The sequence below is a fragment of the Maylandia zebra genome, linkage group LG3 (assembly GCF_041146795.1).
Source record: "Maylandia zebra isolate NMK-2024a linkage group LG3, Mzebra_GT3a, whole genome shotgun sequence".
Taxonomy (NCBI): Eukaryota; Metazoa; Chordata; class Actinopteri; order Cichliformes; family Cichlidae; genus Maylandia; species Maylandia zebra.
This window is the reverse complement of record NC_135169.1, coordinates 37,989,092-38,061,180: the sequence shown is the minus strand read 5'-3', so window position 1 is coordinate 38,061,180 and position 72,089 is coordinate 37,989,092. Positions and strand designations below refer to the sequence as shown.

General features: G+C 40.1%; 4 protein-coding genes across 4 annotated transcripts in view; 2 read left to right on the top strand and 2 right to left on the bottom strand.

The window, feature by feature from the left end:
• The first annotated feature begins 26 nt into the window (after window positions 1-26).
• On the top strand, window positions 27-3,470 carry LOC101486388 (homeobox protein HMX3). The gene is made up of 3 exons (XM_004571199.2): window positions 27-656; window positions 1,141-1,338; window positions 2,021-3,470. Exons 1-3 carry the CDS (start codon window positions 407-409, stop codon window positions 2,446-2,448), a joined length of 876 nt encoding a protein of 291 aa, XP_004571256.1. The 5' UTR covers window positions 27-406; the 3' UTR covers window positions 2,449-3,470.
• A 617-nt stretch (window positions 3,471-4,087) lies between these two features.
• On the top strand, window positions 4,088-5,740 carry LOC101486097 (homeobox protein Nkx-2.3). The gene is made up of 2 exons (XM_004571198.2): window positions 4,088-4,389; window positions 4,670-5,740. The coding sequence occupies exons 1-2, from the start codon at window positions 4,191-4,193 to the stop codon at window positions 5,206-5,208; spliced, it is 738 nt and encodes a 245-aa protein (XP_004571255.2). The 5' UTR covers window positions 4,088-4,190; the 3' UTR covers window positions 5,209-5,740.
• A 46,236-nt stretch (window positions 5,741-51,976) lies between these two features.
• On the bottom strand, window positions 51,977-61,951 carry LOC101485803 (carboxypeptidase Z). Its single transcript, XM_012924662.3, has 11 exons — window positions 61,785-61,951; window positions 61,298-61,327; window positions 60,454-60,828; window positions 57,493-57,720; window positions 57,178-57,404; window positions 56,753-56,917; window positions 56,447-56,605; window positions 54,247-54,382; window positions 53,951-54,090; window positions 53,714-53,813; window positions 51,977-52,802 (listed from the first exon to the last, which is right to left on the bottom strand). Exons 1-11 carry the CDS (start codon window positions 61,855-61,857, stop codon window positions 52,459-52,461), a joined length of 1,977 nt encoding a protein of 658 aa, XP_012780116.3. The 5' UTR covers window positions 61,858-61,951; the 3' UTR covers window positions 51,977-52,458.
• Window positions 61,952-65,766: 3,815 nt separating this feature from the next.
• Window positions 65,767-72,089, bottom strand: part of gpr78b (G protein-coupled receptor 78b) — a 7,856-nt gene continuing 1,533 nt past the window's right edge. Inside the window, exon 3 of the mRNA XM_004571196.5 lies at window positions 65,767-69,178. Within this exon, the coding sequence (XP_004571253.1) occupies window positions 68,941-69,178 (238 nt within the window). The 3' untranslated portion in view covers window positions 65,767-68,940. The remainder of the gene's footprint in view (window positions 69,179-72,089) is intronic.

Genomic DNA, 72,089 nt, shown 5'->3' with positions numbered 1-72,089 from the left:
ATTCCTCATGGAGCTTTCTCCATCTCCAGCCCTGAGGACAACAACGTATCTCTGCCTTGGTTTGCTCCCTAATTGACCTAAATACAGCATCTCTGCGGTCCCTCAAGGCAGACTATCGCACAGCCCACACGAGAGCATACAAACTACGAGACCGTGTCCGGGTATTTCCTGGAGTAATTCCTATTCGCCTTTTGCCCTCAGCTCAAACCCGAAACGAATTTGCTTTGTGTATCTCTCGTAACTGTAGCAGGCTGTCCTCACATGGACTGCGTCGGGATGGTCTGCGCGCAGAAGACTCGTCTGGCCCGAGATAAGACGCCTTCCCAGGAATGACAGTATAAAAATTTACGTGTGGTGGATTTTAAAAGGGTGTTTTTTTTGTAACTGGCGGAGTCATAAAGTCATCATGCTGGATGATAAAACACCGCGACTGAAATCCGGTCCTCCATCGAGAGGTTCATCTTTTTACATTGAGAATTTGCTGGGAACTACAGGAAGACGTTCTTCAGCCGAGGAGCGAGCGGAGACTCCGAGCTTCAAACTTACTGGTCACGACCCGGGGATGTGTCCGGGTCTGAAAACGAGACGTCTGAGCGACACTGACAGGTCGGACGGGAGCGGAACATTTGCAAACACAGCGAATGGCTGCTCGAGAAGTGAGTTTGCTCCTGACCGTCCTTTTCGTCCCATCGAAAAGGTTACTGAAAATAACAAATGTTCGTTTTTGTTTCGACGATTTGTTCCTTGTTTGTCCCTTACAAGAGTCGGGTTAAAATATATAACTCATTTTATTATTGATAAACAAACATCACACAAACCCCCACATCTAACATTTATGATTTATGCATCTCGCTTTGGGGTCTCAATGGGGCAAAAGTGGACATGACGCATGGTCAGGGTTCACTCTCCGATTATCAGCCGTGTAGAAGCCAACAGCATTTGGCATCCACACAACGATCTCACAACAATCTCCCTCTTGTTCTTTAAATAGACCCGCAGCGAAGAGCTGATGCGTATTTATAATCTTGGAGAGGACAGACAGCATGAATGCGAGCAATTCCCCGCTGTGCACAAATCTGACAGTGTGTAGGATGATTTAAAGTAACTTTTTTTTTTCTTTTTTCACGACATCCTTTGCAGGGCTTCTTTGCAAAACCAGCCGCTCGCACGAACACGTAGACCCCGTGCTAAACAGCGAACGGGATTCCCCAACTTTAACGGGAAAGGCGGAGGAGAATGACAAACCGGCCGAGAAGGAAGGCGACGGTCTGACAGATGAGAAGGAAGAGGAAGACACGCGCTCCTCTTGCGTCTCTCTAGGGGACAGCTGTGACACAGGTGAGCTCAAAGTACACGTAATTCATTAAAAAGACACACAAAAAACCCAAATAGTCTTGTGCTCTGCTATAAGCACGCATGCGCCGTTCTAGTACACACTCACTCAAGCGGAATTTTATTTTTTCGATTTTAAAAAAGCAGCATTTGCAGAGCTTCTTGGTTAGGTGCATTTTCTTTCCGATAAGGTGCATTGACAGCAGCAGTGACCCAAGTTTTCAAAAGTTCGCATTAGAGAGCAGGGGTGCAGTTAGCATTTCTTGGGTCTGAGGGCCATACCCTGCTCTGCCAGTTACAGCAGAAGAGGGCAACATGTTTGATTTGATTTGATTTTTATTTTGTTGTAGAAATTAGATAAAAGCAAAGGATGATACATTTAGTAACTGAATGGAGACATTACATAACGGGTTAAAATACAAATATTAAACTTTATATCTAAATGCTATATGAACATTAAATTAGCTTAAATATTGCAAATTGCTTAATAGCACCGCATAGTTCATTGTATTACATAGCAGTACTGCCTATTTGGAGATATTCACCTGGAGACTTGTTAGCATGAATTTGATCAATTAACAGCTACATGGTCTGTAAATGCAACACTAGAAATATACATAGAATGTTTACTGTTGCGATGTGTGCTAAGAAACTTTTAAATGAAGACACTGCTTCTTCTTGGCCTCAGGTGACATCACAGTGGTGCGAAAGAAGAAGACGCGCACTGTGTTCAGCCGAAGCCAGGTGTTCCAGCTGGAGTCCACCTTCGACCTGAAGCGTTACCTGAGCAGCTCGGAGCGAGCTGGGCTGGCTGCGTCGCTGCAGCTCACCGAGACCCAAGTAAAGATCTGGTTCCAAAATCGCAGGAACAAGTGGAAACGACAGATCACGGCAGATATAGAAGCCAGCAGCACCACTGCACCGTACGCCGCCCAGAGGGTGGTTAGAGTTCCCGTGTTGTATCGCGAGAGCGTCACTACCCCGCTGACACTGACAAACCTGCCCCACGTGTCACATCCAGTAGTTGGCTTCTCTAACTCTGTTAACTATCCGCTGTCTGGCCACTTCACCCATCCGGTGTCATTCATAACGCCACAGATGACCGGGCTGGTGTGACTTAAAGAGTGGAAGAGATCTCGTATACCTGTGACTCACATGAATCAAATAATGATGCTGCAAAATGTTCATGTTAGAATATTCAGTAAAGTTCATCCCTGCAGTGCACTGAGCATTGTCATCCTCTGTTGAAATGTTTCCTTTGGATGTTTTCTGGAAGTACATTTAGATCAAGGTGCCCGTGTCTACTTTCAGCATTAAACTTCCTCATCATTAGCAGAACCTTTATCAATTTATTGTAAGCAAAGGTCATTTTTTAAGATTTAGTACCAAATTTAGCACTACCAGGAATAAATTAGTATTACTAGAAATATGGAAATTGTGATGGATATTTTTGGACCATTCAAGCTGCCCACCATCCTTCTTTGTGCTTTACTGAGGATATTTCACACACATAGTCACACAGTTTCCAACTAAAGCTTTATTTTGCGATGATTTCTGTCACTGGAAAATATAGGGGTCCACGTACTTGGAAGAGTCAATATGTTTATGGTGTGTAAAGCGATGTAAAAAAAATTAAAACAAAGAAAAAGATACTTTGGGAATTCATTAATTTGTAAATGTATAAGAAAAATCTGGAAATGAAAACACAAATTACTGTAAACAATCAGGTTACACATAGAAAAATCATCTGAGGACAAAAATCAGGACCAAAAGTTCATTTTTGTATATTTTTTTCTATACTTTATGCTTTCAACTTATATTCACATGCTACAGAAAAAGTTTTTCTTTGCACTGCTGAGTTTCCCATCACACTCATCTTCTCACGTGGCTTTAGACTGTTCAATTCTTTCTGAAATTTGAACCCACACACGTGACCTATGAGTGCTAAAATGTAGCTCATTTATGAAATAAAAGCCAGTATGGTGTTTGTGATATTGTGACTTTTGATAGCTGTTAGCAGGGGTAGGCTATTAGCAACACTGATTGACTGACACTTTTGTTTTTTGTTGTTAATTTAAGATGATTTTAATACAGAGTTTTGTACACTTCTATGTTCACATGTGAATAAAATTTTATGCACAAGGCGTTTCGTGGTTTCTTTCCTGTTTCTTGGCCATCAGCTGTTTATTTGGCATCTTTATTTGGAATTTAGGTTGTATGTGGGTTTCAAAATGTAAAAAAAACCCAACTTATGCCCAAGGGGCAATTAAGAAAGAAAAGAGGGCATCACATGAGATGAATAGTTTTTGATAGTGTGAGTAACATTTTCAAAGAAAATAAAAAAGAACAATGAGGTTAAGCTGAGATATGCAATGTTGGAGGCGAGATTAGAACAGCTTATTGTGTTAAACTTGGCTATGTTATGCGCCCCCTTAACCCATTGTCGGGTTACATAATTCTCATGCTGCCAGTAGTTAAAATGCTGTCAAAATGACATGTTAATGTTCTTTACAGAGATACTTTAAAAAGTATTTAGTATCTAAAATAAATAAATACATAAATAATAAATAAATAAAACAACTGGTAAGGTTTCCAAACTCTTAGTTTTTGCACACTTCCTGGGAAAGCAGGCTGCAAGAAAGCGCACAAACCTCCAATATGGCAGCCAGACGTAAATCTGCATCCCGCCCTCATCTGCCCCCTCAACCTCGCCAATCAAAAGCTGCTAAACCGCAGTCTTCCGGGTCGTTGATTTACTGCGCACCGGCTCCTCTGTGCTCTAGTGGCAGCCGAGGAGCAATGGTGCTCGGAGCGTCCAGAGACGTCGGTGTTTCGGGTTTCTCGGAGGAGCAAATGAAATGCCGGGGAATATGAGCAAAGAGGATGCCCCCAGTCGGAGCACTTGTTTGACCTTCACAATTGACAACATCCTCAACCTGAGGCCGCAAGAAAGTGGAGATTTGGACTGTTCAAACGGGCAGAAAGACGGTGGATGTAAGAATGTTTTGGAGGAGCGATGTGAGGATGTGTGGGACGTCCGAAGGACAGAGGAGACAGGTAACTCTGACGGATATACCCAAATACCATATCTGTAAATTTCATAGAATTAAAGGGAAATTTTAGGCTAATTAATCTGTTTAGAAGCACAACGATAAAGATAAAAAAAAAATTTTTTAAAAAACGCTCAAAGTTCAAATTATTTGTGCGAAAATGCAGAAGCGCTTACAGGACGCCGGTTTGTGTCTGCTTTACTGGAATGTTGCTGAGCTTGTTCGCAGGTGTTTTTACGTTTGCCTTTACCGCTGCACCAAAGCACATCTTGTCGCTCCGTTCACAGTGAAGCCCAGAGTTCAGCGCGGGGGAAACACACCGCCGCTCACCGCTGGATCCTGTCCGCAAAATGAGTGCAGCGCTGAGGAGCCACAGCAGCAGCACTACCAACAACAACAGCAGCAGCAGACTGTGGACTCCAAAGCCATGGTAAAGAAGAAAACGCGCACCATCTTCTCCAAGCGACAGATATTTCAACTCGAGGCGACTTTTGACATGAAGCGCTATCTGAGCAGCTCGGAGAGAGCGTGCCTCGCGAGCTCCCTGCAGCTCACGGAGACCCAGGTGAAAATCTGGTTCCAGAACCGCCGCAACAAGCTCAAGAGACAGCTGTCCACGGACATGGAGGGCCAGCTGGCCGCCGATCACTTTACAGAGGCAGGAAAAAACGTGCAATTACCAACTTTTTACAAAGACAGCAGCGTGCTGGGCGGATGTTTGTTACCCATACCGTTCCCTGTCGTGTACCCGACAGCAAACGCCGCGCCTTACATTTACTTCTCTAACACTGGCAAATACTTTGGCCTCTTTGATGCAGACTGTTGAGTTGTCTCTTGGGTGCGTGGACACTCCGACTTACAGTCAGCCCAAATTTTTTTTGCATGATACGTCTGATCCTTTTTTCATTTTTAACTTTTTTTTTAAATGAGTTGTCAACATATCAACTAATTCAACGTGCATGCGCCACTTTTTGGTTTATCACTATTATTATTATTATTATTATTATTATTATTATTGAATTTTATATACAGAGTTTATCATCTTGAATTGTGCATGCGTTCAAATCCTCGGAGCAGTTTTCCTTTGCGCAGTAATGTCATCTGAAAGAATGTACCATACGTTAAACTCCTGATGCTGCATCAGCCTTACTACCCTGCAATAATACTTTCTGTTTGTGTGTGTTCATTGTTTTTCCTGTGGAGCAACACTTGGTTTGTATTTATATGGCCTTATCATTGTTTAGTTTTTTTTAAAAAACAACTTTTATCTTTTGTTTTCACTTTTATAAGACTGTTAAACTGTGAAGACGGTTATTCTACGACGATCATATTTTGCAATAAAACGTGTAACATTTGCAGTTTTAAATGTGTGTTGACTTGTATCAGGAACAGCAACACAAAAAACCCCAAAACAAACAACAACAAAACCCAACAGATAACACCAAAACACGCCCAGATTGCATTTTTAATAATCCTTTATTTATTTATTAACTCATACTCCTACTTTTCCTTTCACTTTGTAAGAGTCGTTTCGCATTATTTATTCAGCGTTAGATCGTATTTAAAGATTATAGTAGACTGTCAGGACTTTATCACTGCAGGGAGAAAAATAAAGTTCAATAACGGAGAGCTGAGAAATCCGGGGCACACTATTTGCTTTACAGTGAACGAATTGTAAATTTAGTAGTTAAACCAACTTATGATTATACATTTTGAACCGAATTAACTAATGTACCACAAAAAAAAGAAGAAGAAAAGAATCGTCTGTTTTTCTTGCTCATTAAGTAAATTAGCTGGTTAGTGTTTCCTTTGCTATCCCTAATATTAAAAGCAGAGACCATAAGCTGAATAATGATCACCAGTTATCACCTCTGTGTTGACGTGCTGCTAAAAGTATTTTAAAATCTGCAGAAGCTTTACAGTCTCTGTTAGTGCCTTCTTGTGTGTTCATTCCCCCTGTTATTCCGCAGAGCTGTCAGGAAGCTCATTTTGTCTCTCAGAAATGTGTTTAAACAGATGACAACTTCTTGGTGTTTAATTAAAAGCTCTGTAACAACTCTCCATTGAAAAATCCAAATCCTAAATATATAAAAAATATTTATATAAATTGAATGATTTATTAGTTAGAAGAAAATTTAAAGTTGTAGAAGCCTGTCAACCTTCAAATAAATTGTCTTAATTTAGACTGATATGCTACAGAAAGTAACCAAGGAAGAGAAGTTTATTTAGAAAGCACTTTCCAGAGACAAAGTTGAACAGTGTTTGACACCAAATATAAATAAATAAATGCCTGTAATAGCTGTAATGCAGATTTTGTAAGTTCTGAAGTTAAGCGATGAATGAATATTATCAAATTCATATTTGAATGAATCACTTTCAGCATAAGACACAGTATTAGTAAATATTACAAATCGCTGAGATGAGTAAAGACCTGTTTCTGGTAAGAATAAGCAACTTTTTCTGTTCAGTTTCAGCACAGATGTGAAAAAAAAAGAGGAAACAAAAAGAGAATATTCAAAATGCTCACAGAGATATCTTATGTGTTGAGCCTATTTTCTTTCGTTTTATTATTCTGAAATTAATTTACCATCAAATGAAAACACTGAATTAGAAAAAACAATTGCAAACAACGTAAGTAAGCATATAAAAATTGCAGGATTTTTTATTAAACCAAAGAGTTGTTTATTTAAAAAAAAACCTTAAAAAGTTTACTTAGAAAATCTATCTATCTATCTATCTATCTATCTATCTATCTATCTATCTATCTATCTATCTATCTATCTATCTATCTATCTATCTATCTATCTATCTATCTATCTATCTATCTATCTATCTATCTATCTATCTATCTATCTAGAGCCTACAGTGATGTACAGTTAGGTGTGAATAAGGAACAGTCCATTCGTACGGCAAGTTTGACCAAATCTGTGAGTTTTATAAAGTTTTCTTAATTTTGTAACAAAGTTAAAGATTTTTCTCATACAGAAGATGTAAGTTTATGAATTATGTATTTCATGGAAAATAAAAAAAAAGAGAAAGTTTGTAAGTGAATGAGCAAATCAAAAGACTAAAAAGTGATTATTAAGACTTGGCTCCTGCACAGTTACGCCCTGCAGCACTTGTTGCCGATCAATTTTCCAGCTTGCTGCAGCAACACACATATTTTCAGACCACACGAGTTAATCTGGGCCAAATCCTTTCATAAAAAACAAACACACCACGATTTAGGTGGCCTGGAGTAAGATGCCACCCTGATATGTTCCCATTGCATCCGCAGTGTTATAATGCCACATAATACCGCCACAGACTGTAAAGTTCAACAAGAAAGAAGCTCTTTTTATTCTTTACAACGGAGAAAGAAAGATTTATTTTGAAGTCTTGAGCATTTGCTTAACTTTTTTGGGAGGTTTATAAGTGACAAGCAGTGGCTCCACTATCTGTACAGCAGAGCAAAGCATCTGTGCATAAACAGTGAGAGAAATGTGTGTTTAGGTAGACTTGCATCACTGCTTCTAGAGAGATTTTTCCTAAAGGGTCCAGCAAGCTGCACTTACTCACCGTTTCCGGGTCACTTCCCCCTTCAGAGATGGAGCCTCTTGCTGCTTTCTCCCTGTCACAGCCATTCAAGGCCCCATCGCTGTTAACCTGTTCATTCACCCTTTTAGTCTGCCTGCAAATCTGCTGTTTTCTCTGCTAAATTCCTGTCTACGATTACTGTGTATGTTGAGTTGTACTGTAGCTCATAACTGTTGCTCTGATGTCAAGTTAAAGTACCCAAATGCACCTTTGTGTATTTAAACTAAAGTAAATGATGCTTGTGTAAAATGCATTCACTACACTGCAATTTTACAATTTCCTTTATAATTTAAATTCTTAACATATTTAGAAGTGACAGTGAAAAAATGCTTCTCAGATTCCACACAGTTGGATTTAATTTAGCAACTAACCAGCTATTAAGAACATTTTATAACATATAATAATATATCTCAGGCAACTTTTACAGAGATCCCATAATCTGAATAATTAAGGATCTATGCAATGATATGGCAGTGCAGTCAGTATACAGTAAGCTTTTATGTTAATGAAATAAAGAAGAGATTTTAAACATGGAAGAATTCCCCTTTAAAAGTTAAAAAGAGCAAAAAAAAACCTCACAAAAACTCAAAGCTTTCTAAATTTTTTATGCAATATTAAACCTCACGTCAGAGTGTATTTCTTTTTTTTAAACAGATTGATAGACACCTTTACTTTTAAATGAATCACACAATGAAAATTAAACGTGGTGATATTCCACCCACGGCTCCACTTTACTGTATGTCAAACCAAGTGTTAGCCCTAAAATGAGGGAATATAGATGGTGTTACTCGTGTGTTTAGAAATGAGTCTATAGAGTTTGTAGATTAGCTCAACAGATGCAAATGCACAACTGTGCAGTGCTAAACGTTAGATGAGATATTCCATAATTTTAATTATATGTCTAGTGTCTCGGTTTAAAAATCCAACATAAATCAAAGGTACATTTTCACATATGATGGAAAACATTAGTTTCTGTGTGCTTCTTAAGTGATTAAATCAAAACAAAGGCTTATTTAACTCAATTGTTTTCGTATAATAATAATAATAGTTTTGTATTTCTTATCGTTGTGTCTGTTTTTCGGTGGTGGATTAACGGTTTTGACTCCACTTGAATGACAGATTGTGTGCAGGCGTGACCACTGCTTTAGATCAGTCTAAATTTGGGGGTGAAATATGTGGCTGCTATGGTTAAAAATTAGTGAAAGGCACAAATGTCCTCATAAGTATGGTAGCACAGACTTGTTTATGCAGAAGTGCCCGCTTGGCGTGTCTTCGTGCGTATCTGAGAGATGGGTGTGTGGGTGGTGGTGTCGGTGGTGGGGGGATCGGGTGGGGTTTACAGTCGCCAGACTTCCTGACTCTCCCACTGTCGGACACTTGTGAGCGCAGTGTTGGCTCTTTGTGTCTCAGCACTCTGCTCTGCAACCACAAGGTTCAAATGACCCCACCGGCTGCACGCAGTCTGCCCTGAGCCCTGAGACGAAACCCCACAGCCTCGCCTGTCAGAAGTGAAAAAAAAACCCACTCAAATCTCAAAGTGATCACAAAGAATGACAAAGTTAAGACTCCATATGCACACACTTAAGAGCTATCAATGACTGGCGAGCATTGGCGGGTACTCTAATACATGCGATTGACTAACTGCCAACAGTGGCAACAAAGACTGTTTTTCGATAAAGAAGCAGAGCTGCGAGTTTGGTAGAGTTACCCAGGGCTGATGTGCACCTCAAGGCCTTCTTGAGCTGTCAGCACATTTCTCCAGTGTGACCATCAGTAACCCGCACAGCACATGGTTTCAATTCTGTGCTAAATCTATGAATGCCGAGTGCTATTGTTTGAAATCCTTGATCGTGAATTGCAAGTGATCATATGGTTCCAGAGGATGATTGTGGTGGGAGTTTCTCTCATGCCATCTAGCATGCAAATCTGGAGATGTGACCCGACTGCTATGGCTTCATTTTACCGTCAGCGCTGCTTTTAAACAAGCCTGTTACATTTGTTAGAGTCATTTTAAATCACATCCAAAGCACAGAAAGAGTAGATGACGACCAAAGTTTGTACAGACTGTGATCATATTAGCACTATCCTTTTCTTCAGTGTGTGTTAGCTGAATGATCATCATCTTTTTCCGCTCTCAGAGAGGATGGCGTGTCGTATCTGGTTTCATCTTTTTTACACAGAGTGGCAACTTTGATTGAAATTTCCATTTCAAACATTTAACATTGTCCTTGTTTGTAACTGGACCCGAATGCCCCAAATAGTTGTTTGATACTGTAGGCCTGGTATTGAGCCATCAGTGGCCTCACTGTGTTGAAAAACAGGCCTCTTGCAGTCAGCATTCTTTGTGCATTCTCAGATGGGGTTTATAATGACTACTAATTATGTTAAAGCTGCCTTAAGATAAACTAGATCTGATGAAACCACTAACTGTGATAGCTGAGTTTAATTTGTAAAATAAATAAATAAATACCATTAGAATCAGCAGAATTCGAGCAACAAGTTCACACAACTGTAGTTCCCCTGAATGTCGACTTTAGGCTGACAGTTACAGCTTCCTTTAATGGCAACTCTACAGAGGTGAATATATAACAAACCTGTTTCAATTTTAAGGGCATAACCACTTATGATTGTTGGGTGAGAGGCTTCTCATCTTGTGCCGCAATCAGTTGTACTAAAATACTCACTGGGGCTCAGTTTCTTAGATATTGCTTTAAGCCTCCTGACCAATGTCAGCATCCACGTTTCACAGTCAATCAAAGCTGGAGGCAGTGATGATCAGGCACAACTTTGTGCACTTCAACATGTGCGTACATGTGTTGTTCGTGACACATGGAGCAAATGAAGATGGAAAAAGTAACATTGCATTTGCAGAGGGGATAGTGAATCTGAAAATCCAAAAGAGTTGAGATTGATAATAAATGTTTTTCAAAAACATAATTATGTATGTGTGTATGTGCAAAAAGACTGGCCAACCTGTTAAGGAGGACACAGGGCACATACACATGTATACATGTATAAATATACAAAGGCTATGATCAGTGTAGTAAGATAAGATATAAATAGGTGCAGTGATATACTGTAACATGGAAATACAGTATATAAGGCAAAAACAGACTTTTGCACAATTCTAATAAGCTTGAAAGTCAATATTTGGTATGAGCAGAGATGGGCAGTAATGTGTTAAAAGTAACGATTTACTGTAATCCCATTACTTTTTTCAAGTAATGAGCGAAATAAGGGATTACTATTGAAAAAAATGTAATTAGATTACTGTTACTTTCCCGTAAGCATGCTGCGTTGATGCGTTTCTAAACCATTACTAAACAATGACGTATGAGCATTCTTTGTTTTCTTTGTTTCAGGTTTGACTTCTCCTCTATACCAGTACCTGTCTATCCAGGAGAGTACTTCACCGAGTACTTCCACTCTCAGTGCTTTGATAAATGGTATAGAGCTGTGGTGATGTTACTGTGCACAACATGTACAATGTGATCGTATAATATGCCTCCTAATGTGCTATTGAAGAAATTGTTACCAGTACTTATATTTATCTATCAAATTAAATCAATCAAATCTTTATTTTGAAAACTTGAGTAACAAATGTTAAAACACACACAAAAAAATAAGCACCAGGTCATTGAAAGCCATCATATTTACATGTAAAAGGAACAAAAATGGATATGATCCATTTTTATATATCAGTTATAATCTAATAAAGAGAGGATTTTTTTTTTTTATCAAGTTCACCAGCTTCTCATGGAAACTTGGCCAGGACCTTTTGATGTATAATTGAATGCACCAGGTCAGTTTTAAATATGCAATGTAAAAACTGTAAAATTTACAGTTAACAAAGCAGTTTTGGCTTACAGCTTGTTCACGCAAGGGCAAGAACAACAATTATAAAGTGCACGTATGATCTTCCTCAGAGAGTGGTTTGTTCAAAGGACTCAGTGACGTTGCACTTTACAACATAAACAACATCCCATTCATTATGACTTGTAATTTGATAGCGACCTGTGGGATCTGGATCCTCCTCCAGGCTTTCAGAGGGCTTATTGATCCATTAATTTCGTCGACTTTAGTGGTCTGCAGTGACAGAGTGCCTCTGTAAATTGAATGGGGGCTGAGGGATTACAATGACCGTATCTGATGAAAAGGTCTCGCGCGAGTGCCAACGACATAAATAAAGCCAAAGGTCATATCTCTCTCTCTCTCTCTCTCAGGAACTGCTATACTGTGTCAAAGAGCATCTTAAGATCCCCTCTGGTGGCAAATATGTCACAGCAGTGGAGAGCAGCCAGCAAGTGTTGGCATATGCTCTTCACACTTTGGAAATGCTGGACGCACAGTGGGGGGGAGGGGGGGGGGGGGGTAGTGGAGTGGAGGTCAAGGCGTTGTAGAGCAAGCTACATTTCTATTTACGTTTGTTGCTTTGATTTAAGATCAATGTCCCGAAACATCTGTTGCTACACGTGAAACTACTGATAGTGTCATTTGTTTTAAATGATTCTGAACATCTTACTCTGCGTCATATTTGGCACGGTTGATGTTACCAGTGAGTCATCTGCACATATTTTTTCTAAGGAATTATTTTTTCTGTAACTTCAGGATTTTAAATAGCTTCTGCAGAGCTGCTCTAGAGCTTTTTATTGTACCTCACAGTCTTCATTGGTAAAAGTTGCCTTTTTCTCCTGAGTACTTAAAAGACAATAAAGACTGTTGATACAAGTAACCCAAGATAGTTTTGTAAACTATTGTTAGATATTGGATGTGCTTATCTGTTTGGGAACTGCTTAAAGAAACTGCTAAAATCTCACAGATTTCTGAGAGATTTCAGAAGATTGGTAAGATTTAAAATGTATCATACTGAATGCAAAATCTTAACCTGAAAGAACGGTAGGTTATTTTATTTTGAAACTCAGAGAAGTATTTAAAAAAGCAAAACCCCAAGTCAAAATTTTAATCAAGTATTGTTCCTGGAAGAGGGAAAAAAGACACATTTTCCACTGTTTTACTGTGTAAAAACTGGTAAAAACGGAATAACAGTTTTTTATTCCTTAATGGTTGTAAAGAAACACGAGTCTGATGCTTGCTCCACCGTGCTTTATAATTGGGATAAATGGGGATATTTTGAGCATCCAGGTGGTCTTTTGCATGCTTGCCATGTGCTGCAATGAAGTACTGCTGATCGTGAAATGCATTTCTGTTACCTGCGTAACTTTACGTATCTCTACAGCTCATTTTCTAAGGTCCTGTGAAGGTTGTTGGAATAAAAATTCACACCAACCAGACTTTCCTTTCATCACCTGAACTTCTAATCTCTGATCTCCTTGATAGAAACACCTGATTCTAAGGAGTACACAGGGGGGCTCACTCATTCTCTCCAGTATGAGCTCTAAATATCAGAAGAGCAGGTTATTTAATGGAGAACTAGCAATAAATGTAACCCCCCCCCCCCCCTCCAATAAAACTGTATAATACCACATCCACTTTGTCTTCTCTCAGTAGGACAGATACTCATGGACCAAACCAGCATTACACTTTTTAATTAACAGATGTTGGTAAGTATTTAAAAAGGAAAACATGTCTCCTGAGACATGAGGCCATATTGTCCTTCTTTTTTGCTGTGATATCCGTCTGTGTATGACAACAGGTCATGTCTTTGTGACCTCTGAGATGAAAAGCCTTGACCTTTAAGGGCACTGGTCTAGCCTGTCAGCCTGACCCAGGATCAGATTACTGCTGAACAGGATCCACAAGCAGTGACCAAAGCAAAAGCACCATTTAGACAGAGAGATAGAGAGAGTGGTTATGAAATCATTTAGTAAGTAGAATATAAAGAAAATATGATGTCCGAGTGACAGAGTCTACCAGTGTATGAAGCTGTCCCTGTCATAAAGATGCGAGTACATGCTCTGAACAAAAGACATTCTGAAATCAATAATACAAGTTGGAGGAAACAGATACTTGAGACTAATGGACATTGGAAATTGCTGCTGATGGGTGCAAAGGGATGAAAATCATATTGATACGGACATCACAGGCCAGTGGGCTCCAAGGGGGCGAGAGGAGGTCACAGTTTGCTCTGATAGCCTACCCCCTCTTAATGGAAGCCTATCGACTGAATTGGAAAGAAGCTACAGTGACTAACATGAAACAGGGAGGCAGAGAGTCTGTGAATTCTTGCCCTGAAACAAATGTGTCTGTATGGGTGCTTATACATGTGCATCTTTTATGTGTGTGATATCAGTTTCTTAGCAGTCCTGAGAGATTCTTTTCTAATCGATAGCTAGTTATTAATTCAATAACACCTTCTGCTGTTAAAGACTAGAATCGTGCATATGTGAAATATGGAATAAAAACTGATATTCTTTTTTTTTTTTAAATTCTCTGAGCCTTTCAGATATTGGTGTGTTGTTTTCACAATGATTTCTCCCCTAAGTATGTCACAGCTGTGGTGTCGAGACTTGGCATCAATCAGAATGAAGGCAAAAAGAAACGGAGGATCTAAATGTAAAAATAATAATGCCAAGCCTTTTTACTATTAGGAACCTCCAGAGACTCCATTATATCATATTATCACGATTCTTCACTCCTGAGGCACCATTATTGCAATTTGTGCTGAGTTTTGCATTAACACATATTGTGATTTATCTTCTTTTTCAACTGCAGATTATTTATCCAAAGGTAAACTTTGTCAATATCTGGTTTGTTTCTAATAAGATAAAAATCTCCATCTGTTTGTCTCATTTCATTTGCTTTTTCTTTGCTGCAAAAAAGGACTTTTAATCAGACAGACTGACCAACACTGTCATTAAAACCTGTCATAAATGTTGCATGCACCTGACAGACCGAGCTTACCGGAAAAACGAATTGCATTTATAGTTATTATTCTTTCATGAGCCATTCATTACCTAAAAACATGTCAAACTTATGTAATCACAGCCTATTTTGACCAAAGGTTGGAACTCAGCGACATTACTAACTCCCAGTGTCAGAAAAAAGAAATAGCAATCTGATGAAACAAATATCTGCGATGTGCACATATATCCAAAGTGCTGACTCAACAGATGACAGTGGTGTCAAAGTGACAATTAATTGACAGCTGGTGTATTTCCTGTTGATTTACCCGTCTCTTCCAGGCAATTGGCAACAGGATGATAACCTGACCTACATCTCTCATGCCAAAAATATAATAATCTGCACTGCAACCGTTATGCCTCCATCTAAATTAGCAGCATGTGCTCCCACTCGACTCTCCCTCAGGCCTGAGCAGCTGCGCTTCGCTCAGCTCATCCAGTGTGACAGCTCGAAATCACAAGTGCAACCGCCCAGTTATGGGAATTCATCATCTGTAAACACACAATATCACTGAGCAATCAGTGACTAAGTGGAACACAAGTCGAGCTGCAGTTGTGAAAAGGACAACTACTCCCCAAACAGAGATCATTGGATTGTGGGCTAATAGCCCGAATGGCAGCCTGCCAGGTAGAGGCACCTGCGGCTCTTTAACAGCCTGTGTCATCACTACAGTTAAACCATTAAACATGGCTTCAGAGTACCAAAGTGCCATTATCTAAAAGCTGCTGAAACAACTGTTACACTCAAAGGCCCAAATGCAGTTTTTACTGGAGGAGCCAAAGCAATATGAGACCGTTGCAGCATTACATTGAGTGTGGAAAAACTACAGGATGCTATTTCTGTTGTCACCCACACTTTCACAAGATACGTTAAGTCACATGAATCTAAGTCAACACCATCTCAATATGTAATTTAACCAAAAAATTGTGTAAAAATCACTTAATTCATTTAAAACTTAAAAACCAGCGATCACATATCCTAAACTGTCTTTTCACATTCCTTTACTCTCCTTTTAGCTCTGTTTTGGTCTCCACCACAACAAAGATCCCTGAAGGACATATCTGACCCTTCAGTTGTTTTATTATATTTTAGAGCTATCTACTAATATGCTTACTACTTGCTAATGGAAACAATGCAGATGAGTTCAGGAGAAGGGAATCAAACAGCAGAGTGCAGTAAAAGCAAACGTCATAAACAAAGTTCTGTACAATTGCTTAAATGCTTAACTGGGATGGTGTAAACAGCACAGCTTGTCCCCAGTTTGAACAATATTAGTGGTTCTTTTCATACAGTAACACGTCAGTAACACATACAGTATAATCTACTCATTCAGTTTAAAAGAGTAAAAGTGAAAATGCAGCTTTAAATGACTGGATGAACAGTCTCAGAGGTGGGGTATTGAAAGAACATGTTGCATTTGGTTTACCATAAAATAGAAGTTGTATATTTTAGGAGGCAGTGCTGATTATCTTTGTTTTAACTTAATGTGGATTTTATGGTTTTTAAATGCTAAAAGCATCTTCGTTAGAGAAGAAGAAGAAACAAATGACTTTGTTGTGACACAGACATTCTAAATCTGCCACACAATGATGACTATTTTCGGAGTCACATTACTCCACTTGATCTCTAAGAAGGGATTTTTGAAACAGCGGCAGTCACGCCAAAGCTGAACATTGATACCGCCGCAGAGCTCTGACCTGTTCACCAGCTCTTTGGCCTTCGGTGGACTCCCAAGTGAAACACAATTTGTAACAGTGCAGCTATTTCTGCTCAAACCATTCGTCCGAAACTAATTCAGTGACTCAGTGATAAGCAGATACAGATGGTGCAACAACACTAAGTGTTCAGTTAATAACTGCATGACTGACAGTCACCTATCTGGATATGCAGCTTTTCAAAAGAGACTGCCTCTACTGAAATTATTATTATTATGAAAGTGTCAAGAAGTCACAATCTCAGCCCAAAAAAGATATTATAACATCTTAAAAAAAAAGATTTTATCAGGCAATCTGCTCAAAACTGTCATCAAGGCTTACAGATCCTCTCTGCGGCAGATTTCAATCGAGCATCGCGACAGCCACCTGAGGTTAAAATCTCATCATCATAAACTGATCCTCAAAAGACCCTCACACATCCCATCATCTGCAATCCAAACTACTATTAACAGAGCTGTCGACATTACTCATCAGCTGAAATGAATGATTTGCTGCTGGGGCCGCAGTTCACAGCCACTTCAGTCTGTCAACAAATGTCTGCATCACTTCAGCTGTCTGTCAGAAAGCGCTGAACGTCATGTACACTCTACTAAACATTTCACTATTTGTTAACCTGTTTTTAGCAAATACTGAAGGTGTTTCTGTCTCTGCATGTGTTTATTTTATTTCTTTATTTAATTCATTTTCTTTTATCAGAGATTCTCTTTCTACAGAAAAATTGGGACAAAATCACTTTTCATATTGCTGCATAATATATCCGTACAGACAAATGTGCAAATGTATTGGAGCATGAGCAATGTCAGAGAATCGTATGTGATTGATCATGTCCCGATATTTGTGAATACAGTTGAATATTGTAAATGCTGATCCCTTTGAGGAAAGAATATTTACACCGAGCATCTGTAAAATCTCACGGCATTGTTTTAGGGTTTTGTCTTGTTGTCATTTTTCAGTTAATGAATTGTGTGCTAAAATGTTTTATATGACTGTGCAGTGCAAAGACAACCATTTCTCATAGAAAAGAAAGACAAATAACAAATAAATGAATTCGGGACACACGGGGGAATATGACGATTGGTTTGTAGTATTCAAATGTTCCAAGGTAATCTGTTACTCTAATCACTTTATATTTTTCAGTAACACATTACTCCACTAAAATCAGTAATTACATTACATGTACAGGTATGTTATTACTTCATATACAAAGGTTCTTCGATTATCTGCACAAAGAGCTGATATGAAGACAAAAACATTGTCTTTTTCCTACACTTGTGCTAAGATCATCTGACTTCAGTTGCTGGTGGTAGAGCAGCCAATAGCTTTTTGAGGAGTGCAGACATCGACACATCTACACATTAATTTTATTGCATGATTGGACAAGAGCATGAACAGGACAGAAACAACTAGCTGCACAGACAACATGCTCACACAAAGCTAATGAAAAAGTGAGTGAACTTCCTCAAGGAACAAAAGCAGTGATGTGGCAGCTTTGTGTTTATATGTAAAAACTGTAAAAAGAAAGATCTTTTGTGTCCTCGTTAGGATGTGGAACTGCAGCCTGTGGTTTGTATTAATAACTGATAAGTATCTGCAAAGGCATTTCAGGCCATATTATGCATAACAGCAAAGTAATGTTGTATAATGATTCGCTTTCTTCAGTGAGTAATTAGGAAAAAGTAATAAGTAATTTGTAATACATTACTTTTATAATAATGAGTGAAATACTGTTTAAATACATGTACTGTTTATAGAGATTAGAGTACTAAAATGACAATATAATGGGAAAGAAAAAGCTGACATAATTATACTGTAAAGCTCATATTCTGTACAGCACAGACCTGTTATTACTCATAGTAATGATAGTTTGTATTACAGCATTCAAACGTAAAACAAGAGGTTCATGCTAGCTGCCAGTACTTCTGTGTAATTTGACATCTGCATTTGTTACAGTGTCATTTTCTATAAGTAATGTCTAAGTAGAGACGTGGGGCAGAGTAGGCTACTTCTTTTATTTTATGTTAGTGACAGTGACTGACAATTTTTTCAGCGCATGGATCATGGCAGACTACACAACCTGCTTTCTTTCGCAAGCAATTCTTCTGAAAAACAACGTAAGCAGTAACTGAAACATGCTACTTCACCCACACAGCTTCATTCCTTTTTGGCTTTTTCATGTTTCCAGGTGCAAACAGCAAAGAAACGAACTCTTAACAGATGCCAGAGAGCTCTATCTACATATTGACCAACATACAGAAAGTGTAATATGCTAATATGCTAATCTTTCTATTGGAAGGTTGTGTCCAAGATGCATTATGACACAATGACCATGACCAATTCTGTCTTTATTATTTAGTAGGATACTTTTTAAACTGAAGGCACTTGTGACAAGCTAAATGGTAATAAATAATCAGCGCAAATTAATAGGGTGTCTTTGGTAAAATCTGCCTGGCAAATCAGACTCTTCAATCTTTTTCTTTCTATTTTGAGGTCTTTAACCTGAGACGGCGATGACACCAGCCTTTTTCTCAGTTGACAAAACTGCATACTATACACTCAGTGCAACTGGTTAACTCAGCTAACGTAATGCATATTTAATTGCAATTTTTAAAAAAATGCAGTGCTTTAAAACTCTAAGCAGAGCCCTAATGCTTCCGTAGGAATTAAGAAGGTAAGTAGAAGCCAGGTGCTGCTAATCAAACTTGATCATCAGCAAGTGTGAGCACCTCTGTAAAAGCAGCTGCTCCAAGGCAACAGCCCTACCAGGAGTGGATTCCCAGCAAGTTCACCCAAAGGTCAGACTGTGGAGTGCTCAGAGAAACTGCAACAAAACCCAACAGCTACATCTCAGACTCTACAGGCCTCGGTTAGCATGTTAAATGTTAAAGTTGATGACAGTACAATTAGAAAAAGACTGAACAAGTGAGTCTTGTTTGAAGGGTTCCCAAGGGAGAAAGTCTCTTCTCTATAAAAAGAACAAGGCAGCACAGCTTAGATTTGCAAAATTGCAGCCGAACAAACCACAAGACGTCTGGAGAAATGTTGTTTGAACAGAGGAGACCGACGTGGAGATGTTAGGCTATAATGCACAGCTCCATGTTTGGAGAAAACCAAAAAGCATATCAGCAGAAACCCTTCACACCAGGTGTCAAGGACATTGATCGAAGGTGATGATTAGGTTTGTTTGTTTGCTTTGCAAACCTGGAAACCTTGCAGTCATTGAGTGAATTGTGAAATCCTCTGTATATCAAAGCACTATACAGCAAATGTGAGGTCATATGTTGGACAACTGCAGCTTGGTTAATGTGACAGGGCAAATCTGCAACAGAATAGCAGAAAAGGATGTCCAGCCCTCAGCCTGACTGCTGAGGGACCTTAGAAGAGCTGTTAAAAACAACAGAAACAACACTGTAAAGCACAGCGGGACAAAATTACTTGATAATATGAACAATATTGTAAATTTAATTACATTATCAAAATTAAGAAGTCGATCTCTCATCTTCAGCAGGAATTAAAGTGAAAAACTTCAAAGCAAAAAGAGGCAGTTTTGTAAGTTGGCATGCATGTGTGCTGTTTTGTCAGCAATAGAAAGTGCTCTTTAAACCAGGTGAGAGCTGAGGTGAATGGATAACATCTGTTTGTACTGAAATCAAACAACACTTCACAAATATCTGTGCTTCCCTGCCTTTAGATCCCCTGGTGTCCAAGAGATGATGCAGCTGAGAGAAACAGATGCTTTCAGCCATGTATTATTCAGCACCTTAATTCCACAACCCCACAAAAGTGAAAACACAGAGTTTGTGTTTATTTTATTTATCTGGTAAATCCACAAATAGATAGCTGCAAAATGTTCCTGGTTAAAAATTTATTGTGGGCATCAAACTGTTAGCCTGAAAGGTTTATGACAGTATTAGCTTTTTCTTTTTATCAGAAGCAGAACAGCTGGGTTTGAAGTGGGTGTGTGTGGACGGGTGGGTGGGTGGCCTGGGGGGGGGATTCTAAATTAAGAGAAAACCTAAAATTAATTATCTATTGTATTCTACTATTTCAGTTGAAGTAACATATGATTGTATTGACTTCAGCTACTGTATTTTCCACACTCTATGGCGCACTTAAAATCCTTTAATTTTCTCAAAAATCAACAGTGCACCTTATGATCCAGCGTGCCTTATGTATGAATTCTGGTTGTGCTTACTGACCTCAAACCAATTTTATGTGGTACACGGCGCTCAAAATCTGTCCCAAATGTTTTAGTACGACTTGGGTAAGTTACGAAGCTGCACCGCTTGATGGATTGTCGGAGCATTACGGCTACCGTATGCTCAGGAGCCTCGCGGAGTAATCTGAGTCCAAAACTCCGTCCGCTTCAGGTCCCAAAGTCAAACAAACACTGCAGCATCACTGAAAGTTAAAACTGTCTAAATTATTTCATCTTTAATAAAGTGATCAGCGTTGCTGCTTTACCAGGTGTAACAATTGCGTTTAACATCCAGGCATCCACGAAAATTTATAAAATTTAATGAAGTTAGCAAGAAGTTAGCTCGCTAGCTTCCACCTAAACATGATATAGCATGTTCTGACAGAGATTTCTGAAAAAATTAAAACGTACAGCTCTGCTATCACTTCCAACATAAATGAAGACAGAAAACTAAACAGCAGTGACTTTTGTAGGGTTACTGAAGTTGGGCTAGCTGGTATATAATGATGTGCTTACGTGATTGCTAGCGACACAGCTATGTTAGCATAACATTAGCACAGTGAAGCTGGAGGATGAACGCTAACCTTTTTCCACTCGATAAAAGTTAACGCGAGGATTCCCAATGGTTAGGGACAAATGCAATCGCTTGGCAGGATGCTGTAAACGGACCAAACTTCAGTCAGGAGAACAACTGAGATAATCCATCCACAATACGAGGTTAGTCATTAATATACTGCAACAACATGGGAATAGAGCAGCTGTGAGAGAATTCAACATTAATGAATCAATGGTACAGAAGTGGAGGAAGCAAGAAGAATGAGTTGAGTAAAGTTTGACTTATCTGACTGTTTTGTTTTGCTTAATGCGCCTGAGGTAGCGGGGCATAAATATCCCTGTTTCATGGATATTCAACATCTGGCTCTGCTCAGTTGACTACCATACAAATAATAAAGTGCTCACCTCCAAATCTTTAAATGACTTATAGGTTGACGGTGTTCTCTATCTTTTCTGTACTCAATCGAAAAGAACGCACCAATCTATGAAAATGGTCTGTTCTGATTTTCACAATCAACTCCAGTGTAAAAAAAACCCACAAACACAAACACAAACATATCGTTATTATTAGCCCATTCTGTGACACCAGAACAGAGCTAATCTTCTCATCTTTTACCAGCTTACAAATATGTTTAGAATACAAAGCTCACATGCTATTATAGAAATCCTCTCACTGATCAAAGACTCCTGCTCCTCGCATCCTGTTGTGAATTATTTTTGTCTGTCAGGATTTTTTATGGCTCAGACGCAAAACACAAGCAAAAAAATAAATAACAGTCATCACCGTCGAGTTGGTCAAAGCTGTGTTTCAAACTCAATTGTGTTGAAACTCAGTCATACTGAGAGATTTTTCCATCCCGTCCTATTCTGTAGACTGAAGCACTCTCCCAAAATGCTTGGAGATTTGGAGGGAAGTGGCTGAACAGATTGTTATGTCACCATTAGGGAGCTGTAATAAAGTCATATTTCTTTTGCATTTTGCATGACTGGAGGGCCCTCCACTCTCGCCTGTCTGCTCCTTTCACATCAGCCTCCTTTAAGTGGAGCAGTTCTGGGCTGCAGGTTTTGCCTTGTTGCCGCCAGAGTGTGTCTGTGCCAGATGCATTGCATGATTACACTCAACAGTGCACAATTTTGTAGACAGCGTTATAGGAGGAGAATGAAGCATCTTAGGCCCCATTAAATGCTCACACATTTGGAAATTAGAAACCAGTTGTTCAACATTGGAAAATTAAAAGGAGGTATCAAGATTAAGTTATTTATATGCTGAAAGGGAGTGGGCTGCTTAATGAAAAGGCTGTTTCCAGCAATTACCCGTGAATCAATAGTGAATGAACAAATTAAACCGGGCGACAAAAAAGCACATTCTGGTTTTGCTTGGCCGTTTTCTGGATCCCTCACTGCTGCCCAGATTTATAAGCATTGATGACATGGATCATACTTTTTGGGCTAAATTAAAAAAAAACAAATGTGATCGTGATAAAGAGTGACAATAAAGTGCTTAAACAACATTGTGTTTCCTCTGAGCTGAAGAACACTAAAGCTATCCTGACAGATTTTTTTTTATTTTTTTTGCCAAGAGCCAGTGCAAAAAGAAGAATAATGCTTTCTGCTGTATATGTGATTCCACTGTAAAAGAAAATGTTGTTATGTGAGCACATTTTCCAGTCATGTCCTCAAAATGAGGCCCAGATGTGACCTGGCTGCCTCTGAAAACTTTACAACTTATTAAATTAATAAAAACTGGTCAACAGCTGTTTTTTGTTTGTTTGTTTTTTGATATCTCGCACACATAAGTAACAGCACTTACCAGGCAACTCATTTATAGTATAACAGGGCTACTGCTCTTATTCTCATTCTGGTGTCTTTAGTCCCATTGCTACAGGTGTATAAAATCAAGCACCCAGTTATGCACTGTCCTTTTGCAAACAAAGAATGGGTTGCTCTAAAGCAAGGTTGTCAAACAAAAGGCCCAGCAGCCAGAATCAGCCTGGCAAAGACCCCTGTCAGGCCCACTTGACAGCTTTAGAAAATTTGATGGAGCTTTTGGACTTTAAACTGTATTTTCATAGGTTTCATAGGTAATTAAGCAACAGATCCATCCATCCATTCTATTAGTCTTGTCCTTATCAGAGTCGCAGGGAGGGCTGGAGCCTATCCCATCTGTCATCGTGCAAGAGGCGGCGTACACCCTGGCCTGTCTTTATGTACCCCACGTAAAGACAGACAAGTCTTCACAACTGTGTGCAATATCAAATAATCAATTAACCAAACCCCACTAACCTCATGTCTTTGGACTGCGAGAGAAAGCCAGAGCAGCCAGAGAGAACCCCAACATAAAGGCCCCAATCTAATGGTGGAGTCGAACTCAGTACCACAATGAGGCAACGGTTCTATCCACTGTTCCACTGTGCTGCTATCAGTTAATTTCACATTTAATCTTGGCACATATAAAAAGATCACGTCCACCAGTGTGGAGCAGCAGTAACCACAAACAGTCGTAGCAGCCACTGACTGCATGTACAGGTATCTCACTCGATTTCATGCATACATTGTCAGTGCTCGAGAGTTGTCATTCACACTGGACATGGTCGCTAGCAGATTGTCATGTTTGAGTGTAGTTTGCATGGAAAACACAGAGTGGTCTGTAAACACTAACTAACTACCAGCTGAAAGGTAGAAAATGGGAAACAGAGAATCCTATAAGTGCTGCAGCAAACGTTTAAACGTTGCCACTTTTACTTTGAAAGCAAAAGGCCTCAGCTTCAGTTTGTGTTGCACTGTTTCATTACTGCTGTTTAAAGAGCAGCTGGTGTGTGTTTGAAGATAACTTTCTAAGAAAACAAGAGGCGAGTGTATTAATCTGCTAGCAACTACAGAAATCACAACAAGATTTTTGCCAACTAGTGGGAAAACTAGTGACCACTCGTTGGTTGTCAGGTGGTCACAGACCAGTCTCGAGGCCTGTGTGACTGGGACCGTTTTCATTTAACCCTACACTTGTACCATTGTGGAAAGGTAAACATGTGGATAGCAGTCACATGTTTGCAGAAACTTAATAAAAGATGGACTTGGCTAACGTGATGGCAACTTGGGGTTTCTGGCATTTTGAAGCCTCAACAAGAGGTGATATTTGGACCGGAGGGTGGAGTGCTAAGCTGACACATATATCTTTAAGAAACAGCAAAAACTAAAGTGTAGCACATAATTTAAGGTAGGTTTTACCACATTGCATCATGTATTATTTTTCAAAAAATTAAATAGAAAAAATCTCTTGTAGGCAACAAAAACAAAGTCAAGCATTAGCAGAGGCAAGGTGCTAGCAGACAGCAACTACAGCTGATTTTGATGTCACACCATTTACAACTAAAGTACCCAGTTGACTTTAACCTTGATAAGCTGTAAAAAAAAAAAGTGAAATAAATTATCCATGTGCGGAAAACAAAGATTGGAGTCTGTGGGGAGTGACTTGTGGAGCCAGCTCTAATGGAGTTGGTTTCATTTTCGGCAGCTGTCACTTGGTACTGGCTAGCCAGCAATTTACTGCATCTTATTTATTCATTTATTCAGTTATGCATTGTTATTATTTTGGCATGTTACCAGATAGTTACTGATTATATATTTCCTTCTTTTAAAATATCAGTCATCGCTAATGCTAGTTTGTTTTACTAGCGATAGTTTAAAACTTGTGAGGCTACTAACTACTCACAGTAAGTTATCTTTAAAGCTTCTTTTTCCTGCTGTTTGAGTAATAACAGACTGTACCTGGTAGCCTTTAAATATTAAAGCATTAAAAAAATACACATTTTAGTAGGTACTGTTTGTTAAATAGCTCGACAAGAGTAATATATGAAATACAAAGATGGCTCACTGAAAACACTTTGCAGATGCATGACCCTTCATATTCAGCATATTCACACTATATTTCAGGATGAAGTAAACATTTACAAATCCTCTGTTAAGACAGTGGTTTTTAGGTTTCACCTTTCTGTCATATCAAAGATTCCTTAATGTTTTTAGTTTGTGATGAAAAAGGCGTGTGTTTGGAGAGTCAGGCACATGATACCAACTCTGTGAGCCCAAACAAAGTTGTTGAAGGATTACATTACCAGCTTTTCTTAACTGGGCAGGCCTGCTGCCTGGCTCTTCCTCATGTCTCTCTGGGTTTGATTTGAGCCAAAAGAGCCACAGGATACAGCTCTCAAGGCGTTCTCAGCAGTCACCAGGCAAAATTTCAAATCACACTAAATTAAAGTGACAGGATGCTTAAACTACAGTACATGGGGGTAAAAAACAAGCGCCTCCTGCTAACTACAAACACATTATGTAAGGAACAACGATGGGCTCATGGCTTTTCATCTGGAGAAGTCGGTTTCTTACAGTGTTTCCCAACACTATAGTGTTACACCTCCTGGGTATGAAGATGCTAATGCCTTTTAAGCACAGCAGCTTTATGATGTGGTTCAATAAAATTTGGATTGCGTGATAAAATTGGCCGAAGAGTCTAACTCATTGTGCGAGTGTTTTATTTTGTCTAAACACAGAGACGAAGCAAAAACAAATGAACCAGCAGTGTTAAACTAAACGTCCATCAAAATGTGTCTCATGATGAAAGACTGTAAAAACTGGCCAATAGTTTTATTTTGAAAGTCTATAACTGTGTTTATTGGGTGTTAATCTAGTTCTACATTTTGATACATTTATGTATTATTTTCCATGTTCCAGTTTCAGTTAGTTAGTTGTTTTTAAAGTCCCCAACTACCATTATATTTTTTATTTAGGTCTCCATATCCCTAAAAATGTCCAAATCCAGGTTTTTCAGATTTTTATTCATGTTATCTGCCTGTCATGGAGCCTATGTAGCTGTTATAAGGACGAGAAAGTGGATCTCAAGTCAAGCTTGTTTCTTTTCCTTTTAGGTTCATTTAAAAGAAAAACACAACAAACAAAATCCTATTTTGAATCTTTTTTTAGTGTATTAGTCATTTACTGTTTTTCTGGACTCTGATTATTTGGCTACATCAAAGTCCACTGAGAGGATTATTGCTCCATTGTCGAAAACTGTTGAACATTTTTCACGATTGAGTGTAATCACATTAAAACTAGTAAAGAAGAAAACAAAAAAAAACTTTGGACGGGGAAATTACCCGGACCATTATGTCTGGAATTGCTCTTCAGTTCCTCTCTGATGTTCGATTACGGCGTCTTATGCCTGCTGATGGAAACGCTAAAAGGTTTTGCAAAAATGTTGAGTGGATTCAGCTTTTCGAGTATGAGTTGCATGATAAGGTTCAGCGGTCCTAACCGCACGATCCACAACATCCATTCATAACACTTTCAAACATCCTGTGTACATGCAGAGACAGTTGAAAACAGAGCCCCTGACTGACTCCACTGGTGAGAGTAATTATTGTAATTACCCCAGGGTGAAACCTTTGAAGACCCAGTTTGTGTTGTGACTGAAACAATGATGATTAGGGCTTGTTCGGTTGTCAATACAATTAGGAAGGTGGCCACATTAAAAAAGCAGATCTTTAAACACGGAAATTTGTATACCCTTCATTAAATATGGGACTGAAAGCACTACCTAATTCAGCTTTATGAAACTTATGATATAGACATTGTCTGTATTTGTCCTTTTTTAAGAATATCATGATCAACTATTCAAATGGGACATGAGTGTACCTTCTGATGTGCAGGACGGCTTCACTGACAAAGTTGAGGTCTAAAAGAGCAGTACATGGACCACATGATATAGATTAAGGAAATCTGGGGGACTATTAACAACACTGTTTGATCTTGGTGGCACAAATTGATCCAAGGTGAAGAAATTGTTGTGTAATTATGATTGATGATGACAAGAAGGGGAAATGATTTGTGCCTTTAAATTCTCAGTGAAAAAGCTGTTGCTTACTTAAAGCTACACAGTAGGAGCTTTAAAGGAAGCTGGAGAAAATGTAATGACCCAGCAGTATCAGTAGCTTCAACCAAGAGACACTGTCCAAAGTTTTTGATTATTTAGCAACAAATAATCTTTAATAAGATGTGATATAGCCTAACTCATGCCAGATTTCTGAAGACAGTACAGTGTTTGTTAGTATTTTTGAACATCATTACTGCATTCATCATCTCAGTTAGGCGTGGAGTCAATCCATGGAAAGCTTGCTCACTTCCCTTCAATCATACTGAAACTGGCTGCTGTTTGTGTTTGTGAAATTGATATTTTCTCACAGGAAAGGCAGTTTTGCCCATAAAACACAAGCATTCAGCTCATTTTTGTCAAATGGTTAGTTAAGGATGTATGAATTGTGATGGGAGCTCCTCCCACTGCAGCACTCAGAAGTTTGATTAATTCAAAATTAAAGCTTCGCATGTGCATATATGAACAGGAAGTTATTGTTATTGATGCTGGAAACTCTGCTAGAATTTCCCTGCTGCTCTTTTGATGTGTGAAGTCAAAATATAATTCCTATAAAGCAACTCCTGCTGTGCCGTCCCTAACACACAAAGGTCATCAGCTATTACAAGTTACTGTCACAATTTCTAGAATAATAAAAAATTGCTGCAATTGCCCATAGTTTACATGGAAAATGCCAGTCTGTCTGCACACACTAACCAAGTACTTGCAAACCAGAAACCGAAACCATTTACCATCAAAGTAAAAACTGTATATTTTTGTGTTTCATGCAGGAGCAACTTTTACTTTGAAGTTGGATGTTTTCCATTTACAGTTTGTGTCACATTTCTTCAAGTTTCACTCCAGCTTGTGGACTAAATGGTATGTTTGCAGACAAATCATAGTTAATATTAACCAATGGGCCAGCGACCAAAGCAATCCCAAGGAGGTTTTTGGTACACGATCCTCTTTGCAACCAATTTCACCAAGTGACAGCCAGCATCCTACAGCAACTACCCGGTCCAGGCAGAAAATACACATTTCTCCATCTTAGCCTGTGTGATTAAAGCCTAAGAATAAAATATAACAAGCATTAAGTGAAAAACTGTGTGCTCTGGAGTTAATATTCTGCAGTGGTGTTTTATATGAAAGTTTTTTTTGGCTCTACTGGGCTGCACAATCATTTTACTTAAAAGAGAAACACGAGTTAATTCTGCAACTTATTATGAGTTCTACTACACACAGAGGGTGATGTGAAGTGGCGCAGGCTCTACAGGATGCACTGTTTCTGCAGAAAATCAACAATATGGAACACATTACACTCAGCACATCGGGAACACGTTAATGTAAGTGCATTTAAGTGTGTGGCCACAGCTCCAGGCCAAACATTAGTGTTAAGAGGACCTCATTTCATAAAGCATCCTGCCTGTTGATGTTAAACCTCCCACTTCACACTCATTTTATTTTTACAATTTTAAAAGAAAACATGACTGAAATGAATAAAAATACATGATTGTTTTTCCATGCATCCCCACAGAGAGCCAAGCCTCCAACATTTTCTTTCAACAATCTCAATTGAGCAGGAAGGATTTTTACAATGGTGGGGCATCTGTGGCTCAGTGTCAAGAATAACTCTCTAAATAAAGTATAAAAGCAATCTGCTCTTGTTTCACTCACTGCACCTCTTCCTTCCCTGTTGCCAGGGGGATGACCAAATGCATTTCATATGCAAGTGCTGCGCTTCACTGCCTCCTGAGCCCAGGACAGAATCATGTTCCACTTTAAAAACGTTAATTTTACATTTTTAATGACTGTCTGATGGCTTGAGTAAGTGAGCACAGCTTACGAGTGAGGATGTGATGTTCTAGAAATCTTCTTCCACACACCTTCTACCTCCTTGTTCTGGATTAAATGATCTCTCCTGGTGGCTGGTCTCCTTTGGGACTTCTGTTAAAACAAACAAAAAAAGCCAGAACTCACGAAGATTGTACAGTGAATATTAAGAATTATATATATATATATATGTACATATATATATATATATATATATATATATATATATATATATAAAATATATATATATATATGTTTGGAAAAAAACTATACTTTGTGTTGTTACTGCACATTGCTTCTGTGAACTTGCAGACATGTAATCCAGTCAGAGATTCCTCAGTTTTATGGCTGATTTGCTTGATGCCAGGATTATCTCTCGTTATTTTAAGGCAAATAACACAAGATTATGACTTAATGGGATCTGTGAAATCAGCTGGAAGACACCAGGGGCCTCTCTCAAAGGAAAGTCTTCAAAATGCAGCTCATACCAGTCAAATCATGAAATGCTGAAGTGCAGTAGTTGAATAAAAGTGCATGTCCAAAAGGAATGTTTGACACATGGAACATCTATGCAGCAGACATTAACAGCCCAGTTTCACAGCTCCTTAAAATTGCATTGCTTATGTCCCTGAAGTCACCGCCAATTTTTGTAAACACCTTTGTTTAAATTCTGCACGGTTAAGTTCCTCGGCGCTATCTACCTGCCCAGCACTGGGAGGAGAGGTTTCAGCACAGCTTAGCTGTGAGCTAAGTGGTTTACAGCACAAGTTCTGCTCCTTTTTTAAGGTAATTAGCTTGTGCTCAATGCTGTCATCTCCATAAGTGCAGCTGCTTTTGAAAAAAACAGGGCACGAAAACAAGAGGCCAGGCCTCCCCAGGGTCAGTGCCCACCACAGCCTGGATTATGGCACCAAAGGAATCCTGGGAAGCGTGTATTGATTTGGCCTGACATTTGCTGCCACATTTAGCTTAGCTGCTGCTGACTTGCAAAGGCTTCAAGCAGTTATCTGCCATATCCTCTACTATCTTTAAAGAGCACAGAGAAATTACCCCATGCAATAGGAGATTCAACGCATAATTAGCTCAGTGCACCTTACAACAGATCTCTTTTGACCACTAATACAAGCTTAAAGTTCATGTGCAGAGGACTATGCCTAATTAACTTGTTAGCATGAGCATGATGCGACAGAAACATTGGCCTTTATGGACTGCATTTGTTTTACAAATTGTCAGGCTGCTGCACTTTACTAGTGGCTAAAGTGTGCTGCATGACACAAAAAAAGGGTGTGATACATCAGAGAAAAATAAATATTATATATTCAATACAGTTGCATTAAGAGGAAGTGTTTCTTCTTGGTAAGACTTGAGTATTCATCAAAGACAGATTCATAGAATTCTTCAGAGTTTGCATCACAGAACTAACTTAAGTATGGGATGGTCTCGTGGTCAACACCAGGCTGTCCAGGTCTTCGTAACTTCATAACTCTGGACCCTTGCTGTTGCTGGACCACAAGAGGCCCTTGCTGGACCCCTTGCTGAAAAAACTCCATCTGATAAAACACACAAAATCAACAGAAATTAATGTTTTTGGTCATTCCAATGGTGTAGTAGGCTATTGAGGTTTAGCATGATCTCTAACAACATTTGAGTGATCCTTACAACGTAGGATCAAGTGAATAAGGCCCCAGTCACACAGTCCTAGAGACAAGTCAGTGATCATCAACAACTACCAGTCATGAGAAAAAGAAAAAAGAGCATTTCGTGACCAGTTAACAAAAACTTATTTGTGGTTGATTTAGTTGCTAACACATTGCTGCAGTCGCTAATAGTTTGCATGGAACATGCTAGCTTGTCTGCAAATCATATCCGGCTAATCTCCGAAGAGTAGTGAAACTGTGAAAAATGAGTCACAGACTGGAAATGGACTGCCTTTAAAGTTAAAACTGTGCTTCGCCACTGAAGCCAACACATTTAAAAAGTCAAATGCATTGCTTTTTCAGTTTCCATCACACTGAAGGTTTCCTACTGTTCAGCTAGTGGTTAGCCAGTTTGCAGACGGGCCAGCATGTTTCTTGAAATTGCTGCTTTTGTTGTGTCAGCTAATGTAGCATTATATGTTAGCACAAGATTTGCTAACATTGATGCTTAATCTTGCTTAAATGCCCAAATGAGCCTTACACAAAACAAAGATGGGCTTAGAAAGATGCTCAGTTGCCGTCAGCTTAAGATGTGTTGGACAGGCAGCCATTTTTAGACCACACATGCTGCCAAAGTGGAATTTGTAATGTATAGTGGCATTTTTTTGCAGTGTTATGAGTAAGTTTGACTTTTAGTGTGCTCGGTGTTAACATTTCTACTCAGCTGTAAACATCTCATCACCAGTGCTGCATGATTCCAGGCAACTACTTTGTGCAAAGAGCAATTCTTGGCAAATATAAGATTGGAATCAACCATCGTTTTACCCTTTGGACCAGCCGTTGGCTTTAAGTGGCCAAATGCCATCATGTTTTATTTATGCTACTGCACTTTTGCACTTTTTAGTCTTACACTCTCTTCCAGCAAAAGCAAGGCTCCAGCCCCCTTTTTTCTTCCACTACAGTCCACCAGATCTTATTTCTCTTTTAAATGATTTACTTTTGATTTAATTCTCTGGGAAACATTTGTAACATCATGAAGCATCTTCTTCTGCATTTGTGTCAGCTACAAATGCAGTTGTGGGACCACGCTGGATGAAATGGGCAAAGACAGCTTCACAATTGCCAGGGGTGTTATTCTAAGATCAGGCTGGAATCAGAAGTTTTGTCGGTTTCGGTTAACCAGGGCGCTGCTAAATGGCTTAAGCCAAGCATCAGTGCACCCAGAGAAGACTCTGAGATATTGCTGCATGACAGCTAAAGTAGCCTAAAGAGCCCTCAGGCTTTCTCTTCCTCATGACTGAATTTTAAGTGTTTTATCCCTGGGACACAGCGATAATGTGCATTAAGATCAAGAACACTTATTTCAATTGTGCTTTATGTTTTATTCGGCCCTTAAATTTAGCAGTGTCTAGACTGAGCTTTGCTCAGAATAGCTCAAATGGGAGAATCTCCTGCTGTTGCAGGAAAGTTGACTCTAAGGATGTAACATTAGAAAATTGTCAGGGTTTTTCTTTGTTTTGCCAAGAAGGACTTCTTTCTTTCCCAAAGCAAAAACAGTCTTTGTTAATTACATGACTATAGACAAGAATTGTTCATCAGTGTCTAACTACATGTATGTTTGTTTTTTTGTCAAACCCAAATGGAGGACACTGAAACGGTCAGATACTAAGGCGACCCAAGGTGAGTTTAAATAATAAAAAGTGATACCAAAAGATCAAAGAGAGCAAACTTAAACTTTTTTTTCCAAGAAAATCCAAAGTATAGCAGCAAAACAAGCTTTCTATCTAGGGTGTCTGGTCTCGCTCTTAGAGGCAGGGTGAGGAGATTCATCTTTCATGAGGGACTCACTATAGTCACTTCTTCTCCGCAGAGGTGCCAGTTGGGGTGGTTCAGCAATTTGACGAGGCTGCCTCCTGGATGCCTCCTAGCTGAGTTGAGTTGGGCATGTCCCCCAGATGGAAACTTTGGTGCCAACTCAAGAAAACCTGAAGAGATTATGTCTCTCATCTGGCATGGGAAAACCTCGATATCCCCCTAGGTGAGCTTTAGAAGACGGTTGAGGATGGAGTGGAGGGTGAGAGCTTTGCTTAAACTTCAGCCTTTTGACCCAGACCTGGATAAGTGGTAGGAAATGGATGGAAGGACTTTTTTTAGGGGGGTGGGGGGGCACAAACCAAGAAAACAGGATGTCAGAGAAACAATATCAAGAAACAAAAGCTGGAAATACTGATTGGCATTAGGATATCAGGGTGGAGAAATCAAATGAAATATTTGGGAAAGAAGCAAAGACTTAAAAAAATAACAACAGCAAAGACACTGACCAGCTTCTTTGAACTGGTCCAGCATGAAACACATTCATAGTGAGCCAAAATACTTTTTAATACATCAAACTGACCAAAGAAATCCACAAACTGGTAAACTGGTGACTGCAATGAACAACCAAAATGATTTAAAATGTATCTGTGTGAAACTTTCACCTGACCTTTCATCAAAATGAACGAAATAAGTCATAGCAAACCACTCTCTGTGCCTCAGTTCCATACAATGTATGCTAAACTCTATAATCGCTAATATGCAAGAAATAAGCATGCTTTATTGTTTTGTTTATGCAGCATTTACCACTGGCAGCTCATTAAGCTACACTTCTAACAGATGGAGTTTCACAGTGTTTCAGGTATAGTGTCATTTTTCTTGTGCAGAGATTACTGAGACAGTGCAATAATAAGAAACACAAGTTCAAGGGCCGCAAGACCAAATGAGACATAGAATATGAGAGCTGTGTAATGCAACCCTTAAAACGTGCCAAAATATTCCTTCTCTCTGACACAATGAATTTAAGTCCATGTGAAAGTCTGTTTATTCATATTCATACATTGGAAAGGCTCCAGGTACTGTCATTACCTACGCACACACCCAGTTTCACAGCCTGGGAACCAAGAGATTTCAAAACTTAATACAGAAACATGCTGTTTGATGCTTTCATCATAGAAAAGTAAAATATCCTTTATTCGTCTCGAACATACACAATCATTTAGCCTGACACCAAACCACAATTTATTTTTCGTAGCATCCAGGCAGTGACAGAGCAGCTCAACAAAGCAGTAGAACACAATGACATCCACACAGACTCCTGTGCTTGTTAGCACTAAGAAAATCACCCATGATGGCGAAATATGAGGAAACTTTCTTTAACAAAACAAAGATGAAGGACTGTGAAGTGAGACAGGACAGGACAACTTATCTGGATAAAATCTTCCTGTTTTCCTGGAACACTCACTTCCTGGCCAGGTCGAAATAAACATAAACTTCTAACAATGAAGCGCTTACGTATTTTTCATAAACTCCAAATTTTTATCCTGTAAGTCAAACTTACTGTGCAAAAGTCATTAGTGACCTTTCATTTCTTTATATTCTGCTGGGAAAATAGGAAGTAGATGCAGTCATTTATGAAAATGTGCAAGCATACATGAAAATGCAGTTCATAAGGTAAAAACTGAGTTTGCACAAATCTGACTTGAAAGCTTGAAGGTAAATATTTGGCATAAGCACCTTTATTCTTCAACACAGGCAGAAGTCTCTGAGGCGAGCTTTCTTACCATTCGTTGCTATAGTCCTCCAGGATTCTTGAAGGACTGAAGAAAAGCTCTTCTTTAGATGTTTGCTGCATTTTTATCTGTTCTCTGTCAAGATAATCCCACACTGCTTCAATAATGCCGAGGTTCTGGCTCTGGGGAGGCCAATCCATGACTAATATTGATACTGTGATACTTATAATGTGTGTTTTTCTGTCCAGGTATGCTTTTACTGCACTGCATCTTCTAGTCAGTGTCCTATCTTGTATGTTGCATGATAATAAAGGCAATTCAGTTCAACTCAATTCAACACCACTGGCTGAAATGCGGCCCCAAAACCATGACCGAGCCTCCACAGACGGCTGTAGACACTCAGGGTTGTGTCTCTCTGTTGACCTCTGTACATATTGACCTTGAACCATTGAAACTTCTAATTTGGATTCATCACACCATAAGACCAGCTGCCACTGATTTTCAGTCCAGTTTCTGTGTAATTTGGCATGCTTCAACCTTTTCTACCCGTTTCCCTTCCCTTCAGTCCAAGACCTGGACTGAAAATGAGTGACAAAGAAGCCAATGTTCATGAAAAACTTTGAAAAAGCTTCAGAAGACTTGAAGAACTATTGCACAAGATCACTTTGTCTAGTGCTCAACACTTTTACACAGCACTGTAAAGTCCAAATCATTTCCAGTTAATATTTTTGCTGCTTCAAATTGCTTCTTCAGAAACGACGTCGCAGTAATTATGCTCTGCAAGCCTAAGGAGAAACAACTGTTGGGACAATGAATGTGGTCTCATCATCATCAGTGTGCATTTTAAACACAGTGTTTACACTGATTTGCCAATGGGCAGCAAAAGACAAATAGAATATATAATAGATATAATGTAAAATGACATTATTTGTATGGCACTGATATTCATGCTTGGAACTGTAGTTTGTGAAGAACTCCACACAGAATAATGTCCAGTGCAATTACTCTCTGCTAAAGCCACATATTCCTAAATTTAGACATGAGAAATTTAGTGTCATGGCAAATTTTTGTTTATCCCCATTGTCCAGATTTTGTTACTCTCATGTTTCAGTAGCTGTCAGAATGCATTTCTATTGCGTGAACTCGGTCTGTTTCTGTTCAGTCTGGGAGAATTAGGCTTGACAGAGTGGTGAATTTAAACCTTGCAATAAATCACTGTCACGTTAACCACAGCTAATAGATCATCTTGTCTTTTTTTTTTTTACTTAAACAGTTTTTATTCATTATCAAGAAAAGCATAAAACATAACAAGCAAACAAAAAAGAAAGAAAAGAAAGAAAAGAAAAAAAAAACCAAAGGGAATATATGAAAGTCATTATATACCTGTACAAATACACATATGGGGTAAAGAGGAGAGAGAGAAAAAAAAACAAAAAACAAAAAAAACACACACACACACACACACAAAAACATATTTTCACTCAATTACCCACAGATTTAGAAAGAGAAAAAGATAAACTCCAAGAATGAATTGTTGTCCTTTACACTTACTTCCTATTTAACTGAGAACATCTTAATCGCACCCCCCCCCCCCCCCCCCCCCCCCCTCCCCTCAACAGTTGGGACAAATCATTTGGCAAATAAGAAAGCAAAGGGGACCAAACATTAAGAAAGAGACCCTCATTTCCTCCTAAAATAGCAGCAGTTCTTTCGTGAGGAATAACTTTAAATAATTCTCTGTACCACAAAGTCACAGAGGGGGGTTTATCCTTAACCCAATTAATGAGAATACATTTCCTAGCTACCAGCAATAGTTTGTCACATAATTGTGACAAACTATTGCAAGTGATTCAATGTTACTTCTTTTGAGGGTAGGCCAAGAAGAAAATACCCGGGGTCCCTTTGAATCAGATTGTTAAAAATATTACTTAGTTCTTGAGATATGAAGCTCCAAAGTCTTTTGATTAATTTACATTCCCAAAAGTAATGAAAAAAAGTGCCAGTTTCTTTTTGACATTTACTACAAAAATGGGAAATATGAGGTGCAATCTTATGCAAGACATATAAAGGCGATGTATGATTTTGTATTGGGTTTCTCGCAAGTGGTTGCAAGTAAAAGTGGAACTACCCATGTTAATGGCTCCTTTCCACTCCTCTTCGGTATATTGATTATTAAGATCTGTCTCCCATTTATGAATAGCGCTCAATGTGTTGCTACCGAGAGTATATAGGAGAGAATAAAAAGCTGAGATAAAATGAGTTCTGTCTTTTCACTTAATAAGAAATGTCTCAATATCATCATATATAACTATTTCTGAAGACTGTGGAATTTTAGAATGAACAAAGTTACGAACCTGGAGAAAGCCAAAAAATGGTCTCTAGGAATATTAAAATTTGACTGCAATTGCTCAAAGTTCATCAGTGTGTTGTTTAGATACAAATCGCCAATTACCCTTAATCCCTTTTTGTGCCACTTATCGAACATACTGCAAGACATTCCTGGAACAAAAGATCATCTTGTCTGACAGGGAAGACGTGCTTGATACTACAGAGTATACAGGATCTGAAAATACTGATTACACAAATAATAGTTCACACGGTGCGTTTAAATCTTTAGAAGAGATGGCTGATTTAAAGAAACGTTGAGTTATTTACTAAAGTTAGTACCACTAGAAGTTATATTGTTTATCTGGAGGAAGTGTTTACTTTGCTGCTGGGTATTTCTGCTGAATAATGTGAAACTGTCCCAGTACTTCTTTCAAAAGAAAGTAGATTGCACCAAAGAGTTCACAAACCCTTGATTAGTTGGTTTTGGCCACATGTTTTTGTTTACATGTAGGCTCTCTTTCTGCATTGAATTTGGTATTCATCTTTTTTTTTAGCCCTGCAATAGACTGACAACCCGTCCAGGGTGTACCACCACCCCTATAACAGCTGGGATAGGCTCCAATCCAACTGCAACCCCGATAAGCAGATGGATGGATGGATGGATTTAATGGATGGATGGATGAATGGATGGATGGATGGATAGATTGGATGGATGGATGGATGGATGGATGGATGGATGGATGGATAGATTGGATGGATGGATGGATGGATGGATGGATGGATGGATGGATGGATGGATGGATGGATGGATGGATTGGATGGATGGATGGATGGATGGATGGATGGATGGATGGATGGATTGGATCGATGGATGGATGGATGGATGCATGAATGGATGGATGGATGGATTGGATGGATGGATGGATGGATGGATGGATGGATGGATGGATGGATGGATTGGATGGATGGATGGATGGATGGATGGATGGATGGATGGATGGATGGATGGATGGATGGATTGGATCGATGGATGGATGGATGGATGCATGAATGGATGGATGGATGGATGGATGGATTGGATGGATGGATGGATGGATGGATGCATGAATGGATGGATGGATCGATGGATGGATGGTTGCATGGATGGATTGGATGGATGAATGAATGAATGGATGGATGGATGGATGGATGGATGGATGGATGGATGGATGGATGGATGGATGGATGGATGGATGGATGGATGGATTGGATGGATGGATGAATGGATGGATGGATTGGAAGGATGAATGAATGGATGGATGGATGGATGGATGGATGGATTGGATGGATGGATGGATGGATGGATGGATGGGTATTTCCTTTGTCAGCCCTAATGTAGAAGGCTAACAATACTTTAGCCATACTAGCAACGTGATTCTGTCCATCATGCATCTGTAGCTCACATAACTTTTTTTTTCTTTTTGTATGGCTTATTCAAAGATATTTCTTACCCAACAATGAATAAAAATTTATTTAACTTTGAAAAAAAATCTCTTTTTTTTTTTTTTTTTTTTTTTTTTTCGCCTGTCCCATTTGGTTCTTTAGCCATCAGAATTGTTGTCTGAAGACCAACAAGGATGCCCAATGGATTTACTTTGCCAAATGGATCATCGTGGCATTGCCGTATTGGTCCATTTGGTCGATCTTTGTTTTTATTATTTATTATATTTTATTTTCAGATGTTACCGACGGGACAGACATGAGTGAGAGATAGGAAAGGGAGAAAGAAAGAGGAAGGAAAGGAAAAACAGAAGGGGAGACGGACAGTGAGAAAGGGGGGGAGAAAAAAAAAAAAAATCTCCTGGATCACCTGTTGAGAGAAGAATAGAAAACAAGCAAAAAAAAAGACAAAAAAAACAAAAACAAAGCAACATACTAAACACAACACCATCGCATTAATCTAGCTAAGTGTAAACAGCAGTAAATACTAAATATTCAATGTTGTTGTGCAGCACGCAGGACAGATGTGCTTCGAAGTAGCAGCCAAGAAAGGTGTAATTTGGGTCTACGAGCAGTGAACACCCGTGTGCATACCTGTGTGGATCAGCGCGCTTGTATTCCAAAGGTTTCTCCATGTAACGATCTGCTAGGGAGTGTGGGGGGGCCACAGCCCCGTCCTCCAGGGTGTGAAGCAGGTATGGAGGAGATCAAAACTCCAGACATCCAGAGGCCCCCAGAACACAAGAGACCATGGAAGACCAACAGAGGGGCAGCCGCGCCACTGTTCCAGTAAGAGCTGAGGAGAGTCCCAGATGAGGGTTCACTCAGCAGCCGCGGAGCAGAAGCCAGGGGGAGTTGCAGTGACGCGCCCGTGAGCTCCGCCGGCCGGCAGCTGTGCCTGAGTGACCGAGCCCCAGGCCGAGAGGCCGGGGGCACCCCACCCCCGAAGGGGCCCGAGCGAGCCCCAGGCTCCAGGCCCCGATAAGCGGCCGCCAAGGAGTGAGCCGGTGTGTACCTGGACGCCCACCCCCAGACGCAAAGAACCACCAACGCACCAACACCTGAGGGAGTCTGCCACCGGCAGGGGAAGTGGTGGTAGGTGGAGATAGGCCTCCAAACCTTGGAGGGCCTGAGGTGTCCCCAGAGAGGTGGCGTCTGGTACCCAGCCTGACATATAGACACAGACATACAGGCACACACAGACACAAACATCCATTCCCCCCCTCATGCTCTCATATGCACTCACTCCACACTCAACCAACGTGGAGACAGACATAAAGAGACGCTGTACACACGATCACACTCCCCAAGTGTACTCTACAAACCGGGTCTAGGTACCCTTGCCCCTGGAGGGGGGAACTGCACCCAGACCCAGGTGGTGTTACCCTTTTCCCTGCGGTGGGGAGAGGCAGACCACCCCGACTCCGTAGCAGCAGGGAGGCCCCACACCCCAGACCGCAGTCGGACGGCCAACTCCACCTAGCCCTCCCGCTCCAGCAGGCCGCAGAGAATGGGGGTGGGAGAAGACTCCAAACCTCCCTCCACCCGCTCATTGTAGTGTTGATGCATGTGTGTTCTAAGGTGTAATTAAAACCCAGGAGGGCATGGAGCTACCTGCCAAGGAGCAGCAGGTAAGCGCATAGTCCCTCCTGATAGCCCTCAATGTCTAAGTGTATTTAAAATTGAGAGGTGGGCAACGACGCCAGGGGTGAGGTGTACACCCTGATGGTAATTTGGACTCCGTGATTGTGCCCACCCCCAAGATCCTATATGTATGTGTAATGAGAGTGTGAATAATGTGAATGTCTAAGTTGTGGGATAAAATTGAGGCAGAGGCAGCCAGAAGGGGACAGGGGGGGGGGGGGGGTAGCCTCCTCTGCACCCTGGTGACATACCCCTACTCCAAGACCCTGCATGTGTGGGTGGTTGTGGTGGAGCGGGAAGAGGGAGGCAGCTGGAGATGGGGAGGGAAGGAAGGGAGGGGCAGGTAACCCCTCCCTGGGGCCAGCTCCCCCGCTGACCCCAGTAGGCACTCCCACACTCCGTGACCCGCCAGGGAAAGGGGCCCCAGGCCCATCCAGACCGGGGCCCAGTGCAGCAGCACCTCCCGGCCCCACAGAGCCCGGGACAGTCCACCCAACCCCACCACAGAGAAAACTGCACCCACCCCACCATCCACTCATCTTCCAGACTACATAAGACAATAAACACCCAGGCTGAGATCTTCCTCCACCTCTCCTGTATCTCCCCCTCCTGCAGAGAGAGTTCCTGAAGAGAGGAAAGCTCCTGCAAGATGTGACCATCTCCCCCACCAGTTGAAGAGCCCCCCGGCGGCAGCCTGCTCCAGGGCCGGGCCCCCATGCACCCACCCGCCCACAACCCCGGCAACACACCAACCAGGATCCAAGCCCCCGAGGCCCGGCCCGGGCCCCAGCCCAGAGACGGAGCGCCCCCAGAACCTCACGCCCATCCCGGACCCACCCAGGGCCAGCCAGGCTACCAGGTCAGTAACCCACGTCCGTCAGCACAGACCCTCCCCTAGCCCCGCTGCACGCAGCCGCGAGGAAACAGTCACCTGAGAGCCAACAGAGCCCCCAACCGGACATGACCGCTACCCCGGGTTGAGCCCCCCAAGGAAGATGCCTCCGGGGAGCCCCCCGACGCCCTAAGCCTGTCCCTACCCCCACACCAATCACAACAGTGAAGGCGGGACCAAACTATGACCCCCCACCCCCACTAGGTGATGGAGCTGATAAAAGGAGTCCAGAGCAATTGATCTGATGTGGTGGCAGAGGCTGTATCAAGACTAATGTAATCTAATAGATAATTTCTATATTGGTTAGAATTAAGATTATTTTTATTTTTCCAGTTCATGAGGACTGTTTTCTTGGCTATGCATAGGGCAGTGAAAATCATATGGGCTATATTCTTTTCTGAAGTGACATTATCTAAGCTGCCCAGTAAACACACTAAGGGGGAGGTTGGAATGTTACATTTCAGACACTTTGATAAGTCTTCACATATCTCGCGCCAAAACTTTTGCACTGGTGGACAGAACCAAAGAGCGTGGATGTAATTGTCTGGTGTATTGCCTTGACAGTGTGAGCAGTTGTTGGAAGATGTAAAGCCCATCTTGAACATCCGATGACCTGTATAGTGCACTCTATGTAGTATTTTGTATTGTATTAATTGCAGACTGGGATTTTTAATTAATTTAAAGGTTTTTAAGCAAATCTGAGACCAGAAGTTTTGGTCTAAGCTGACTGATAAATCTGCTTCCCACTTAGCAATAGGAAGGGATATTGATTCATCTAATTTAGAAAGTGTTCTGTATATTTTAGATAATAATTTGGGGGATTTAAGAGTAAGAAAATGTGCCGCACTTAGTGGTGTTTGTAATTCAACTTGACTGAGGTTAAATTTCTTTTTTACTATGGATTTAATTTGTTGATATTCTAAAAATCTTGTCTTGTTGATCCCATATTGTGCAACTAGTCTGTCAAATGGAATAAATTCTGTTCCCTCTAATATATGTTCTAAGTATTTAATTCCTTTACAACTCCATTCTGGGAAATTAATCATATTATTGTTTTGTAATATGTCTGGGTTATTCCAGATAGGTGTACGTTTGCATGGGATTAATGAAGACTCCGTTATTTTTAGAAACTCCCACCATGCTGTCAGAGAAAAGCTGATGTTGATACTTTTAAAGCATTCATGTCTTTTGATGTTTGAGCTAATAAATGGTAGGTCTGAAATCTCTAGATCCTTGCATAGTGCCTGTTCAACATCTAGCCAGGGCTCAACTAAGAAGGTATGTTTTAACCATTCTGAGATGAACTGAAGCCTGTTGGCTAAGAAGTATTGGTGAAAATTAGGCAGATCTAATCCTCCTCTATCCTTGGTTCTTTGTAGCGTTTTTAAGCTGATACGCGGGGGTTTATCTTTCCAAAGGAATTTGGAAATATATGAATCCAGAGATCTGAACCAATCTTGTGATGGTTTGTTAGGGATCATCAAAAATAAGTAATTTATTTTTGGCAAGATCATCATTTTTATAGTGGCGACCCTTCCCATGAGTGATATGGGTAAAGATTTCCATCTAGTCAGATCGCCTTCTACTTTCTTTAGAAGTGGGATGTGGTTTAATTTAGTTAAGTCTGAAAGCTTAGGAGAGACATTAATACCTAAATATTTAATATTTCCGGATTGCAGTGGGGCAGAGGAAGAGTTATGGAAGGAGCAGTTAATGGGGAGAACTGTAGATTTTGGCCAGTTAATTGAATAATCTGAAACTCTTGAAAACCAGTTTATTAAAGTAATTACCTCAGAGAGGTTGGTTTGTGTGTTTTGCAGAAAAAGCAACACATCATCCGCATAGAGACTGATTTTATGTTCTATGTTGCCTGTCTAAATGCTGCTGCTAGAGGTTCGATAAAAATTGCAAAAAGTGAAGGGGAGAGTGGGCATCCCTGTCTGGTGCCCCTCAGGAGACAGAAGCTGGAGGATGTCTGGTCATTTGTTCTGATACGAGCTGTTGGGGAATTGTATAATATTCTTATCCAGTTTATGAAAGAGTTTCCAAAACCAAATTTGTGTAAAGTTGCGAATAAAAATTTCCAGTTAACTCTGTCAAATGCTTTTTCTGCATCTAGAGATAATATTATGGTTTCGATGTTTTTATCGTATGAGTAGTCTATTAAATTAAGTAATCTACGAGTGTTTGTTGAGGAGTGCCGACCTTTTATGAAACCAGTTTGGTCAGGATGAATTAAGAGGGGGGTCATTTTCTCTAATCTCTTTGAGAGAGCTTTGCAGATTATTTTAAGGTCTACATTTAAAAGAGAAATTGGACGATAGCTTGAGAGAAATAGAGGGTCTTTGCCTGGTTTTAGCAGGAGACTAATGTTGGCAGAATTCATATTTGGTGGTAGTCTGCCATTTTCCTCGATTTCCTGCAACATGCCGTGGAATACTGGTGCCAAAATTATCCAGAATTCTTTGTAGAATTCTGCAGGGTAGCTGTCTGGACCTGGAGCCTTATTATTGGGCATACTTATCAGGGCTTCCTGGAGTTCACTTGGCGTCAGTGGCGAATCCAGTTCCATTGCTTGACTATCTAGTAATTTTGGAAGAGTTACGTTGTCAAGAAACAGATCAATTTCATTTTTAGATGGGTTTATTTGTGGTGAGTATAAAGTTTCATAGAAATGCCTAAAAATGTTGTTTATTCTTCCAGGATCATATATTGTGTTCCCCGATAAATCTTTAGCAGCACATATAGTTGTTTTTTCTTTATTTATTTTTAGCTGGTTAGCTAGAAATCGACCTGATTTGTTACTGTGTTCAAAATTCTGCAAGCGAAGTCTTTGTATAAGGAATTGTGTTTTTTTATTAATAATTTCATTTAATTCTAGTTTTGTTTTGCATATTTTGTTCAATGTTTCCTGATCTTGGTGGGACGCGTAGGCTTCTTCTAGTGATTTGATGTTTTTTTCTAATTCCTGAATATTTTTGTTTTCTTCTTTCTTTTTGTGTGATGAGAAAGAAATTATTTTACCTCTCATCACAGCTTTCCCTGCTTCCCATAGAACAGAAGCAGATATTCCGGGAGTGTCATTAAAGTCTAAATATGAAGTCCATTCCTTTTTAAAATATTTAATAAAGTCTTCATCTTTAAGTAGTGATATATTAAATCTCCAGTTTTTTCTTGGCGTAGTGTTATTCTTGTGCATTAGTGTTAAAGATACAGGAGCATGATCACTGACAGCTATAGGATGAATCTCAGTGTCTGAAATGTCACATAGCAGTGAGCTGTTGACCAAAAAATAATCCAGACGAGAGTAAGAGTGATGAACATGCGAGAAAAAAGTATATTCCTTACTGGTGGGGTGAAGAGAGCGCCATGCATCGCAAAGACCAAAGTCGCTCATATACTGTTTGATTATATTTGTGGACTGCCAATTGCGCTGAGTTCCTGTTGTGTTGAGCCTATCCATGTCTTCATTTAGTCCAAGGTTGAGGTCACCGCCAAGAATGAGTGTGCAATCAAGGTGTTCAGAGAGTGCACTAAAAAATCCGTGGAAGAATGAGGGTTCATCAACATTTGGACCGTATATACTTACAATACATAGTTTTTTGTTCAATATTAATAGTTTAATAATTAGAAATCTACCCTCTGGATCTATAACTGTATCGAGTACTGTAAAATTAACATTTTTATGTATTAAAATTGCTACTCCCCGTTGTCTAGAATTATAACAGGCTGCAAACACGTTAGGAAACTCAGGTGTTTTAAGTTCGTTTAAACCTGTGACAGGTCTGTGAGTTTCTTGTAATAAAACAACATCTGCCTGTAGTTTTTTAAGCTGGTTAAATATCTTTAACCTCTTTCCTCTGGAGCCAGCTCCATTTACATTCCATGTGACAAACCTCAGCATGCCCATAATTGTGTGTGTATGTCTAATGAAGTATGCTGGGTGTTTCGTTTAGACAGGTGGAGAGAGTGTGGAAACATCCCTTGTTTGTAAATAGAAAGAGAAAAAGAAGTGTGGTGAGAGGCTCCATAAGTCAGACTATGTGTGTGGATATTCACTAATATGAACAAGCGTGGCTTGCTTATGTGTCCTGCAAGTCTGTGCGTGCTGTGAGGCTGTTGTGAATGTGCTGCCGTTGAGCTGATGTGTTTGCGTGATCGTGGTGTGAAAATATGGAGAAATAGAGGGTGTTGTTTGTAGGTGAGTGGGGAAGTAGGTGATCACAGCAGTGAAAGACAAGAGAAAGAAAGAAACCACATGAACTGTGAGCAACAACAACAAAAAAGAAACGAAACGGAAACATTCCAATTAAAGCAATGACGGAGGGTGACGGTGTTATATCTGCTATAACATCATATTGATATTACTAGGTTAAACCCATGTTAAAAGAGAAAGTGTGAATGAATAAGAAAAGAGTGTAGCGGGTTCTTATCTGGAGTGCAGTCAATATAACCACGGTGTGGTGCCGGGGTCGCGGTAGAGCTGTCCGTCCACGTAGAGCCGGTCCACGGCGATGAGAGCACGGGAGCCTTTCTGGATGAAGCTACGTCGAACTGGGAACAGGACCTTGCGTCGTTCCAGGATCTCTTTGGGGAACTGGTCGTTCACGCTGAAGTCCGTTCCTTTCAGTTCTCTGCCGCGACTCTTCACCTGTTCCTTCTGTTTGAATTGACCGAATTTGACCGAATTCATCTTTTTTTTTTAGCCCTGCAATAGACTGACAACCCGTCCAGAGTGTACCACCACCCCTATAACAGCTGGGATAGGCTCCAATCCAACTGCAACCCCGATAAGCAGATGGATGGATGGATGGATTTAATGGATGGATGGATGGATGGATGGATGGATTGGATGGATGGATGGATGGATGGATGGATGGATGGATGGATGGATGGATGGATGGATGGATTGGATGGATGCATTTACTTTTGCTACAACAAAATGATTTGACAGATTCAGTTAAAATGAAATGGTCTGCACTGCTCCTGTGCCAACAGGCAAAGCCCTGTAACTGAACCAGAACACAAGATCCTCACTTTGATCCCCCTCTATAAGAGAGTATCAGAGCGTTGCAGAAATAAATCAAAATAAATGAACACAATGGGAACATGTCAACAAACATGATTCTTCATCTGAGCCTGCAGGTCACTCTGGAGCCTGTGTGGCTTTGATGGACAATGACCTCTGACTGTCACGCTGAAGGAGAAACCCCAAACAAACCAACAGAAGAAGTCCACAAAGAAACTCTCAGATTCGCAGCGTACCTCCCAAGTTCATATACATAAGCAGCTAGTCAACCCGGACGCAGCCTCTTATTCCCAAAAGTAAGTGACTTCCACAAACGAGCAGCTGTATGTTCTATTGTTATGTGGTGTTGTGGCTGCGGATCCCAGCACTATTAAAGTGGAATCACCTTAACCCAGTTGGACCTGCTTTTGTCATAGCTGAGGGGTTTTCTACAAGAATGATTGGTGGGGTTTTGTATACACTCTCGCTCGACTGGTCGCATTATCTTTGCTTCACGTGTTCCCCTACGAGTTTGTTCAGGGTCTGTAACAAAGAAAGTGGCTTATTATCACCCACTGGAGGAGTTGTCTGCACATGTACCATTCAGTAATTGCTGCCGCTTAACAAGCGGACAGAATTGGACTTGACATTGAGCCATTATTAGGAAATGAAATGCTGTTTTTCCAATTATGGGAGTTTGGCAGGGCCCAGTGACTCTCCCCTGTAAGGATTATGAAAAGAGAGTTACAGTCACGGAGAGGCAGTGGCAGTCTGACGTCGGAGGCATGATTTTCACTGTAAGCAACACAACTGGTTGAAAGTTATGAATGAAAGTTGAGTTTGACATCCACTAAACTCTATTTCTCCCTGGTATTAGTACTTCCTGTGGTGAGTAGATTTTCTATGGCTACCCCTCAATGACTAGACTTGATGTGGTTCCATACAGCTATACAGCAGTGCTTGTATTGCAAGACGTGCTCACATTTCAAAAGCACACACCTATTACAGAGGAGTCAGTTCTTGTTCCTGTCATGAAGAAACAAACAAAAAGGTGAGACCTTGACATCATGCCAGGGATGTCCAACTCCAGGCCTTGAGGGCCGATGACCTGCAGGTTTTACACATCACCCTGGGTCAACACACCTGAATCAAATGATTAGTTAGTCTGGAGAACTTCAGGGCATGTTGAGGAGGTCATTTAGCCATTTAAATCAGCTGTGTTGGATCAAGGACACATCTAAAACCTGCAGGACACCGTCCCTCGAGGTCTGGAATTGGACACCCCTGCATTACACACTAACTGTAAATTCGAAAAAAGGCTCAGGAAAGGGAACACTTCACCTTGATTGTGTCTTTGACCTCTAATACCACTCAACTTATTGTACCATTAAAAAAAACCCCAAAAGAACAAATAAACAAAACAAGAAGTGAAAGAAGCTACTAATACATTTACTTATTTTCTGTCCAGTTATCACCATTTCACTAGCTGGGCCCACGTCCTCATTTTAGGTTTGACGGCGTTTTAGTAGGTAAAGGTAAATGCTTGGACATGAATTGAGCTGCAGTTTGGGGAAGGCCTCGAAGGGGACTGGTGGCAGATCCCCGTGTACTAAATAGAAGTGAAGAAGTTAAAGATTTGAGAACAAGGAGGGAGGGAGGGTGGGGCACGTAAACAAGAATGAACAGCTTGCAGGAGTGGGGGAACCTATATAGATGAGAACCGGAAGGAGCGTGTTTGGAGGCGTGGTCCTGCTCCTGAAATTCCGATACATAATCTCCAATTCAAACCTTCTCTGCTCTCTTTGGCAAACTCTTTGCAACAGCATTGTTTGAGTTCACTGACATTTGCAAGCATTCAAGGATATTTCAATCAGGTTGAGATCTGGACTAGATTTGCTGCTGTGCCTGGGATCATTGTCCTGTAGAGTGAACTAATTTCAACCAATCTGTTAGACAGACATATTTGACTCTAGAATACTGTGTTAAACAGAGGAGTTCATGGTCTATTCAGTTACTGTAATGTGCACAAGTCCTGTGGCTGCAAAACAAGCCCAAATCATCACCCCTCCATCACCATGCCTCACAGTTGAGGTGAGGTGTTTGTGCTGATATGCTGTACTTGGTTTTCGTCAATTATGGTTCTGCACATTATGGCCAAACATCAACACTTTGGCCTTGTCTGTGCAAAAGGACAGTCTTTTGTACTATTGTGAACCTTAACATTTAACATGACAACTGAGGCCTGTAGAGTCTGAGATGTAGCTCTTGTGCATGGTCTGACCATAGGATGAATTTTCTGGGAAGATTGTGTGATTATGTTAGCACACACCTGAACACTCCAGACCTGCAAACTGCCAAAACCTTTGCGTCTTAATTCATTTGGTATCAGTAGCGGTGTGTTTTGTTTTTCACACACCATTTCTGCTTTTTGATTTAGCTTTTGTTCAATTTCATAATGACGCTGTGTAAAAAAGTCAAGTTTTGTGGTTCATTATAGGTTGTGCTTATTTAAATTTAGACCTGCTAAGGATGGGTAATTGTTACAATATTCTAAACATAAAACCTCAGAATTTAATGTGGGTGTACTTTCTTTTCACCATGGTGGATGGCATTTCCAATTTTTGTTGTAACTTCTAATGTCCTAGAACATTTTCTCAAATGATATATGAAAGAAATGTTTAACCAATAATTAACCCACAAATAAAAGCACCTAGCCTATTGTGAAGTTATATATTATATATATATATTGCAATTTACCTATTGCTTCTTATTACTCTCTCTGTCTCAATCATCACAATTTATTCTTTTTTAAGAGGCTTCTGTTTTGAAAAGCGCAGCATGATAAAAGTATGTCTGCGTATTATATTAATATACATTTACACAGATAACAGCACTTTGTCTGACGTGCAGCAGACTTGTCAGTCTCATACTAAAATGAGTTAATGAGAGTATTAAATGAAAGTACCCCCTGCTTCAATGCTGGCACCTTGTGGCACTGTATCCACATGGTGGACTAAGCATTCATAAATAGTCATAGTTAACAAACTGGTCTCGAGGTGGGACATAAGCGTATTAAAAGTCCTCTGAGAAAAGAGAGCAGGTTCACTGAACTGAAATGAGGCGTTACTTACCTACTTGCCAGCAGCATGATGCTAACACAACATGGCAGCTCAGGGCAGCTCTTTGCAACTTTCTCAGCCTTACCAAGTAATTGGTGACCTGGCACCCCACCTGACATTGTAGGCTCAAGGAAGCGGGCTCAGAAAAGCAAATGGGTTCAATTCTGCATTTTGCACATTTTGCAGAAGATTGCAGCGCCATTAAATCAAGGACATTTGTCGATAAAATATCTAAAGTTTCTTATATTACATTCTCATGTTGATATGTCTGGTGTTTTAACTGTAATTTCCAAGAACTGCAAAGTGCAGTAAAAAACAGTTTGAATGGCACATGGTTTAAATAAAACAAAAATTAAAAAGAAACTAAAAAACAAGTGAAAATTGATCAGCTCATTCATAAAACAGGAAAAAAGGGCAAATAGAGACGAAAAAGGAAAAATTATTATACACTATCCTTAAAACCCAGCCAGCAGTAACATATGGAAAAAAGTACTGGACCACCTACACATTAAACCTACAGGAGCTGCTCAGGTATTGATCCCCATCCCATGAAGCTCCCAGTGGACAGGATTTGTGCTGATGTTAATGCCAGAGGATGTTAGGATTTCTGTAGTTACATGGTCTGCGACTGGCGGCTGGGTCGCTGTGGTTCCTAAATGCTTCCACTTTGTAATAATACCACTAAGAATATCTAAGTCAGGGCTGCCCAATCCCGGTCCTCGAGAGCTACCGTCCTGCAGCTTTTAGATGCATCCCTACTCCAACACAGCTGAATCAAATGGTTTGATTACCTCTTCAGCATGCCATCGTGTTTGGCAAAGGCCTGATAACAAGCCATTCATTTGATTCAGCTGTGTTGGAGTAGGGATGCATCTAAAAGCTGCAGGATAGTAGCTCTCGAGGACTGGAATTGGGCAGCCCTGATCTAAGTGGACAGTAATTTTATAAACTGACTCGTTGCAATGGTGATATCCTGTTACCAACCACCAAACCTGAATTCAGTGGGCTCATTAGAACGACTCATTCTTTCGCAAAAAGCAGACTGCATGACTAGATGCTTGATTTTATATACCTGTGGGCCTGAAAACACCTGAATTCAAAGAATTAAGAGGTGTGGCCTAATGCCTTGCTGTATACCAGGTCAGTCTATAAATACTAGAGTGAAAAAAGTCACATAATGGACATATCCCTTAGATTCATCAATGGATGATGGATCATTGGATAAACAGTTAGATTTTGTATGCCACACTGTCAGTTATTGTACTTAAAATGTCACACAATGTCAAATTTCCATTGAGACCTTTTAAACCTTACCTGCAGTGTTCACCTGTAGAGCTACTTTATCTCAGTCAAGCTTGAACTTTCACTCTTGACCTTGTCAACCTAAGATCCACTTATTAGCTTCCGCAGCTTTCGGTCTAATGCGACAAGTGATGACAGTTAAGTGATTGTAAAGGTCACATGATAACACTCTTAACCATCTTCGCCACAACTGAACAACTGACGGCCAAAAGATTGTAATTAAAGCTGCTGAAACAGTGAGTGAACCTTGTTATGACAAGTTTGCAGCTTCATTAGCTCCTCAGATTTATGGTATGTTAGTGTAGCAGCTTCATATATGTTTACTTGACAAAACAAAGGCCACCATAGTGAATGAGCAAAATAATGGGACTGAAGAAGTCAGACAGAAATACTCATCCACATTCAGGAGATGAATAAAAAAGAATAAGAAAGGGAGAAAGGAATAAGTTATTTAGTCCTGGTAGACACCACCCCATCCCCCTACTTCCACCCCAAACCCTGAGTAGGAAACGTTATCAATGCTTGCAGCTTAAAGCCCACTACTTTGATATATGTGACCATGAATATGGTGGTATAGATGTTGCTGCAGGTACCATTGCAATATCACTGTAAACAATACCGTTAGAGGTACTGCAGTGCCAGTGCAGTACATAATGAAATCCAGTATTTGTAACATCCTGCATGGACCTGCAGGCATCCTGATGCCCTCTGACAGTGTGCTGAAAGCCCTGCACACAGGGTTATGTGATCCTGGGAGAGTGTGGAGTATTTTCCTATTCTCCTGTAGATGGAGATCTCTGTTGTTTGGCTGACCGAGTTTGGTGCCAAATCATGTGTTTGTGTTTTATAAATCCCCTGAGAAGCCCGGTGTTTTTTTCACTGACTTGTCATGGGTCAAGTAGTTCTCTAAGCAGACTTTTCACTATGATTTTATAATACTATTCCTCGACCTTTATCTGGGGGTAATTTGCTTTTCCCATGCTTCTTTCATGACCTTTCATAAAAAAATTCTTAAGAGCTGTTTTGTTTATAGGATTTGGGACTTCACTGGACCCCAGGGCTGCCAATGCGAATGCATGCCTTACTCTGGTTGGGCTACTTTTCATTATTGGGATCTAGTGTCCATTTGGTGGTTTTCTCTGTGAAATTCTGTTGTTGAGGATGTTTTGTTTTTTCTTTAACTGTAACAAATTTGCCTTCTAAGAAGATAAAGACATAGCTTTATCTTCTTAGCACTTCTTGCTTATTCCTCCATTGTTGTTTGTAGACAAGTCTACGTAATGCACTTGTCTGCCACTATTTATGGACTCCAAAAGAAATGAGGTCTAATTTGACCGAACGCTCGTCCTCTAAAGAAGGTCGACATGCAATACACCCTAAACACTGACAGACGTTTCAACTGATTACCCCGGGCTTGGTTGTAAATAAACTATACAAGAGGTCAGGATCCCTCCAAGAAGTTTGGTTTATTTTCTGTGGGAAAAGTGGAGAATATAACTTCATCAAGTGTCTAACAATTATTCAGCAATGAAGGCCAGTCACTCTTTGGTGGAACGACATACAGATTATTGCAGGACAGCATGTCTACACGTGGAGGGGTTTTAGGTTAAGAATGCATTTTAGGAGTAATACAGTAATAATATAATTATAAAATATTATATTTTATAATTGACCTGCTCAGTGATATACTGATGCTTTCATGTTTATGTTTGTTTGATGTTCTGTTGGTGTGTTTTTAATTGCCTCTTGGGGAATAAATAAAGTGTTTTTTGAATTTGAATCATGACTCATGAAATCTAAATAGCATAAAAAAATGATAAAAGTTGAAAACTACTATTCTGCGCTGCCTATGAGAACACTTTCAGAATCCTGGACACATGAGAGTTGTGTATAATGAGTAAATTGTTGTTTTATAGTCAATGTAAAACCTTTAACTTCTTTTTATAATCGCTTAAATAACAGATTATATCACAAACCAAATTCTTCCTTACGCTCACTAATGAGAGAAATGAATGCAGAACTATTTATTCTCAATGACATGTCTATTTACTCCAATTTCACAAATTGCACACTGTGTTGAGGAGCAACCACCGTTTGGAGCAACTTCAGCCAGATGTTGGTTTAGCTTGCCCCCTAGTGGCCATCAGAAACCTTGTGTTTGGTAATTGTAAGTAGTCAGGGGTCAGGTCTAAATACGCCAATAATTCATGAAAAATATCGACAGTTCAGGTGAAATAGTGCTATAAAACTGCAGGTCAAATCTTTTAACGTGTTTTTTATTCAATCGTGGCCATTAACTAAAGTTATGTTACTGTCCAGGCAAAAGCTTGTAAGGCGCTTACATTATAATTCAGGTGTGGGCTTCGGACCAGACACAGCACATAAAGGCAAAATTGTGAAGCAGAAGTAGCATCAGTAAAAAGTAACACTTCCATGTTTTTCTGCATAATGTAGAAAGACAGACTCATTTCTTGCTTCTCTTGTTAAAGCTCTAATATTGCTTCAGCAGCCAGGTGGGGGAAGGTACTCCAGGCAAAGCAAAGTAATTCCACCACCAGGGCTTCTCTGCTCTCTCCTCTTGGTTCTGGCTCAAATCAGCCATCTGGGTGTAGTGCTGGTACTGGTTGTAAGGGTCAAACTTGTCGTAGGATGAGAAGTCCTCTTCCTGCGGGTCAAAGTTCACAGGCGCTTTCGGCAACACAAAGTCCACCCGGCCTGCAGTCTTCATGCGAGAGGGCAGCTGGATTTGCTTGGTGGCTCTGGTGTAGCCTTGCGCAGAGGCGGAGACTATGTGGATGCCAGGAGTGAGGAGGCGCCAGTAGTCTCCATTTTCAGCTAGGGCAGGGAGAGAAAGGCTGAGTATTTGGGCTTTTAATTGGGCTTATAATCAACATGAATACACAGTACATGAGTACGAATATATTTGTAGAGAAATGTTCATTTTACACATCAAGATGGGTTTACACAACTTGCAGAAACCCTGTAATACAAACTGTGGGAGTAGGTGTTTGGTAGAACTGCAATGACCTTAATAACTTTAGTTGAAGTAAGATATTGATTTGGTTTCCAGATACTTCCACCTCGAGAACCTAGATAGGATTTTTAATACAGACACCAGTGCCGATATTTGGCAATATGAAAAAAAAACCATATATATCAGAAATTGTTTACCTTTCTCAACACAAGAAATAAACTAAAATAAACAGATTACTCAGACAATATGACAAAAAAGTTGAGATTTGTCAATTATTATACGTTTTGTGCTGCTGTTAGTGACTACTTGATGCTGAATCTTGTTTTACTGTCACAACAAGGTGTTTACATACGATGCTTCTCAGATTCTCACTTGGTTATTGAATTTGTGGCCAAACGCATCTCACCTTAAGGAAAGTTGTAGAGTGCCTTACTGTGCAACAGTAACACTCATAACATGGTTGAAGGGTGGTTGGAAGGTTGTGATCAGAATAAACAATGATGTTATTGAGCTTTGTTATGAGCTTAATATAGGTTTTATGAAGAACCTGACACAGGAAGTTGTACTTATACTGGACAACTACCTCAAAATGCCTTTTTTGCCTTTATAGCTCATATCTTTTTAATATTTAAGATGCTACATATCTGAATTACTGAATAAAAATCATGTTGGCCATAAAGAGCTTAAGAATTGACTAAGAGACAAAACTAATGTCATAACTAAATGAAATTTTGTAAAGGCGTATGTTTTGTTAGCAGGTGATAGTTATTACCTGTTGTAATGTCGTGCTGTATCCCTCTGACAGATATCCTGGCACCTTTTATAGCATTTCCCTTTTCATCTTTTACAATCCCTTTGATGCCACGATGGGCCTGAGGACCAACACCCAAGAAAGTTGTTTACAAATAGATCATTTCATTCATCGCACTTGAGATTCAGTATGCTATTGCTAACATGTGCTGAACTGCCATGCCAACAAAAATCAGGATATCTGCTAAAAGAGTCTTACTGTCTCCATAAATGAGAGCAAAGATTCTTGGTTTTCATGCCAGGCAAAGGCCAGTTCCTCTTCAGGGGGAAATCTATCACATCCCACATTCACAGTCACCTCAAAGCAGTTGGTGTGGAGATAGTTGAAGTCTTGCATTCCTGACCACAAAAAAACAAAAATCCAAAAAACACACTCACAGGTTCATAACTGGTCTTACAGCACCCTCTAGCAGACTCAGCAGACAACAGCACTTTCCTTCCTGACTCAGAAATCTATTTTACTTCTCTGGATTTGTGCCCCCCCCCCAAACTCACCGCCTGCCAAGCTGGACCACTGAGCTGCATTAACGATCCCTTTCTGACTCTGAGTACGAGACGATCCACAGCGTGCGTTTTCATTGGACATGGTTTCGTGGGCATTTGCATAAGTTGCTGCGATAAATTTGAAAACCTGCAAAATGTAAAACTGGTTAACTGTTTCTCCCTTTGTTCAGATGAAAAAATAACCACTGATTTAAACCACATGTTCACAGGGTTTTACCGGGGCAACAAGCATAAATAAAAAATCAGAGTCTGCTGATCTTAATAATGTTTTGTCCTATTTTTTTGCCATCTGTTTTCTGTTGTTAGCAATGACTCATTGCTTCCTACCTTCCCTCAAAGAGCAGTAAACAGGCATGTCACTGCATTAAGTGTTTTATGGGAGCACACTGCAAATAATATTCAATATTACACCTTACTTACCAGTCCCGTTACAGTTGTAGTAGCTGTAGTCTAAACCATCATGGGTCCTTCACTTTATAGCCTTTAACTCATTAAAACATGACTGATATATTGCATAAAGTAAGAATATAAGGGTGTAGAAGGTTTTCAGAACTGACCAGTGACTGTAGGAAAAAGTATAGAGCAGTGTGCACTCCTGGAGGATGCACACTCGGTCACAAAGGATGCACTGGTGTATCTTTTGTGTTTATATTTATCATACAGTCATGTCAGGTATCATTTAATTAACACTGCTTTAAAAAGGCTTTCTCCTTTTTTTTTAAAATCCCCATTGCCCCGGCTCCTCGCTCCAAGGGAATCCTCACCTCTTTTATTTGCTTGTGAGTTGGGAGGCCTAGGATGCAATGGGAGGAGTCAAGTAGGGCTGCCACGATTAGTCGACTAGTCACGATTACGTCGACTATCAAAATCATCGACGACTAATTTAATAGTCGACGCGTCGTTTGAAGCTTTGTAAGATCCCAAAAGACGCAGGAATAAGTAGCAGGATTTAAGAGTGTAATAACGGACTGAAACAGAAGATGGCAGCACTGCATGTACAAGGATGCCAGCTGCCGTTAAACCCCGAAGAAGAAGCTGTGTCCCAGAATTCATAGCGCGGACCAGCACAGTTGCCAACAATGGCGGCAGCTAGTTAGTTTTAATATTACTCTTATTATTCTTTCTGGGTCACAAAATAAAGTTTAACATATTTTCAGGCAAGAATGCAGCTGTGGAAACTTCAAATATCTGCTCAGTTTATCAAGACACCGCATATTTTCAAAAGTGCTCCAACGTTTTCGGAGACGTCTGTTACCCACTAGCTCGATAGCTAGCCGGGGGCAAAGCTCACTAGAGTCCGTGAGAACACCGGACTCCCGGCAAATCATTTTCAAACCCACCGCAGTCTTTCGCTACTCAGGTTAAACATATATAAGTCACTTAGATAACTTACAAATGTTATTGTTTGGCTTTTTTAGTATTTTATTTGTTCCTGAGTAAATCGGTTTGGCTGAGAAATAAAGTTATAGTTTTTACACAGCTGAATAAACGACAACTGATTATCAGAAATGTGAGATGCTCGAGAATATACTCCGGTGTCCTGTTATATTTTAGATAGCAAGGAGCAGACGAGACTGAGTTTATTAAACTCCAACGAAACAATCTGCAGATTTCATTAAACTTGAATAAACTATCATCTTGTCTTTATTTTTAGTTAAAATATACCTTAAACACTTCAAGCTGTAAGCTAATGATAGTTATATAAGAGCAAATACGTGCTGGTGCAATAAGCTGTACGTTTTACGTCCAATGGATGCATGATCTGATTAGTCGACTGAGAAAGAGGGGAATATATACACTGAGAACTGGATTAAACATGCAATTAAATTAAGGTTAGGTTCACATCTAACACGTCCAACCATTTATGTGAAACTAATACGTTTAAGAGACGCGCTCTTCATCTTGTAGTTTATGCTTGTTTAGCATTGGTTGACCCACCATTTACCTGGTAGATGTTAAAAGATTAAAAAGGCAAATCAAATAACCAGAACGTCTGTGGTTACAGTCAACAGTCTATTCTTTTTCCAGCTTCCTCTAAACATATACTACATGTTCATACCTGTACTGATGACAGTAATAATTGAGGTCCTTTATATTTTCTGGTTTTTAGGGTTTGTTTAGGTTTCACTTTGTTTTTGATTATTACAAACTATCCTTTAACTCTATAAGTTTCCCAAAGAACCCTTTTTACCTTATCATCTGGGGTTGGGCAGAACATTTCATGTCCCAATGGGTGTTTGGACAGATCATAAGGGTAAGACACCACCAAGTCTCCACCATGGAAGTTAGCGGAGAGCACAAACGGGATGGAGCGGACCCACTTCATGACAGCGTAGGTCTCTGGTGCAACCTGGATTTCAGCATTAACACTTCTTATTGGTCTAACTGATTAAGTCAGTTTATTGTAAAGAGGCAAACTTTGCAACAGCACAGCTCGTTATTTCATAAAGTATGTGCAGTGTCATTCACTATATATGGATAAGGATTTATACTGTACCTTACCAAACCAGTAATAGTCTGGGATTAGGATGTGGTCGGTGCGGTAGCCCTTTTGTCTGCGTCTTCTGTAAACGATGGACGTCAGGTCGGGGAAGTTTCTGTTCAGGTCGATGTTTTGGGCGTTATTTCGGCCGATGTTCCAAGAATCATATCTTTGATCCTCCTGAGGAATAAGTATTATTGCCTTATTAATAATATGTGTTTTAGATAGTAGCAGTATGAGTCATCCAGAAATTGCCATTCAACTATAACAGACTACAATATATTCTGTAAGGTGAGCGTTTGGCTTCGTGCTCATGGGCATCAATTTAAAGAGCTGATGTTCTGCTGCACTGTGCAGGGAATCATGCATTACTAATTACTTAACTATTGACTCAAACTGCACATCAATATATTTACTGCTTGTAACTGTAAATAGCTCACCTGCTCAAAATCGTAGTTATTGTCACTGACTCCGGAAACAGCCAACTCATACCCATCGGGGTTCATGGAGGGCAGAATGTGGATGCGGGTGGTGTTGATTAGAGTCTGAATCCGCTCGTTGCCGAGCAAATACTCTGAGCACAAGTGCTGAGCCAAGTAGATGAGTAGTTGGCGGCCAAGGACTTCATTTCCATGCATGTTCCCAATATACTTTACCTCCGGCTCAACTGTATGTAGAGAGCCAAGTTTAAGTTTTACCTACATTTGTAAGAGAAAAGAAAGCAGACCTTATGAAGACTGAGGAGCCTGACTTACGTAGTTCATGCTCTCCGGGATTGTTAGAGAACTCGATCACAAGCAGCTCTCTGCCCTCCATACTGCGGCCTATGCTGTAGGTCCGGGCTATGCCGGAGCACTGCTCCTCAGTCTTCTTTAAGACACTGATCAGGTCAGTGTTGGAATGATAGGTGAACTGCAAAGTGTCAGGAGAGTCCGCAGTGAGTAGAATATCCAGGCCATCAGCAGCTTCTTCTTCCTCCTGCCCTGTAGAGACAAGCATAGTTACTGGAAATCTGCAAGCTGCTCTGCAAGCTGCTTTGCAACCCTTCACCACTCCAGCTCATCTTTTTAATCAATGCCAGTTCTGTTGCTCATCCCACAACCAGCTTTTTATGTATGCACACAGAGTAAGGTCCCAAAACAGACACACTACCGTGGCTCAGGGGGTTGGGAATCGCATCTGTAACCGGAAGGTCGCCGGTTTGATCCCTGTCCTTGGGCAAGACACTTTACCCTACTTGCCTACTGGTGTTGGCCAGAGGGGCCGATGGCGTGATATGGCAGCCTCGCTTCTGTCAGCCTGCCCCAGGGCAGCTGTAGCTGCCTCCACCAGCGTGTGAATGTGAGAGTGAATGAATAGTGGTATTGTAAAGTGCTTTGGGTGCCTAGAAAAAGCGCTATATAAATCCAATCCATTATTATTATATTATCACAGTGGGTTTTAACACCCTCTTTTTAGGGGCTGTTAGGTGAAGCTGGCTTAACAATGACTTGTTCTATCTCACCTACCTCAAATGGAAGTACTATCCTTATTTGTGTAAGGTTTTCCAGGGTATAAATATTGCAGTTTACAACAGAAATCTAAAGGAGAAAAAGTTGAAGCACTTCAAATCTATAATTAGTTAGAAGTGTTTATTTCAACTGCCACCCCGCCCCTCCCCCAAAGTCTGTACAAGTCTGCCCTGATTTTAGGATTCACACTTATTTCTGACACCAGCTGAGACCAGACCTAGAAAGGCTGTAAAACCTTTCGCTGCTGGTTTAAAAAACATGATTTATGCAGTGTAAAACTGTATTATACAAAAACTTTAACATCTATGACTGCAACACAGAGCTGCTGGCTACATTATAAGCTACAGATGGTTTATGTAAACACTTCCTGCGCGTCATATTGTGGAGAAATCATCCCAAATGGTACGTGCACTCACACCTCTGAGGCCCTTTCTTTTTCCCTAATATGTCTTTGCATAGATACAATTTAAAGGGTGGAAAACACAGAGTAGCACAAGACAATCATATAACAAAAAATCATAGTACAAAGAAAAACAACCCAAGACCAACTGCATGTTTTATAAATATATTGATAATTGACACTACTGTATTGATAATTTATCTCAATAGAAAGTGGAAGATTACATAGTGTATGCTTGGCCAATATGGAAATTTTAAATTTTAAGACTGATGCAGATATTTAGTGATTTCAAAAACCCAAACAGATTCCCATCATGTTTGTTATCTGTAGTTATTTAAGAATCCTTGTTGACAATGAAGTCTTCTTTCATTCTTTCATTCAATCTGAAGAAGATGCACCTCTGTGTATAAATAGTATGACCTCCATTGTGTTTGAGCCTCTGATGAAGGTCGGCGAAATAAATTAGTAGAGTTGAGGTTTGCGAATTATTTCGCTTAAGTTTCGTGCTAGCACTACCTAATGCTTCTGCTTGGATCAGCTTGTTGTTGCATTTGAGTGCCCTCTGGTGGATAAATTATGTAACATCATGTTGTGGTTGATTGTTTCTCTCGTTTCCACTTTTTCAAAATTTTTATTTATCGGCCTTTATAAATACTGATATGAGCCAATATCGGTCCCTAGTATACCGCACCCGAATTATGTTTTTACATTTATGTAATGTGAAGATTTAATATTATCAGGATTTTTTAAATGCCACATGAGGAAATCAACCCATCACATTGCGCCACAAACACTGACCCAGTCTGCCTACAAACATTAAGTTTTATTGTGCTGAGTGATAGAAGTAAAGTTAGCTTCACTGCTGCAAAATAAAGGAGTAAGACGATGTCAGGCAGCGGACCAAAGAACTGAGAGGCCCGTGAGGGGAGTCCAAACTTAAGAATGCATTGTAGTATCTGCTACAGCTTGTTGTTTTATTATTTAAGATGATATAGTTATGTTTATAAGGGTGCATTCAGGAGAACACTGTTAACGCAGGCCTTTAATCGCCCTCGTGAGTGTTACTGTCCTAATATGATACACAGTGAAAGAAGAACAGCTGGAGTTCTTACACTGATATCAGGCTAACCTGCTACCAGACTGTGCATCATGAAAGTTTTGGAACAATTTAAAAAGCACTACCTGCATACACTTCATGAAATGTACACATTATACTGTCTATAAATGTTGAAATGACACAACTTAACTACTCAAATTGGTTCCATGTGTCTGTGCAGAAGTTTCTGCTGTTCACGCGCTCATCTGGTTCACACATGGAGATGCAACGAGTGGTAGCAAAATACATATTTGGGTCTGTTATTGTTTTTGTGTTTTGTTTTTTACTATAAAGACTTTTCAGCTATTTGGGCAAGATATGATTTAGCAATGTGTGCCTTTCTGTGGTTCATTGTGGGTTGTTTATAAAGCCACTGCCAATAAAAACACCAGAAGATAACCACAGGATCAAGGATTAGTGACAGTTTATAGGGGAAGTAAGGCGTTCCAGTTAGGCTATATCTTAAAGTGAGCCACATAAGCATCTCTGCAAACCAGATGCCTTCAGAATGTGTTTAGGAGAAGGAGTGCACTGCTGAAATTTTCATGCCTGCTTTTTATTTGAGTTGCTCTTTTTTTCAGGTGGAAAAAAGAAGCTAATGTCAGTATTTAAAACATTTACACGGATGTCATCAGCCACAGCCAAGACTAAGGCCAATTCAGGTCAACAAAGGTCAACATAATGACAGTATGCTGTGATTATATCTCACCTCTGAGGCCCTCCAGGGGGTCATAACATCCCTCTTGGTCGCTGACAAAGAAGCGATCGCAGTCGAGGAAGTAGGGCCAGGCCATCTGTATCTTGTCAAACGTGCGACTGCATCTTCTGCGCACGGCTTCACACGTGCTGCGGCACGGCTTCAGCACCTTCTCCTTCTCACAACGTGGGGCCAACACCGAGCAGCCCAGCATGCGAATCTCTGGGTTACAATCTCCGCCCAGCAGAGATTCAGCCACGCTGATGAGGAGGTACTCAGCGCCAGCTTCAGCATCCTCACGAGTCTTGTGACCGAGGATGTTTGGGAACATGGTTTGAGCGTAGGGCATGTCATCGCAGTAGGACAGCATTAGATCTGTGCATTTGGCTGAGTAGAAAAATTCCACAATGAAGACAGATCAGGGATCAGCTTAGAAAGTAACAGATCAAGACGTGTATCTCCATCTGTTGCAGCGCTTAATCATGAGCTTCACTGTGCCGTCCTCAATCATCTAGTCCTAAATATTTCTATTATCTCTGGAAATTAGAATTTGAATATTTCATGCTGCCATCGATCATCTAAAAATACTCAATGATTTTATGGCTTTGGGGACAGATTCCACTAAAACTACACCCACTATCATTTATAATCTCCTCCTGTTTGTTGTGAAAAACAGTCCTGTTGCAGTCACTTGGCATATTAGGGGGGGGGAGAAGGGGGACTTTGAGGCTTGGTTTTTTCCAGTGTTAGAGGCACAAAAAACTGATTGGTTAGAAATTAGAAAGTGTACAGAAAAGCAAGATAGCAAACAGCACATGCATGACACTTTTCTTGCTTTAAGCCCATGGGTACTTACGTTTTTCTTCTATTATTGGCTTGCACTGTCCTGCAAGACATACCAGCATGCCATTAGCTGACACTGAGTAGACACTAGATGGCAGGGTGGTTTTTGTAAATGCTACAGTGGGGCCTACAGAACACTGCTCGCTTCAACAACTCTCTATAAAGCCAGTCAGTGTACAAAGAATCATTAAGTCCCTCGAGGATCACATTTTCCACGACTATAAATCGTATTCATTAAACTTGCTTCCATCTAAAACATTAACACCATCTGTCAGACTTTAGATCTGTCACCATCTAATTCAGCTCACTCATCCTGTAGCTTTAGGTTTTTTTAAAGTTATATACAAGAATTTTTCACAAGTCTAATTGAACAAAAATGAGCTTCTGAATCAAGAATAGTCCACAGCCTGCACGTGACGTCCTGTCCAGTTTTTGCGCGGCCGGTCCAGATGCGCACATCAGCATAAAGTTTGTTATCGCAAAAAGTGCAGAAAGTTTACCTCGAAACTTCGGGTCGCATCGCGGAGGAGCACAAGACGCAAAAACCAACAACTGCAGCAGGATCAGCAGCATGATGCGCACTTTCCGACACTTATGTTCCGTTTCGATGTGGCACCTCACACACTGAGCCAGAGGGCGTGAGTGTGCGCGTTGGAGTGTCCCAAGTCTGCAAAACTTTCCTCCGAGCAACTCTGTGAGCCACTTTATTACAAGCATTACGGTTTCCTATCGAGTTACAGAGGAAATGGCTCTGAGGTAAAACGGGGATAAGTGCATGAAAGGATGGGCAAATTTTCGCTCACATTTTGCTGCGTCTTCGTTTTTCAGTACGGCTGGTGGCTGTTTCACGGGCCTGCTGCTGGGTTTAACTCGAAACTCAAAACTGGCTCTGCGTATTTAGACTAGTAACCTCACATTTTCACTTCACATGAATCCTCATTCTGAAGAATAATAATTTATAGTTTGTGTCGGTGCTTCTTCTTGCTTTAAACTGACTGTAAAATTATAAAATCATATTAAATGTCAGTGTGAGCTTGCTTTTAGTCATGAAGCCACAGATTATCATTTCATTCTGTATCCCCCTTCCTGTGGGAAGCTTTGTGCTACGTTTAAACACAATATTCTAGTTTTATTTGTCTGTTCTATACACTTAAAGCGGTCTAATCCACAAAAATCCCCCCAAACCAGTCACGTGCCCGCAGAGAAAGAGAGTACAAGCACCTAATGCTGCTTTCAGTGTGTGAGTAAGTCAGTCAGAACTTACATATAATAATAATAATAATAATAATAATAATAATAATAATAACGTATGTTGCAAGTACTTAGTACCAGAGTTGCTAGTTTTAGTGAAGTCTTTACGTGACTTGTGTTTTTATTTTTCCTGTATTGGTCAATTTGTGTATTGAAAGGTTATAAAGGTTTCTCAGCCTTTGTTTTTTGCCTCTCTCTTGCTGCTACTGCCCATCTGCCCATCATTAGCCCATCTGCTTCAAGGTTCAACATGTGCATTCAGAGATGCTCTTCTCCTGGTTACCAGAGTTATTGTTGCATTCCTGTGAGCTCAATGCAGTCTGGCTATTCTCCTCTGACCTCTGACATCAACAAGGCATTTTAATCCAGAGAACTGCTGCTTATTGGATATTTTCTCTTTTTCAGAACAGTCTCTGTAAACCCCAGAGATGGATGTGTGTGAAAATCCAGCAGATCAGCAGGTTCTGAAATACACAGACAATGTAACACCAACAGCCATGCTGCATTCAAAGTCACCTTTCCTTTTTATTCTGATACTCAGTTTGAACTTCAGACTGTAGACGGTGTCTACATACCTAAATGCATCAAATTGCTGCCATGTGACTGGCTGATTGGACACTTGCATTAATGGGCAGGTGACGTGTTGTACCTAACAAAGTGGCCAGCACACCTGATAACACACCTGATGTAGCTGTACATCTGGCAAATACTTAGAGTACTTAATATCTTTTGATCTATTCTTGCCTTCTCTCTTTGGTGTCAGTTTTGCTTTGGACAACATGTCATTTTAAATTAAGCTTTTTAAGACTTTTTAAGAATATTTGTAAGCCTGAGTCCAACTCACAAGGTTGGAGCAACAACCAGTTGGCTGTGATTAAATAAACCTAGCAACCAAGAAACATTTACAATTTATAATCCTCAAACTTGCTGCCAATCAAAGTGGATGCGTAGCAGCTTTTACGGTGATGTTCAGAAGGCTAAATCACATAAAATACTGCAGAAATCTTAATCATTATTAGACAAAAAAATATTATTAGTAGTAAATACCATTTTGAAGGTGATCTGTTTTTCTTATTGAGCCAGTATTAGAGTCCTTTCTTCTTCAAGCTTGGCAGAGTTGAATTTGCATAACCGGAAGCCTGGGTATTCATCATGCAGGCAGGTGGAGGATGGTGTGGAGGTAAAGTAAAAATACTACTACATCCTTCAGCTAAACCAGGAATATTGATTAGATCCTTAACACGTTCATGTATTATGGAAATTACTACATGCCCCAGAAACTGAATGGAAAAGGAGCCTCGTGGGAGACGTGACCCTCTATGGAAAACACGCACAAACTTGTAAATTGTGATTTTGATCAAGTGTCTCTGTGGGAAACTGCTGGAGAAAAAAAGGGGTGGATCTGTAGCAACGGACAAGTGTTTTAAAGTGTTTCGAACAGCTTTTAATGAACAAACTATATATATGTATATATGTATATATATATAGATATATATATATATATATATATATACATATATACATACAAATATATGTGCGTGCTCACTCCCAATGAAAATCTGAGCATCTTCAGCTCGGCCTCCTTCTGTCAGTGCCACCGCCTCCAAACCATACATCACAGCAGGTCTCACTACCATCTTGTAAACCTTCCCTTTCACTCTTGCTGTTATCCTTCTCTCACAAATCACTCCTGACACTCATCCCCACCCACTCCACCCTGCCTGCACTCTTATCTTCACCTCTCTTGTGCGGTGTGGATGGTTCACCACCTTCACTACCTCTGCTCCCTGCAGCTTCACTGTCCCTCTTATTCCCACACATATATTCTATCTTTCGTTCCTCTTCTCTTCAGAGCATACCTCCACCTCTCCAGGCTCTCCTCCACCTGTTCCCCGCTCTCCCTACACACCACAAAGTCTTCTGCAAACGTCATAGCCCACAAAGACTCCTGCCTGACCTTTGCGAACAAGAAGATGTTCACAGCCGATGTAGTCCCACTCCCACATTGAACCCATCTATCACGCCTGCTGCACGCCTCAACCCTGCCTCACTGTCCTCATACATGTCTCTGCCGCTCCTGACTTCCTCGTGCAGCACCACAGTGGCGCCCTCTCCTATGACCTCCTGACCTTCTCCTTCCTTCTCCATCAACACTCTATAATAATAACAGAAAACAAGCTGCTTATATGAAAATCAGACTCTTCTAATTCAGTTTATCTTGGATTTTTTTCTTCCTTATTTTAATTACAAGCTTATCATTTCGTCTACTTTATCACCATATGTAGGTGGACTGAAGTGTGGAAGGAGGTTAAGATATTTACCACTGATGCAGACAATGCTGCTGTCTTTAAATCCTCCTCAGGCTGCTCTAGAGTGTGAGAGGAGTCATGTATTAATAGCCATGTAGAAAGCATATTTTCAAGAGAGGCCTGACAGTCTGCAAACCCGCTCAGTCGATTCCGTACTTTTAAACTCGAGCAGCTGTGACACATATTGTGCCATGCATACATTTTCCATTTGAGCAGTTTTAATTACCAGTTTCTCTTTTATCAGGTTCTGGTGATTGGGGTTAATTAAGAGGTGCAAAAATAGCCGAGCTCTGGCTTCTGCACAAGCCTGAGCTGCTTTAAGCGTTAACTGCCTGTGAATTCAGAGGTGCCGGTGGTTGAGCGAGCCACCAAAAATGGGGATTTCTAATTTTAATGTTGCCAGTAATTACTGCTGGTCTGTTTCCACGCATCAGATTAAAAGAGATTCATTACTGAGTTTGAATATATTAATTGACAAAGATGAACTCCTCTCTTTAATTATACTTGCCGATATTGCAAGAGAAGTTCTCCATGTGACACCAGAGTCATTTTTTATGTTGCATGCTATCTGCGCCACAATCAGGGCTGTGAGGCAGAAACAGGTGCGACCCGGAAAGCTTTTTATTATTCAGAGAATAACTTCCCCGTGTAAGCCTTTTCAAATGCATCTGTTTATTCTTTATTTATTTAAGACTGTAAAATCTGAAATTAATGAGTCCAAATTTAAATAAAAGACATGCTATTTGTCTTTCAGTGTGCCGGCCTGTCGTGTCCATGGGCTGAATTCAATATAAAAACTGGCAAATCAAATCTGGAGATGAAATATGATGTAATTAAAGGACATTTGTGTACGTTCAGCAACGTTGCAGTGAAAACATTCATATTCGTATTTTATAATTGACAGCTTTTTATTATTGCACATATTCCACTAATAGCTAATCACACTGCCAAAGAACAGCAAGTGGCTCACAGGAGGAAAAAATACATGTGAGTAAAATACATCCAAATAACCAGATTTTTATTTTAGTAATAATAATAACTGTTATTATAATGAAGCAGCTATTCTGGTTCTTGTGTGGAACAGCTGGAAAAAAAATCACATATTTAAATCTGGCACAAACACAGAGCAGTGTGTTTTAAAGCACTTTGAAAACACTCCTATGCTACATCACGTTGCTCCCCATTTATCTAGACAAAAAGTTGTTCCTGTACAGTGCAAAATATGTAATATCATTATGTAAATATCCATAGAAACGACTTCTCCAGTCAGCTGGCAAAACAGAACACAATTATACAAACGCGTTTCAGTTAAAAGTGGGTGATCAGGTACATTCAGTTAAAAACTCTAACTTAAAAGTATAAATCTGGTAATTTGCCATATTTTTTCTTACTGTCAACAAATATACAAAATGAAAATAAAATAAAAAAGTGTTCTCCCTCCTCTTATTAACTCTCCAAGCTAAAATGGCATTCCAAAATTATGGACTGGTGATATGCCCACACAACCTAGCTTCATTCAACCTGCAGACTGGTGCTTATTTAATTAGATAATGACTCAAATGCACACTAACATAATATTTGGGAAAACCAAGAAAGCCAAGTATTCAGTGATGGATGTTTTGTGGTCAAGTAGTTTTTTATCTTCTTTCTGCCGTCTACAAGTGTGTCCTGACAGCTGCAATATTGTGAAAAGGTTCATTTATTTTCAATTTATTTGAAATATTCATTGCATTCATTGTATTCATTGCATGCAATGTGAAATATGTCTGACAAGTTTTTTTCTGTAACTTTGATGATAGGTCATGAAAATCAGAAATCCGGTATCTCGTTATCTTATGATTTCATTCTCAGTTTGAGTAAATTACTATTCACACGTCATAAATACTGTATTTCTCTGAGTCTATTTAAGGCCTCGTAACCACGATCAACAGGAAGACTGCTGACTTGACGACTGTCCAGATGTCACCAACACCCTCCATAAACAGAGTGAACCACCGACAGTCTCAACTGAAAAGACTGGCTGTTTTCACTGAGAGCTGAATTGAAGCATATTAATGGACAGTTGACTTGAAGGGAAACGTGTGGTAGGATAAGTGCATGAGCAACAGGAATAATTGTAGCCTTTAGAGGACTGCCAAAAAGTCGATTCAAGAATTCAAGAGCTTCACAAGAAGTGGACTGAGGCTGGTGACTTGGCATCAAGGGCCACCGCGTGCAAATGTCAGCTGGTCGTGGCCAGAAGGTTAGTGATTTGATCCTTGGCTGCTCTGGTCTGTGTGCAAGTGTGCAAGTATCCTTGGGCAAAATACTGAACCCCAAGTTGCTCTCCAATGTATCCATCAGAGTGTGAATGTATGTGAATGTTACACAGAAAGCACTTAGGTGTAGAAAAAAAGCGCTTGTATGAATGGGTGTGAATGGTTGAATTAGGCATGTTAGATCAGAGAGCTTTGAGTGTTCAAGTCGAGTAGAATAGTGCTGTACAAGAACCAGTCCATTAGCATTTACCACTTTGATTCCTAATATCAAGCCACTTCTGAACCAGAGATGTCAGAAGTATCTTACCTGGGAAAGAAATGTCCCAAAATTTTATATGTTATTTGAAAGTCTCAGTCCTAGTGCCTGGAGGAGAGTGGAGCGGAGTGTTTAAAGTCCAGTGTGAAGCTTCTGCAGTCCTTGATGAACTGGGTTGCTGTTATTAACGGTTGGTCCACTGTGTTTTATGAAGTCCAAAGTAAAAGGAGCATCTACCAGGAGGTTTCAGAGCACATCAAGCTTTCATCTGCTGGCGAGCCTTACGGAGATCCTGATTTCTTTTTCCTGCACCTGCCCCGCTTCAATAACAACCTCAGCAGAGCCACAGATCACCTCTGCATACTTTTAAAAAGTCGGGCATCTCTCCTTCATAAATAATTCTATGATTGACGTTAGTGAATGTTGTACTGGATGTGTGATTTTCATGAGCTATAAAACATACCGGTAATTAGAAAAACTAAAACAAACAAAGCCTTGGCATATTTCATTGTACGTGTGATGTATACAAAATATAACTTTCAATTTTTAAAAAATAAATAAATAAAGCTTTTAAAGACTGACCTGTGTATTAATGGAAATAGTCTAAACATGCACATTAATTGTTGTCTATACTTGAGAAATTCAAAGAACAGGGATGCTTGGGAAGTTGGAAAATACTGAGAAACCGACCAACTAATTGATTTTGGTGACAGTAACAAAGAATAAAGCCTCTCACCAGACTCATCCTTTAAGATTAGGGTGTAAATGTCAAATGCCTTTGGCTCCTTTAGGTATAGCATCTCTGAGAGAATTAGACAAAGTGCATCAATATTAAGTGACTGACATGACACTGCAAAGTAGTCTAACACAGTCAATACAGAACATGGCAATAATGTGCAGCAGCTGAGCCTCCACATTTAGGTCTGCATCCATTCACTGACAGGACATTATACAGAAGCAGGAGCAACAAAAGTCTTTCCCTCTTTGCCCGTCGTCGCTCGGCTGCTTATCGACCACCAGCCTCCGTGTGTGCGATGTTAAGTGGGGCAAGAACAGGTTTGAAATGATTCTAAAGTTGTTGGAGTAGAGGAAGGCCACCTTTTACATGTCGCTCAGAGTGAAGAAGGGACCTCATCTCCAGCTGTGCGTCCCCTCAGCTTTAGATGAGCCAATGACTTATTCAGTGAAATAGACTGGCTGTGTGGTTTCTGGGGAATGCTGTTCCTGATGAATCACAGATCCCTTGTTTGCCGTCACTCCCCAACGTCTCCACCCTATCTGTCGTCTTACCCATCTCTTCTTTATCTTTTTGCCCATTCATCCTCCCCCACATCGCCACCTTTTCATTCCTGTCCGCCCACCGTCTTCCTTATGGTTTTTTTTTTTTTGCTCTCTTCTTCACCTTCCACCCACTTCTTTGTCCCATCTTTCGACTCTCTTTTCTCTTTCTAACAATAACCTGTCCTCTCTTTCTCTCTCCTGTTCTTTTTTTCTCTCCACCCACCTTTTTTTTCTGCAAGAGGCAACCTTTATTTTTGGCCTGCACTGTAGCGTGTGCATATGTCACGTCCTGCATTTGCCATTAACTGATCCTCTGGAGACAGTAGTCGTTCTCTGTGTCTAAAGAGCTGTTATGGCCAGACGAAGGGTACAGGTCACGTCGGAGTAGCCTGTTGACGACGGTGACCAGGACTTTCTTGTACTGCTGACGTAGGAGAGAGTAGGCAAATGGGTCAGACGCAGCCTTGCTATATGTCAGGCACTTACTGATGATTCCCCAGTGGCGGTTGACGTCCACGAATGGGAGAAGCTCAGCCAACCTGAAGGGGCATCAGGAGAAACATGACTAAACAGAGTGCATTTTAGTGAAGGTGCCGCTCAGAGATTTGTCCTGATGTCATGTCAGATGATTAGGTAAGACTGACCATAAAACCTTTAACACGTTAGGTACTCTATAATGATCATAAAAGAGGCTTGGAAATGCAATTGTGTGCTCTTTTTCTTTTGCAATGGTAGGTGTAACGTGGTGAAATTGTTTTTATAACTCTGCCCTTTCAAAAGAAGGAGATCTTTTATCATTTTTTCACCTCGGATTTTTATGTTCAGACCACTCGTGTTATTAATGATCAAAAGGAACTGTGTGGCAGATTTTTAAATGCCTAAATGAAAAACAAACCAAACAAAGAACTCCATTTCGACCAAAGTTGGGAGGCTGTGTGAAACGTTAACAAAAACTAATAATCAAAAGCTATTTTTAACTAAAGAACAGCACACAGACTAAATATTAGCTGATGAAACTGATCATTTTTCTTGTTTTCTTTCAATTAAATCTGACTTTTTTTTAAATCACAGATGCTGTGTCCTCTGGATTAAAGAAGACCTGCTGTGGTCCCTGACCTTGGCCCTGTTTTCAGTTTGCTTAGTAAAAGTATCTAGATTTGAATTTTCCCTGTAAAGTCCGATTCAGATTTTTTGTTATTGTATTTTTTGTTCCTGTTTTTGGTTGGAGCTTTTGCTATTTCTTTCTTTTTTCTTTGAAACATGTCTCCTGTATCTGAACTTTACTCCCTCCCTCTGGTTGTCTTGATTGTTTTCACCTGTTTCATTTCATCCAGCTGTTTCCACGTCCCTGTTTACCCCATGTGTATAAATAGCCCTCTCCTTCCACTGAGCCTCAGTTTATGTATATTTGTGTCTTTAAGTCTCAGAACTATGACAGGATCATTGCTTTCTGTTATCAGAGCGCACTTCAAAAGCTGTCGTCTCTGACAGTGTGAAGGTGCATTAGTGCACACTACATGAGTACTATGCACATTTATGATGACCCACTAATGCTGAATAATGCATGCAAGTTTCAAAGTGACATATGCTGCCACACAGACAATGTCCTTTTCAGGGAAAGTGCAACCTATTATAACACCAAGACAACACCAAAATTGTGTTGTGTGTGTAATCTAACAGTATGACTCTGCAGTAAAGGGGTCCTGATGATAGATTGGCTACCCTGCAGACCAACCACCCTTTATTTTTATGATTAAAGTTTTTTTTAAAAAAGCCAAAATGTTAATGTTACTATAAATTTTGATAGAACTAAGTTTCCTAAGTAAAGAAAGAAAACGTCAGTAGGCTTATTTACTGTGGCGTATTTGTCATATTATACCAAGAATAACCTTCCAATTGCTCCAGTTGTTAAGCTGTCCTCCTACTGAATGCATTTTTATATTTTACTTTCTAATAACCTAAAATTCAGCTTTTTTGGCTGAAGAGGCCAGTAAACAAAAGCAAAATATAGATAGATACCCAAAAAAGGCCATGAAGACTCTCATCGTGTTTAAGGAATTGTGAGGTTTAACTCTCACAGGAGAGACTTGATCAAGGATACTCTACTGAGCAGGTGAAAAAATACATTTGAAAACTTCAGCATGTAGAAGAAACTCTGAAGCAGCACAGGGACAGACGTGTCCCTGTCTCACCAGTTAATGTTTTTTTTAAACATATTGATCCCATCAAATTAAAAATGAACAGATAGATTTCAAAACATGGTCTCATTTGACACATGTTTTTTTTTTTTTTTAAAAAGGGGTTATATAGTTGTCTAAGGAGCTTAAAAAAGAAGATGCCTGGTCTCATCTAAGAATCTTCTTCAATTAAACAAGTCCCATCACCTTCTTTTCAAGCTCCTTAGACTACTATGACCCGGATTGCTGAGAACCTGCACAGATATTTAAATAGTTTCCACATCTTTATGTTGGTTACTGAATTAAATGCTAAAGCATTTTCAGTGCCACGTTAACATCAAATCAAAACATTAAAAAAGGTGGAGAAATTATCATTTTTAAAGGCATTACATATGACCATAGATATTGTGTAGATTTTATTAAGGCGCTTCAAATTATCCAATAAAGAAGTTTTTTCTGTCCAGTGGAGATTACATTTTCTTATTTATTTATTTACTTACTTACTATACTATCAGTTAAAGTATTTGAAACACAGCGTAGGGTTTTGCCTTTTTCAACTTAAACCACACAGCTGAGCGCCTCTCCACATTTCTAACACAGTCTCCTGTATTCTTCTGGTCAGGGGGGATGTGGAACAGTGAAATCAAACACGACCATCAAAATACCACAGAGGCAAAGACTACTTTACAAGTACAAAAGATAAAATATGCGTATGAATTATCATAATTGGATGCTTAGGTGCCAACTGCCACACTAGACACTTCCTGTGGGCAGGCACGGTCAGTGGGGGGTTACTCCACCTCAAACGCTGCTCTTTGCTAATTTGTCCTCCTTCTTCCCTTCCATATATGAGCACACCACAAATGTCAAATTGATGGATCATCAGCACCGCATCTGGGCGATTTGTGGCCCACTAAAGCATTTCCACGCTTCTCTGGGAGCCTCTTTGGTTCTTTGAACTGTATCTATTGTCCTAGACTCTAATGCGTGTCTTTCACTGGAAGTAGCCTGCCATGTTTATGTACAGCGCAGCACAGGTGGCTAATGAGCCATATCACAGTTTAAGGAAATGATCATTGAAATTATGAGCGGTGTGCTGTCAGCTTGGAATAAACTGTTTGCTTGTATCTGATCGGACATTGTGAGTTTGTACTGCATTAGCATGTGAAGAAAACAGGTCTGCAAAGCTGATCAGCGTGGATGCAGATCTCAACATGCTGGCTAAATGTATTTTTTACTTAGTCAAATGCCGTCGAAGATGTATTATTTTACA

Bases quoted from the DNA above. Each gene is read 5' to 3' on its own strand.
- LOC101486097 (XM_004571198.2), top strand. From the start codon at position 4,191: ATGCCGGGGAATATGAGCAAAGAGGATGCCCCCAGTCGGAGCACTTGT. The intron at 4,390-4,669 runs GTAACTCTGACG...CTCCGTTCACAG, and splicing joins CCGAAGGACAGAGGAGACAG to TGAAGCCCAGAGTTCAGCGC.
- LOC101486388 (XM_004571199.2), top strand. From the start codon at position 407: ATGCTGGATGATAAAACACCGCGACTGAAATCCGGTCCTCCATCGAGA. The intron at 657-1,140 runs GTGAGTTTGCTC...CATCCTTTGCAG, and splicing joins AGCGAATGGCTGCTCGAGAA to GGCTTCTTTGCAAAACCAGC. The intron at 1,339-2,020 runs GTGAGCTCAAAG...TCTTGGCCTCAG, and splicing joins AGGGGACAGCTGTGACACAG to GTGACATCACAGTGGTGCGA.
- LOC101485803 (XM_012924662.3), bottom strand. From the start codon at position 61,857: ATGCTGCTGATCCTGCTGCAGTTGTTGGTTTTTGCGTCTTGTGCTCCT. The intron at 54,091-54,246 runs GTGAGTTTGGGG...TTTTGTGGTCAG, and splicing joins GTGGTCCAGCTTGGCAGGCG to GAATGCAAGACTTCAACTAT. The intron at 52,803-53,713 runs GTAATAACTATC...TCCCTGCCCTAG, and splicing joins ACAGCACGACATTACAACAG to CTGAAAATGGAGACTACTGG.